Raw genomic sequence first — 53515 nt, forward strand, 5'->3', positions numbered from 1 at the left:
GATATTTATTAAAAATTACCTTTGAATTACGTAGAAATTTTCACAAATAGAAAAAATTTATTAAAGTTTGCTGGAAACTGCAGACAACAACAACAAAAATGCCTTTGAATTGAGTTGAAAATTAAAAGAAAAATGATCAAACTTCTAACTTAGAAGGTAATTTTTGTTTTTGTTTTTTTTTTTTTTTTAATAGAACAGTAAATATTAGTAAATATTATTTGTAGTAAATATTATTGTAAATTTTTATAAGATTTTAAAAAGCAAAGATGGTCAATACTCCGATCACTCAATCTAATTCTTATTTTAGTAATGAAAAGTCTTGCTACTGAGAATGCCTTTTCCGATTGAATTGATGTGATTGGAATCGTGTTTAATGCATTTAGGAGAAGGCAAATATTATGTGTTTTTCACCTGTATCCTGAAAGATTTCTAGTTCGTTTTCGAGATTGTAGTACTTCTTTTGTTCTCTAGTATTCTTGATTTGTCTACCTCGACTGCTTTAATAGAAACATCACAGCCGAATAATTCGGCAGTTCGTTTGTCTTTAATAATCAGGTTTATGAAGAAAAACTTCATACTTGCAGACTTCGTACTCGTTTGTATCCTTGCCCAATTTGCACAACTTGGCGTTACGCAGTTATTGAAGCTACTGGGCTAAAAATGAAGACAGCATAAGCACAATTATTCCAGATATTACTGGTAAAGAATCGTGAGAGTCCTGCCACAAATAAGCTACGTATTGATTATTGACCATTTGTGACGTGCCATAGGCCCATAACGAGCAAAAATTAAGAAAAAACTAATAAGTAGGTTTAAAATTAATAAATACAAATGTATTCTGACAGTTTATGAGTTAATTATACTTTCTATTTGCAAAATTTCCTCAACCTTAACATAAAATAAGAAAAAAGTGAATTTTTAAGAAATTTTCAGGATTTCCCGGGATAAGAAAAATTTCCCGGGTTAAAAAAACAACCGGGATCCCGTTTGAGAAACCCTAGTGTCAGCCCATCGCTCTGGGGTAGGTGATTAATACAGATGCAATTTTGTTTTTGTTCTTTTTGTTAATTCCTTATTAGTAAAAACATCGTGAGGCGTTCATGTTTAGAAATATTTTTAGTTAACTTTTTTCAATTTTTTTTTTAAATCTTGTATCAGCTAGTTGGACACGATCTTCTAGGCCAAGCCTGGCCAACCCGCGGCCCGCGGCCCGCATGAGGCCCGTCACGTTAAATTGTGTGGCCCGCTAAGCGATATTATATATCTATTAAAACTTTTGTTTCCCGTTATGTGTATACAGTGGTGATATTCGAAATAGTTAACGAAGGGTTCGCTAGCAGAAAATTTTTCCCTGACAATCACCGACAAACGAAATGGAAGTTTTGGCCAGAAATAAATACAATACCTTTTCGTGCAATATATCTAATAATCAATGGCGTATTTTGGAACGTAACGAGCCCTGGGCGAAGACCAGGTAACAATAGTATATTAGCAGTGGCATGCCGTCATTGGAAGCGATGGAAGCCCCGCTTCCACCTTCCAATGACCTTCCCTTGTATTTTATAAAATATAAATTTCATATTTTAACGTACTTTTAATTAATTAAAATTAATATTTTATTATAACTGCATTATGTATCTTTTACAAATTTTTATACTACATGTGAAAAAAACGATAAGATTGCTATTGTATATTCGAATAATTCGGTGGCGGAAGGAATGTCGAAACCGGGTCAGTTTCCAATCAGCTAGATTATATAGGCATTGGCGCATGCGCTGTACAGAGCACCAACCTCACCCGGTTTAGCTGGTAGAAGCGACACACTCGTAAAGAGTACAGCTTTATATCCCGGAGCGGTTGTAGGCTGTTATCCGCCTGCCTGTCAACTTCCAAGCAGCCAGATTATAGGCATTGGCGCATGCGCTTTACATAGCACAAACGTCACGGTTTAGCTGGTAGAAGCGACACACGCGTAAAGAGTACGCGACTTTATATCCCGGAGCGGTTGTGGGCTGTTAGCCGCCTGCTAGATATTCGGCCACCCTCGCTCGATTATGTGAATAACGAGCAGACTAGATCAACGGCGGGCAACCCGCGGGCCAGCTACGGCTGGCGAAAAGTTTCTATCCGGCCCGCTAGATCTTTAATAGATTATTAAATTGGAAAAATAACTAATTAATAGTTATTTTTCCAATTCTTTGTAATTTTCGAAAACGATAAGAGAAATAAATGTAGTAATTAACTTTTTATTTATTTCATATTTGCAGACTAAAAAAATTACGAGTCACAAGAAGGCGTCAATTAACTACTACGGCCCGCGGAAAAAACGTAAAATTTATTCTGGCCCATGTTATAAAAAAGGTTGCCCACCTTAGACTAGATTTATAACTTAACCCAACCGATAGGAATTTACTGGCATGTTTTTATGATAGTTCTGTATAGTTGACAGGAGTTTAAAAAAAAATCCATTAAAATATTTGATATATTTATTCCGCGTTTACTCTGCTCTCCCATCTTATATTACTTACGGATTTCAATGTTAAACCGGTGATATTACGATTTAGTATGTCCTATCTGTAAGCGGATGCAGATAAAACGTGTACAATTCTTGTACAGTGTTAAAAAATTAACTGTTACTTTGGCAGCATCATTTACAACCAAATTTAATGAATGAGACGTACAATGGTACAAAAAAAGCTCTAGAATTTATTTTCCTTAAATTTACGATTTATGTATCGGTTGTCATAAAAATTTCTTCCCACTTCTTTCCCAAGACTATAGATATTCAAATACAAAGTAACCGGTTTCGACTTATTTCTACTAAGAAGTAGTTAAATAATTAAGAGATTAGGGAATGGGGACATAAATAAAACCCTGCTAAAAGAGCCAGAATTTTACTTAAACAAAAGCTTAACCGAACCAATCACTAGCTCAGTACAGTTGGGAACTGATTTCCTTGTACACCTGGTACGAAAACGAATTACAGTAGTTAGAAAACAAATGACTATTAAGTTTAACATATTTGCATCTGTGGTGAGAAACGTTTAAAATTTACAACAGCCCTGTAGCATCCTTTGAGATATACTAGTGACGCGACAAAAGAGGCATTTGACATTGACCGGTATCAACACCCTCGGGATTTGGCAGCCTGCGTGTTTGCACGCGCCGCACACCTACCAGGACGTCTCTGATTCCATTCATTAGCAACTCGTAGGAGCTATTTCACTAAGTGGATTGTTTTAAGATTTAAAGTAAAGAATATTTTGTTATTTTTATGTACGTTTCTTCACAAAGTTATATTTAATTATAAGTTTCTTTAAAAGTATATTCATACAATTGAAGAATTTTTTGTACTAGGTATGTATATTCATCACTCATTCTGTTTTACCAAGTAAGTTTTTTTTTATAATTTCAATTTTAGCCCTTATATCGTGGCTAGTGATTCAAAAAGTTATTTTAAAAAAGTTTTGGCTCAAGACCATATAATGAAAAAGAAAACATTATTAAAAGAGAAAGATCAATGCCTAAATTAGCATAAATACAAATACGTCAACAAAAAAATTTCGACATTTTGACGATAAAATTTATGACGAATGACGATTCTTTCATAAAATTGAAGCAATTTGGAAATCAAAGCGGAATAGAATTTAACATTGGTAGACAATATAAAATAAATATTGAAAATTATAACAAGATAATTACGATTAATAGATATATCTAAATTAATAGATGTTATATATTTTTTCTCAAAGCAAGAATTGGCATTTAGAGGGCATAGGGAATTTATTGAATCTAATAACGGAGGTAATTATATTGAACTTTCTTATTTATTAAGTACGTCAGATAATCTATTAAAAATACATTTAAAGAAGTATACGGTTTTTACTGGCTTATCGAACATACGAATACAAACGGGCCCTGACGCGCAATTAACTGATTGCCCCTGTAAGTCGGCTTCTTACAGAAACACAGCTTCCCTATCATCAAATGTCACGGCACGCCACTGTATATTAGTGCTGTCGACCTTTTTTTTTTTCTTTAGGCAGAGAAATTTTTCAGCCCGAATGGCACTGCTGATAATAGACAGATGTCATCATATCTCAAAATACAATATCCTTTTTATTTTGCTGTCCATAGCCCGACACGTCTTCCACAGCCATCTTGTATTATCTCGCGCGCGTGGGATTGTGGGATCTCTCTTATGACTGGATCTAGTTTCAAGAAATCTCTTGAATCGATCGCGATTAAACCTCGTTTCGGTCGAGATTGAAACGGTCGAGAGAGATTGCACCAAGTCATAGTCCCCGACGTGGCTCACAATCTAGATTGAAATGCTCGGTGCGAACGGGGTATAAGGCTCTAGTTTAGTAGTATTACAGAGTATAATACGTATATTTTAATATATTTTAAAAAATATTAAAAAAAAAAAAAAACAAAACCACTGAGAAATGTTCCGTGTGTTTAACAAGGTTCGGAAAACTGAAAATTTTAACAACGGGTTCAGCCGAACCTGTGCGAACCCGTTGAATATCACCACTGTGTATACCAAAACAATTAAATAAATGAAAATTTGCATGTGTCATTGTTATAATGCGCAAGTGCGAGTACGAACTCTTGGTATAACAATAAAATCTTATTCATTTTGTATTTGTTTTACTTTTTTTAACAGCATGTTTGCCTGAATTGTGGCCCACCGTAATGTTACGCGTGATCAAAGTGGCCGCGAAACAATTTGGGTTGGCCAGGTCTGTCTAGGCTATATCTCCCCGTGGTAAAGTGTGACGTAATTGTCATGCAATAGTAGTAGTACACTCAAACCTGTTTTTGTGCGGTCTTTTTTTGTGCGATTTTTTATATGTGCAATGTGTTTTGTGCAATTATTTTTGTGCAGTACACCAATTTGATTGAAATTCATATACCGCACACAAAAAATCACACAAAACAAATCGCACAAATAAAAAATTGCACAAAAACAGGTTTGAGTGTATGCGTTTTATGATGGTCGTTACACGAAGAATAATGTTTTCCGGGAGGTCTTTTAAGGGTAACTGGCCGCTATTCGGGCGTTACAGACGTAAAGAAAACCCGAAAAACTCCACGCGGCCAATCCGTCCGGGCGAGGCGCGAATCCATGATCGAACTCCCAGTGTTCAGGGAACGGGAACCGATTGGCCACTGGTGGGTCAGGCTAAAGCTTTTACCGCCTAAACCCTAGTTTGTCGGTTGTCCTATGGAAAAATGCTTCTAGCAATGCCTTCTGTAGAGCGAGTCATTTTAAAGAAAAAATTTTGTGATTCATCTAAATATCTTACACCGCGATCCAAAATAATAAAGACATTTATTTTTATAACCGTTCTCAGTAATTAAACACAAGTACCGTATAGTAGCTTTATATTAATTATAAACAAAATTATTTCGAAATAGTGTTATTAAAATATAGACTATTATTAGAATAGTATAAAATAAACATTAAAATTTTTTTTAATACTGTACAGTACATAGTAAACAGTTTTAAACCGATAGAGGGCATTACATACGATAAATTCAAACGCGAATCTTCAACCAATCAGCAAAGCGCTTACAGGTTGGTAAAAATTTCGAATGTTGGAATAGTACTGGAAATGTCTAAAGTGGAATTTACGGAAGAAAGGTAAATTTAAATGTGTCTGTAAAGTTTTATAACCAAATTAGTATCGCGTCTTGTCATTTAATAAAATAGTCCAAGAAGGTTACAATTAAAAGTAAGTTTAATTAAAACGAGAAACGAATTATATTAAAATTCGATAGTCATTAACGGAATTAATTGTATTTTAGGTACCGTATTTTATTACCAAATTTTCTCTTTTGTTAATATTTTAAAACTAAGTCTTTATTTTTTTAAATTAAAATTTAATTAAAAATTAAGTTTTTTTTTTGAAATTTTTAAACTGTCAGAATATTTTAATTTGCATCTTTAACATTGTTAATTTTTAAAAATCCTACTATAACTGAATAAATATTTAGATAAACCAGCAAATGTATTTTTAATATACTTTTTAAAGCGCTTTCGAACCTAATTGGGATCTGCTTTGGGTCAAAACGTTCTATACAAAAATTTCGAATGCTTAAAGAGAAATTTTAACGATTAAATATTCGAACGAGTATAAAAATCACATCTGTGTGTTAATATTAACACTAAAAATAAAAATTAACAATAACATTAAAATGAAATACAAATTAACATAAAAATTTAGCGTAATGTTTGTAACAAATCTCAACGGAAGTAATTGATTTCTATTTGTTATTAATGTTGTCGGGATCGTCAAAAAAAGGTCTTCCAGGCATGCTTCTTCCTAAAAATTGATGCATTCCCCTTTAGCTCAGCTTTACAAATTTCTAGAGCCTTCAAAATTTTGATCTGTTCTGTGTGAAAGGTGTGTTTAATGAGGCTGGCCTGTTGTTTAGTTTCTACATCAGCTAGGTTGCTGGCTTAATTATAAAGATTTATTGGTGTTATTTACTATATAACCAGCTGTGAGAAGATTTAAAATATTTAAGTGTCAGATACTGGTAGACTAAGTGGAGAATGTAAGTAAAGTGTTGTCGTTGGAAAGTGAGTTACTTGTAAGAAGTGTACAAATAAATAAATTAATAAATATTTTAAAAACTATTAATTGATATTTTAATATTATTAATATGTATCCAAAAATACAATAAAATTTGGCACCATAATATATTAATTAATCCAATAGCACTGCTATCTTCAGGATACTAAAAAATGTATAGTAGAATTCCAATTATCTGAGGTGATGTGGACCAATGTTGTCTCATATAATCAAAAACTCAGATAAAACAGACTGCCATGACCATTACAAATATAAAAAAATTTTATATATCATTTTTAAGCACCTTTTTATATCTTAGACAATTTAATCATATACAATTCTTACATTTATGTCTATCATGAACCTGCATTCCAATCATATCACAATGTCCAGTAGACAAAATGCACACATCTTTCCATTATAAAGCCAACATGGCACCTTTTCTTTTGATCACTCACTCGCCTCATTTTTTAGTTTACATGCAAAAGCAACCTTTAGGAGACTTTGTTGGTTTCATCTCACTGTGCCAGTTGTAATTACCAATAAACTAGCAAAAATTTGATTAAACTATTCATTAAACAAACAGATAAATGTTCCATTACTTCAAAACCTCAAGATGACTGTTAGTGTACCAGTTGTTACTGTTTACTAGCATCAAAGCAACTATAATAATTGGGGACTGGAGAACTAGCTATCCACGAATATGCAGTGTCCATTGTCTTTGACTCTTGTTTAAACTTCTAGATTGAGTACATTTGCTACTTCACAAAGCTGGATCACTTTGATGTACAGTACATGTGGAAGTGAACTTTGCTATGAAATGGACAGATAATTTCCTTTACTGTCAGTTCCTTTCCAGGAAAATAGAAAGTCTGAAACTTGGTCTGCAGATTTTCCACTATTACATGAACCTCGGAGAGAGGATCAAAGTCTTTGTTTCCTATTGGTACTGCACTTTCATTGTCAAGATAGAAGATATAAGAATGTCACAAGACTGATTTTTTCTGTCTTGTGACATTCCTATATAGTTGATAAAAGAAGACTGACAGAACACACTTGTACTCCAATAATCTTGAAGTTTTAGTTTAGGTGAGATTTGGTTAGTTGACATTAGTTTTGGTTGCATAAAATACAATGCCAAAAACTGTCTTCAGATCATTATTGGTCACAATTTTCAAGTTGCATGATTGGAATTGGAATGTTTTTGGAGGTTACCTGCTTTTTGTTTTTCAGCCTTTGTTGCTGCTGTTATCTGTTCATTTCTGAACAATTCAAAACAGCATCAAGAAACATCTTGAGAATCTTTACAGAGGTAATCTCTGGAATGACATTGTCAGGAATTCCATGAACACCTATGAAAGATGGTAGTTATAGATTTATATCCAGGCCTCAGCTTTCATTTCCAGAAAGGCATTGCCATTTCCTTTATGGCTGTTGCTCATCTTCACTATCACCTCCATCTTTAGTGTAGGACTGTTTGGCTATCGTGTCATTGTTGAATTCATCAAAATCTGAAATAATTGGTAAAGGTTTGTCTACCAATGAGCTTCCAAATTCTTATGCTTGCTCTCCATTTAGTGCAATTGTGTTGCCGTCACCTGATGGTTCATAGAGTGGTGCAATCGCTGCCCTGTGCGCGTACACACTGTGTGAAATGGAAGGTGATTTACAATGATTTATGTTATGGGAACTTTTTAAATGGCAGCAAAACTTTCAACTTAAAAAGTTTTATATTTTTAAATTTAATTATGTATTTAATGTTTTTCATCTAATACTTGCTATTTTTTTGCATCTTTTCAAAATTTCCACACCATGCTCTATGTAGTGCTAAGGATAATGGGTAAAAATATGTCATGTACACTTGGAATTATAGATGCTGCATGCTGATTGGCTGAAACAGAATCACCATGTGAAAATATATTAATACATTGTTCCAAGTACTCAAAGGTGACTTTACTGTGCATGAGTAGTGATGAAGGCAATTGATTGCCTCAAAATCATGTTAAGTGGAGAGCCAGTATTAGGGGGAAAAATTGTATGTATGATGATGAGCTTTCATTCTCCTGCCTTGGAATTCTTGCATGCATTTTTTGATAGTGATCATTATACAATTCAGACTATGTATTATACTATAAATAATACTTTTATTCATATTATCAAATTACTATATATACTAATATACGAAACTCCCTTCAACATCAAAAACAGCTGACATGAATAGTTGCTGCTCTGCCATCTAATGACATAGCATAGCAGTTTTTCATCTTCTTAACATATTAATATTAAACTTAATACATTAATCTGTAATGTATCTGTAGGTGACAATTAATTGATGTAACTGAATGTCAAACATAGGAACTTTTTATCCACTAATTAATTTCTTAAAGTGGTGTGGAAAAGGTGCCAAATTAATGCTGTTTGTTACTCATTTTACTTTCCAAAGCTATTGACAGTTTTCAATGTTGTCTATTTGATTGTTTTGACTACAGTATTTTGTATATACAGTATATACAGACTCTGCAGATATTTTTGTAACAGACCACTCCTGTATAATGTTTTTATGCAATATTAAAAAATGTGAGATCCGGAAATTCCCCTGAACGTAAAATTTTAATAATTGTTCCCTATATTAAATTAAAAATTTTCCTATTATAAACATCCTGCCTAAAAAAGGTCCTGGACGAGAAAATATGCGTCCCTGGCCATATAACTGTCAACTATCCATTGTTCTTAAGCTGTGTACAGATCATCTTGCAACTTAAGTTTATAGTTAACGTCCAAATTCGTCATATATTTTTGGTCCCGGGAACACCTATGACCCAAATCGCCATCAACCATCGATCACATGACCAATTTACCCAGCCTAAAGCTATAAAAGCCACTTCTTTCCCCCCTCTCAGGGGAGTCTCTTATCATCTGCCGGACCAATGCCATCACAGGTCGTCACCGCTCTGGACTTAAGTTCCAGCGTCACCGTGCTCAGTTGTGACTTTATAAAACTGTGCCATTTTCAGATACCGATTTCCACTTTATGGATATCAAGGTCCTAACTCTATAAGGAAACTAATAATGAGGTATGAACTGAACCTGTAAGCTCTCTCTCGAACCCTACGCGAATTAGGGAATTTAGTCAATTTTTGTAATTGTGTCTTTTGGTTAATTCCAATAAATCTTGTTTTAATTGTTAAATGGTGTCCTCTTTGACTCGAATATCGCTTTTGCCTTATCGTCGACCTCATCTCACCTCCTATCCACTCGCCCGACAAGAAGAGTCCCAGCTCTCGGGACCGAAATCGAAACTTTAGCCATCTTGACAAGTGAAGGGTCAATGACCTGTTGCCAGAAAGGGGAGATACGACTTCCTCCTACCTCCCTCGATCTCCAAAAACTTTAAATATTATATTTTTATTTAATATAGTAATACAAAATAAACATGATTCTCATTCATTTGTCATTCATCTGTGTAATGCTTTTTTGGTCTTTTTGTTTTATTTTCTTGTTACTTTGTTTTGTAACAATTCATTTGCAGTTTTCATCTTGCCATTAATAAGTGCATTCATATTTTGTTGCAAACATCAGTACATATTTGTCGCAAACTTCTACATGCTTTGGAACACATACATGTTGTTGTAGCAGTGCCCTGAAATTTTGTTTATCCTGTATAATGATATCATTAGGTTTTGTTGCAAAAACATCACAGAGGTGGTACTCAAAATTTCTTGCTAACTCAGATAGGTTTAACATTGTGGCATTTTCATAGTGCTTCATTTTCAGGAGACTATCTCCAGGATCACCCATTTTCTTGGGACTGCAAATGCTCTCTGCATCATGCATGAGGTACTCTGTAGAGTTTCTGTAATGGGACACAGCTGTTTTTTAGCCTGAGAAATATCCCAGGAAATCCTGCAAATTTATTAACAGTTCACTTTTTTTCTTATTTTGTGTTAAGGTTGAAGAAATTTGCAAGTACGAGGGCTGTTTTTTAAATAAGGTCTGTTTGTGAATGAAAGTGAGAATAATGCACAATCACGGCAGTATGCATGCGCTTCTGCTCCGAGCAAGCTTGGTGCGCGTTTTGACGCCATTTGCAGCCATATCATCTGTCTGTATGCTGAGCTGTAGAAGTTTAAAATGTTTAAGAAAATTGAGTCTCCTGCCGACTGTGAGATATGATCTGTTATTCGATTCTTGAATGCAAGAAACTTGGCAGCAGTGGAAATTCACCGTCAGATTTGTGAAGTTTACGGTGATAATGCTATGAGTGACAGTAAAGTTTGAAAATGGGTAAGAATGTTCAAGGATGGGCGAGTTAATGTGCATGATGAGCCACGCCCTGGCCTACCTTCTCTGATTTCTGAAGATTTGATTTGTGATGTGGATAACAAAATTCGAGAGGACAGACGATTCACGATTTCAACGTTATCAATTGAATTTCCACAGATTTCAAGATCAGTTTTGTATACCATTGTTTTGGAGAAACTGAATTATCAAAATTGTTTTCTCTGTACGTTTCAAGACTGCTTTCTGACGATCACAAAACAAAAAGATTAAACAGTGCTTTATTGTTTTGACTTGATACGATCGTCCAGACCTTGCACCCAGTGATTTTCACTTGTTTTGATACTTAAAGGAGTTCCTTGGTGTTCAACATTTCAACGACGAAGAAGTGAAAACTGCAGTCGTGGATTGGGCTTCTTGACAGGCGGCAGATTTCTCTGAAGTCGGAATTCAAAAAATTGTTGAGCAGTATGGCAAATGTTTAAACAAAATGGAAATTATGTAGAAAAGTAGATAAAAGTATGGAGAATATGGAAAAAAATATATTTTAACGATATTTACAGTATTTTTCTTCTTATTAAAAAATGGACCTTATTTAAAAAATAGCCTTCGTAGAAAGTATAATTAACTCATAAACTGTCAGAATACATTTGTATTTATTAATTTTAGGCCTGCTTATTAGTTTTTTTAAATGTTTGCTTGTTATGACATGTCATAGATTGTCAATAATCAATATGTATTTGTGGCAGGACTGAAAATTCTTTACTTGTCTTAATCCTGCAATGAATGGCCTGGGTCTCAGATCCATACCAGTAAATGTGCATGTATTTTTCCACAATGCTTTTTAGGTTATAAAAAAGAATCAATTATACTTACAGAAAGTGTTTTAATACATGTAAAAACCTTTCTATCAATAAGCTCAACTTTTTCCTAAGATGTATAAAAAAAAATTATTATAAGATAAAACAGCAGTATGCTTATTGCAAGCAAAATATAAATGTTTTATACAGAGATAAAAATGATGTATGATGATAATGTAATTGTTCACTAGACACACAGCATTAAAACCTATAAATTACATAAAGAAATAACTCAAATAAAAAAAAATACATATGTATACAAAGCACAAAAAAGACTTACATGAATGAATGTTGGGTCATGAAGTACTAAAAATTCTGGGCTTTTATTAAACAGATTATACATGCTATGGAATCTCTGTCCTCTATTCTTTCATCAGCAAGTGTACACATGGAATCTTCTCAAAAATGCCTACCTTACCAATCAAAAAATATACAGTCAAGCGATAATCACTTATCAAAATTACATAGCTGTAGAAGATTCTGTTCAAAATTTTTGAATAACCCTTGGGGTTTCATTACTAAAATGTGCACCAATAAACCTTGTCAAACAAAAAATTTTAACTTGATGACAATGTCCCCACCAACTTCTTGCAGACCTTGAATAATAATTAAACTTCTTCTGCCCGATGACAAGATCTTGACACTGACTGGCAAAGGCAAGTCCATACAGATGCTAATGCCCCTGACAACATTAATAATATGCATCAATGAGGAAATCAATGAGGCTTTTAAAAATTTGAGGAGAAGAAAGGCCCCAGGCCCAGATGACATTACAAATGAAATTGCCATGCAGATCTGGATCATGTTCCAGATCTGCATGGCAGGGAGATCTTTAGTGACATGTACAATGCCTGCCTGCACCATAGACTCTTTCCTAAGGCCTGGAAGGCAGTGATGAAAACTGGGGCCTCTGCGGGCACCATGAGTGTCATTTATGATCAAATTTACTTATCTGTGGTTACCTGTGCTTGTGGCACCTGGGGTGGGCCACAAGTAAAGTCCATATAAAACAAAAGTTGATCTCATCTCAGAGAAGAGCTCTCATACTCATAACCAAAGCTTTCCGCACAGCTCCAAGCCAGAGCTTACAGGTCATCACTAGAAAACCTCCTGTGGATTTAATTAGCACACTCAATGAAAAGCTTCATCTAGCAATGTGGGGAAATGACATTAATCTGAATAATGGTACTTTTGAGCAGGACAAACTGGAGAAACCCTGCCCTTTTTACTCTATGCCCTGTCCTGGCAGTTCCAACAAAATGAGCCACACTAACTAATCCTGCTGAAATTGAGATATTTACTGATGGTTCAAAAATTGATGATTCCGTTAGATGCAGCTTTGTCGTTTACGTTGACATGCAGGAAATACATCACAGCTATTACTCTAGGAAATTCCTACTTCATTTTTCAAGCCAAATTAATGGCTATCAAGATGGCCCTCACTTGGACTCTTGCTAATTACACTTCCTCACAATACATATCTATACTGACTTTCTGCACATAATATAATTAAAAGTTCTAGCTTACATCCACTTGCCTGTGGAATTAGGCAGTTAATTAATAATTCTGATAATACCATTACTATTGCCTGAACTCGGGCTCATCAAAGAACTGTCGATAATGAGTGGGCTGACCATCTGGCAAAAACTGCCACCAATAATATACAATAAGATTAGCAAACAAACTTTGAGATGTCTCCTATGAAAGGAAGTAATACACACTTGGCAAGACACTTGGAACTGTAATAACAATAGTATAACTTTTAAATATATCCCCGATATCAATCATTTTTTAGCTTTAAATTGGTTTTCTTGTAGCTATCACGCCACTCAGATTTTTATTAACCATGGTAAATTCGCTAGTTATAGTTTCAGATTCACTAATAGAAACTCAAGGCTTTGTCTGTCTGCCAAGCAGAGGACAGCAGCACCCATTATATTTTCAAGTGTGTGACATTAGAAAAAGAATGTATAGAATTAAAACTTTTAATTGAATATTTGAACATCCTGACCATACAACTTTAGTGACATATTCATGACCAAAGAGATTTACCTAGCCTTCACAAGGTTGGCCAGAAGACTTAAACTTTCATTACTTTCTGCAAATAACTGATCCAGCATCTACCTCTTGAGATATGAGTTATGCCTCTGCCCAAGCTCACAGCAAGACACTGCGTCTTCACGCAGAATTTATTGTCGCATTCTGTTTTTTTTCTTGTTTATAGTAATTGTGTCATTCTAGTTAAATTTGTATGTTTACTCTCATATTTACTTTTATTTATAATCTACAATGTTATGTACGTGGGAACTACTGTAAACCTATTGTGTCTGCTTTAACTTGATAATGCCATAAGTTGAGCCAAGTATGTACAAATGTACTGTACCTTAATGAATGAATGAATCAGCAAGTGTTTCTGATATAAAATAAGCTTAGTTTTTCAATACTGAATTTTAGTCTTGGTTATGCCGTGTTGAAATTTACATAAACATTGATACCATGAACACCCATTTAACATTATTGTTTCTTTAACAATGACATTTAAAGAAATATACTGTCGATATAAAAACAAAATATTAGTTGCAATTTTATTATATAGTACTATATTTCATAATAAAACATTTATTAAAAATTCATGTAATGTATATTTTTCAATAAAAATTATAAATACAGTAATTGAAAATTTAAAAAATAAATATTGAACATATAATAGAACATTGAAACTTATAAAATTACACAGTAAGTTAAAAATTTTCTAAAAAGCAAAATAAAGTTACTACTGTATAAAAATTTTAGAACTTTCAGTTTGGGAATAAAGAAATTTTTTCTTATACATTACACAGTGAATTTGAAATTTCACACCTTTATGTGAATTGTGACAGTATTGGTCAATTCACATAAAGGTGTAAAATTTCAAATTCATAGAAACTAAATAATGTAAGGCCAAAGCAAAATTTTTGTTGTATTTGCAATAATATAGTCCATTTGGTTCTTCCTCACTTATCATTTTGGAAAGCTTCCAATTGCCTTTGCAGAAATTTATGATGTTTGTGCTGAACAAAATCACTTGCATTATATTTGCCTGTATTATTTGACCTTTGCAGCTTTCTCTTTCAATTAGGCTATTTGTTGTTTTTGGGCAGACCATTTCTTCTGTTTATCCAGAAGCTTATTTTTCAGGGTTATGCATGTTTCACACTGATCTAGCATCTTTCTTTTTCTGAGGCAGTTAACATCTGTATTTAAGCAAATAAATTACATGAAACAAATTATTTTCTTCTATACACTTCAGCAGTATATTATGTATCAATCATCTTCCACATCCATTACTTGGTCATGTTGAGCACCTGCCTCTGTGAGGTCCTAGACGAGGTCTGAAATTGCATAAATTGTGAAATTTTTGTGTTTAAATTATAACGATAGATTATATAAGAGAAAGAGGGGAAAAACCTTGATCTAAACAACGAGTCCCGGGACAACTCCAACACAGGACGAACAATACTTGTTAAATGATCTGTCAATGTCAAACCGAAAGGTAGAACTATGATTCAAGCTCTCGTAAATAGTCAATATAGGAAAACAATTTTGGAAAAGGAGAAAGATTTGATGGATAGGAAAACACTGTGTATGATCATTAAAGTTCCAAGACGTCAGAAATCGTCAACAACGGGTTAAATTATGAGCGCAAGCCTTATGATTTTATCAACAATCTCCGAGCATAGTTGACAACTAGGTGTCGGACCTTTCCTGTGACCCAAGTTGGTCTCAGTTTTCACCTGGAAACAAAGGAGAGACCAGTCAGGGAGTGAGGAATGGGACGGGGGGCCAATCAGGAATATGGATAATGGGAGAAAAACTATAAAAATCGGAAATTCAAGGTCGAAGGACAGTCTCCGCTGGATTAAGCCAAAAGTTGTGACTATTAAATTGTGTTGTGCTACTGCCTACCATGTAGGACACCTCAGCATCTTTGCGATCATCTGCATTGTCCAGCAATCCTGTCTCATTCGCCCCAGGGCTACGACCAAAGTCGAAGTTCTCGCCACCCCGAAGGATTATAGAGAATTGTAACTGTCAATTATCAATGTAAGCATAAATGTTACCAAATAAATGGCTTTCTTTTGTAAAACACTTGTCATCATTTATCTCCTCTGCCGCAGCCCACATGTGAATTCCCTTAAGTTCATCCTGACGCGGATTAACTGATTCCCCCTAAAAGACGGCAACCTCACACTGGTGCCGAGGAGTGGGTTTTCAAGCCCCCTATCTCCACCAGGTCGGCAACCTTACACCTCCACATCACTTGGCACTGATAGTGTAGGCAAGCTCTCAGATAAGGGATGTTTTTTAGGACTCCTTTGCTTTGGAAGCTCATCTTCCTCATACCTTTCAGTTTGAGAGATGGAAAGGAGCCTTTTATTAGCCTGTATATAAAGCAGGGGTGGCCAACAAGTCGATCACGATCGACCGGTCGATCGCGAAGCCAATTTTGGTCGACCGCTCGCAATGTCTTTACTTTATATGTTACACTTGTAACTGAACGCAACGCCTGAACGTAACAAGCAAACGCAACAATATGCATGCAGTTATGACTCGACTCATAGAAAAACACAGCCATTTAGCTTGAATATTTGGTACTGTCATACGGTAGCTTCTTTTCTTTAGTACATGTATTAACAATATTATTACTATTTCTCCCATTATTATTAAGGTAATACAGTAAAATAGATTCCAAATCTGTCTTTATCTGTAGCTAATTCGAATTAATATTGTTAATAATTACTCATGTTGTTTTATTTCCCCTAAATGTGAGTCTTTTGGCCCGTTAAATAATTATGTTGTTTTTTACGTAGGTAGATATACAGAGTGTTTCAGTACGACATGCATTCCCACGATCGATAGATTAACAAAAAATAAATCTAAAAATCTTATATCATTCTTCCATGATAATCTTCAATCAAATTATCAGCCATACTGTACTTTTTCATATTTACGAACAAATAGTACCACAACTTATACATTACAATTGATAAAAAAATTAAATTATATTGTAAGTTACTAAAAATCTATCTTGAAAGATTTTTTTAGGTACCGCCTGTACGGAATGAACTGGTAGCTGCAAATATCAAAAGTTGGGTCTGGAAATTTATTTTTTTATGAGCCTTATATCTCAAACTTAATAAGTGGTTTAAAAAATAGAAAAATAGTTTTGAATATATTTTGCTTATCTACCCATAGCTCGCGGGAGTGCACCTCGTACTGAAATACAGTGTATAAACATAGTATGTATTACACACCTCTCCCTCTCCACTTAGACTATGCTTATGACAACAAGTCGATCGCGACACATTTTTAAGATAAAAAGTAGATCTTATGTACACAAAAGTTGGCCACCCCTGATATAAAGCATTACAAACTCAAATAATTAAAAAACAAAACAACTAGGCTAAAAACTGTAAGCTGCTATTTTACTTCATATATCCTTGACTTGGTAGATTGGAGTTATTGAAATCTTCCTTTATAAAAGTGGTGGAACAAATCTTGCAGTTCCTATACAAATACTCTGGTCTATTCTGCATACGATACACTTCGTCCAAATCAGTTTGGCTGCATAAGTATTACCCACTTGCCACATCTATTTTCATGGAATGAGTAGTAAAAATCACAATTAAGCTTGTAACTTTGACAAACAAACAAAACAAAATGTTAGTTTTGTGTACACACATTTCACAATTCTTTGGAAATTGAATGGAGGACTTTCCTAAGCCATCTTGTACACCACAAAGGAAAAGCATGTGTCCATTCAGTAAACCTTTACTGAAGAGAGATCAGCAAGAACTCCAATCTGAAATGCATTTAAGTATCTGGAAATAAAATCATCTGAGTAATTCTTGAACTTGGATGAATGTTGGATTCAAAGGACATAACATTTTGGTTTATTTGCCCAAAAACCCCTTTTTAAATGGTTATAAAAGTGAATGATTATATCTGGTAAATATTTGTACTAAATGCTTGAATTCTTTGTTCTCTAGTTCTACAGCTTAAAAAAATGAATGTCTGCTCAAGAAAAGTTTTTAAGGTCAGTTCATACTTTGTGAGAATGGAAGATAGAAAACAACAGTAAATAGTTTTATTGAGCAACATTTCACACATTACTAGTGATATACTTTTGTTCTCTTTTGGTTAAAGAGAAAAGTTGACAGTTGTCTTTTTTGTTGGTAGCTTACACCTTTGTACCCTTCAATATGGAGACTGATAAAATCGAAATGATTAGAACTAGAGTAGAATTATCTTTTGATGACTTGTAATGTATCATTTATGAATTAAGTTAATCAAATCTAAATAGATATTATCTCAATTTCTGTGTATATTTAAAACATACCTAAAATATCAAATTTGCTTTGGGATTATCTTCCCTCATTGGGCTACAATTTGAAAAAATTGTAGACCTATAAGTTCCCACTGTTGTCCATCTGTCTTTCCTTAATCTCAAGAATGAAGTTAGATAGATGAAAGACAAGACCAGATATGGAAACTTTAGGGGCATGAGGCCCTGTTTTTTTAAGAGTTTTATGTTCAAGAATGCTTTAAACTACAGTACCAAAAATGTGTGTTTTTTTCTTTTGTTGTTGTGAAATATGAATACAGTACTTACAGGAATAGAATAATAGCATAATAGCAAAGAGAAGAGAGACATTCCCTTCTATTCTCATGAAATATGAACTGGCCTTTAGTCATGTTCTGCCTGAAAGAATTATGGTGGAATTTTTTTTCATCAGAAGCTGTTTATTCGACATTTTATAAATTGATGCATTCAATATCAATTGCTATTTCTGTTGCTGTAATTGGAGTAAATTTTTGTGTTTACTAGTTGAAGATGCTGCTAAATATAACACAATACTTTTTAACACACACTTGACAAAGTGGTGTTTAGCTGTCATATTCCCAAATATTGGCATCATTGAATTCTTCAATATGAGTTCAATATATTCTTGATTAATCTTATTGTTTAAGTTTGAACATTTTAAATAATAATTTACCACAATACAAGTTTGTAACCATCTTATGTATCATATGTCCCAGTCAATGTTTTTAGAATAATCGTAATGTCACATACAAAATCACATATTTGAACAGAAATAATCAGATTTTAAATGAATATTTGTTAAAAGCCAGAAATAATTTTTAATTTCATGTTTAATTGAAAAATTATTTTTAATTTCTTAAAATGTGAAATAGTTTTTATATAGTGGAATAATTTTTATAGTTTTTCAACTGCTCCCTATTAGTTTAAATGACTGATTTAGTATTTACATTTTGATTAGAAAAATCAAAAATTTGAAATTAGTAATCCAATATTCATAGTTATTATATTAATGATAAAATTTGTGATCTAATTAATTTTCTTATTAAATATATATATGAAACTTTCTCTGTCAATTATTTTGAAAATGAATAGTACAGCCACTTTGAACATTTTACTGGTGTATATTATAAGTAAGTTGAGCATGAGCTATGCCAGTGAAGACTAATTGGTGGTCCAAGGGTATATTCAACCTGACAAGTTTCAAATTGCCTATGTACTGTGTGTCTTGTAACCAAATGAATGATTAAAAACAGTTAATATCCCATAGTTGATGATTAATAAGGAGAATCTATGCAAATAGAGATCCATGAATCCAAAGCAATAAGTGGAAATACACATTGATAACAGTTTGTTTTCAATCTTAATTTTAAAAAATCACAAATGTAATATAAATAATCTTGGAAAATGGCATATTTAACATTTCACTTTTCTATTAATCTGATAAATTTCCTTGTCATTTCTGTTTTTGTATTTTTAAATATTTTAAGAATCAACAGAATCACTTATAATAAATTTTATTCAAATAATTTTTAGTATTGCCTTTATTATTATTTACAGGAACTCCTCTATTACAAACATTCAAATTATGAACTTTCAGACTTACAAACAATTTAATCATACATCTAAAATTTAAATTTTGCATGGATTCTGAAGTTCTCTTGTCACTTGTGGAGTGGTGTTGAAGTCAGTTTTGGCCAGTAATAAATTTATAATAAGTAATTAGTGTGGATTTATTTCTATTGTGTATTATCATTTTTCATTTTTATGTAAATTCTTATGTCCCAATGCTGCTGGTGAGAAGGCATTGAAGTTGGTAATGTTTGAGTAATTTCAGTTTTTGCATTTTTTGTAATCTTTTACAATTGGTTCTCCAAAAATGCATTAAAATGTAATAGTAAATCTAGCAGTGGAGGTAAATGCAAGTGCCACTATTCCCAGTGAAACTAAACTTGACACTATAAAACTAAGTACCTTAGGTGGGAAAAAACTGTTTGATACATCTGCTACTAAGCAGTAGTGAGCTGGTTAGCAAATGCAGTGTATGTATTAAGTACATCAAAGATCAAATGCTAACAATATGCAGTTATTCTGTGCACAAATGCACTTTATAGGTTAGTTTTTGACTTACAACAAAATTTCAGGAATATAACCTGTTTGTAAATAGAGGAACCATTAGTAAAATTTTATAGTACAATTTATTTTGAGATGAAGGATGAAAGTTTTTAAGTATATTATATGAAAATAAGATGCTTTCTCAAGATAAAAATACATAAATTTTAAGTAGCATAGTATGTTAGATACAGGTTCATCACTAATTTTTCAGCATTTCTTTTAATTGAACAGAATTATGTGAGTGACCTTAATTCTCACAATCATTAAACTTGTTCACTGAATGACCATATATCATTGGTGCACAAGAATAGTGACACAACTCAAAAAAATAGTTCCTCCAGAACAGCCACTTAAAAGTTTCTTGTTTCCTGTAAGGCTTTGTCATGATCTTGGATTTTTAAAATTTTCAAATCTATTTTGGAAATAAGTATTAGTGTTCGTTCTTCCACATAAAAATATGGGGATTTTGCTATACATTTCTACAATAAACTTGAAATTGGAAATTTTTGAGTTGTGTCACTATTCTTGTGCACCAACAATATGGCATTGCATATAGTGCATGTTTACATGACCTCAGTCTCACAAAGCCATTAATCCAGCAAGCCTTTGGAACAAAGCATGTTGGAAAACTCAGTGGTCAACCTGTATAATAAATGCTTCAGTATAAAATTTTATTATTCATTAATTGATTTACAGAGTAATAATTTAATAAAATTATTATTACTACTAATAATAACAAAAATAACTGATTTAATTTACTAAATGTATTTAAATAATTCAGTTTTTTTCTTACATAATATAAAATTAAAATATTTATTACTGCATTTCTAGATTACACATGGAAGAAAGATTCTTATTAAGATTCCGAAGAGCTTGGAATCATCTAATATCAATTTGGGATCAGATAGGTATACATGGAGAACAGAGAGAAGAGAGGACAAATGTTGTAATGTGTCATTTAGAGACACTTCTAGAAGAAATGGTAGAAGAAGAAGAAGGTCTTAGAAAGAGACTACTTCAGAGTGTAGAAAGTTGTGGTCAAGAGATGCTAAAACTTTCTACTGAATTAAATATACCACTATTTGAGGTTTTTATACAAATTACATAAATTTTATAAAATGGTTTTTGTATTAATGGAAACACTAAAAATTTTATTTTTGTTATTAGCCTGAAGAAAATCTTTCAATTTTGAAATTAGAAAGTGAATTGCGAAATCGTGTAGAAACATTATCTAAAGAACGGCATGAACGGATTAAATCTTTGAAACGTCTAAAAGAGCAAGAACAAAAGCTATGTCAAAAATTATGTATTGCTGAACATGTCTTGCCACAAGGAATTCCAAGTAAAGAGCATCTCTGTGAATTGGAACAGCATATTAAGATGCTTAAAGAAGAGAAGGTAATTTAAAAAAATAATTATTGAATTGTGTAATTGTTATTGTTCAATAATTATATATATAATCAATGTTATATACAAAAATTCAAAGCATTTTGTGATTTTGCAGTAAATGATTAATTTTTCATTAAAGTATTTTATTGACAAATTAAAATATTTGGATTTCAGGAATGTCGACAACATAAATTTTCTGTTCTCAAACAAAATATAATTAAGTTGATGGAAAGAATGGAACACAATCCAGAAACATCACTTGAGAGAGATTTAGTGTGTGAGGATGAAGAAGAATTTTTATTGTCAAAAGAGAACCTTTTAGCAATGGAAGCATTACAAGAAAATGTAAGACTGGAAATTTAAATATTTATTAATAGATTATTTTAACATTTTACAGAATTTTTAACAAATCTCATTTTGTATTATAGTGCTTAGTATAGTAGAATTTACTTCTTGTAACTGTGAATATTATTATTAATATTTTTAATTATTATATTATCAGTTGTCTAAGGTTATTAGAATTAGCAAATCCTGAAACATATAACTTAAAATACATTTATAAAATTTTACTTACTTAAATCAGAATTTCAATTGTAATTTATTATCTTCAGATAAATAGGCATCTTTACAAGCTGTCATCATTAAAATATGGTTCAGAGTTCATAACAATTGCTTATTATTAGTTATAATTATAGGTAGACTGTTAAGACAGGTTCTAAAACTTTATCCTGGTTTAAAATCTTTAAAACCATGGTTTATGTAAACCTCTTTGTAAGAACATTATTTCTTATAGATCTCAGTTTAGATCAGGAGTCACCAAACTTTTTTGACTGAATCCTTCAAGGATTCCCTGAACTTTTGTTGACTCCTTATTATTCTTTTATTTTTATAATACAGTTAAATAATTATAAATGTATCTGAGCTAGTATTAATCTACACACCATTTTCAAAGAAAAGATGTACTTACAGTATGAAAATTTATAAAATTTTGAACTATTATATACATTCCCATTTGACTAATAATTTTTTAGTGAACCATTTTCAGTCAGTCCTTGAAAGTGTCGTGCTGATCCCTGAGGATCAAAATTGACCACGCTGGAGATTCTGATTCAGTTAATGATTAGAAGTTTCCAGACCAATTTCTAGGCCCATCACACACTTTCTTTTCATTGTTGCTGAGAAATTTAAGAATGGATATCATTTGTATTTTAGATGTTATTGGGATAGAATGGAGTATAAGCTGTTGGATTCTTTCCTCTTATAGCTGTCTAGAAAAATATGTTCAAAGTTTTATAATTATACTAGTAGCCTGGGACGCCCCCTAGTGGGCATTCTAGCAGCATTACAAATTCCTATGAGGCACGTTTGATGCACCTAATATATGAAAGTTTTATGCTTCATTTTTAAAAGTTTGATGCACTTAATATATATAAATGTATACAATTCTTCATCTTAAAAACTAAACTTAAAAAATCAATACACAAACAGCAAACAGTATTTCTATATTAGAAAGTGGAGATATTCTTTATTCAAAATAGTTCAAATAAACAGAATTAATATACTTAAAAAATCGAGTATAAATACTGTATATACAAATCTTTATCTTAATTAAAACCTAATCTTAACAGATCAATACATTTGTTATTCACCCCCTAGTGCATATTACAGGCATTCCGTGACTAATAAATTCTTATTACAAATATACTGAATTATTTATATTATTATTGGCCAAATGAATAATAATAATTTATATTGTTAATTTAAATAATAATTTAAATGTTTGAAATATGACACACGATAGGGGCACCTCTAGTGCCCATTTTTGGCATAACGTTAAACGGACGATGGACACGCGTTCAATGGGTTATATATATATATATGATTGTAATCAGCTGTTTTGTAATCAATACAAATTTTATAAATATTAAATCATGCATATTTTGAATTCAATTCAAAATATGCAAAATCAAAATTAAATACACTAATAGAATAGGTCAATCAAGAACTGTGAAATATCAATTATTGATTTCTTGGCAATTTAAAATGGAATTAAAATAATTCAAAGCCAAAGTAAAAAGTTTGTGAGAAAACCTTTAAAATAATTAATTTTTAAAAGTAATGCTACTTTTACTGTTTCTAACATTGGTATTTATCAGCCCTGTATGATATATGCTGTTTTGTGTCAGTTGAAATACCATGTTCAAAAATTGAGTGTCATGGCAATGACTTTGCATCAACTGACAAAGTTACTGAATGACATTTTATATATATATATATATATATATTAGAATTGCTGATTTTATAAAGTTGCCCTAAAACACCTATAGTAATTCTGAATATCTCATTTGACAGATAATTGTTTACTAAGTGTGCAAATTTTATTTCAAATTGCTTCTTGTCTATTTTTTTTATTAACTATAGTAAATTCTAGGTTTTCCAAACCAGATCTCATTTATTAAAACTGAGACAGAGAATAATCATTAGCAAAATTCTATTTTATTTTTATTCTCCAATTTTCTCTTTAGAGAATAAAGAAAAGTGGTGTCATCTGAGAATATCTCTCTGATGACATCAAAATTCCTGTTTAAGTCAAAAGGATTTTTTTTAATGTTTGGGGATTCCTTAACAAGTACCATATCATGTGCTTTTGCTTAAAATAATTTCCATAATTTTTAAAGAATCTTTACAAGGTGCATAAAAACCATTCCTCATTATCTTTCTTCAGACAATATTGAAAACTTTGTGAAAAAGCACAATTTTACTTATTTTGTCACATTTATTGAATGTGTGTTACTAAACTAATGAATGTGTAATAAGCTTAATTTTAGCTGTAAATAAAATAAAGCTTTAAATTACATATAATTTAAAACATATAATTTGATTATTCCTCTATACAATACACTGCATTGAAAAAATAAATGCACTTCAAAAGTGTTACTCAGCTAAAGCTCCCTTTTTTGAAATTATATAGCAAAGTGATTTATTGCTTGCTATTGAATTTCAAAACCAAAAGTGAATCTGTAGCACAATATCCCAGCTGAAAGTTTATACATATTGAAAAACAAATTGGCCAATTCTTTTCAAATTTTTGGATATTATATGTACTACTATGTGCAGTAAGAGTAGACATGAGTCAGCATGAGCTGGAAAGATCTGTCAGATGAAAGGGATAAAAGGAGACATGTTATTAATGTATGAGTAACATTAGAATTAAGAGTAATAAAATTTGTAAAAAAAATAAAACAAAATTATGATAGAGATGGTATTAAAACATTTTTAGAAATGTAAAAAGCAAAATAGTTGAAAGAGATCAGATCTGTGTGTCAACTTCCTAGTGGAGCCACATGTCTCCTTCCATTTGTTTCATCTGACCTATGCCCTTCCAGATCAGGCTGACTCAAGTCTTTTGCAGCTTTGACTGTAATGAAACTGAAGTGTAAGATCCAAAAAAAATAAAGGGCATTCCTCTGTGTTACATTTGAATGCACTGGCCTAAGAATTAATAAATCTTTGTTATATTAGAGTTGATCATAAAATAAATAGATTTATTTTTTGTTGGCAACACTGCATGTAAAGAAGCTGCAGTGCATGTTGAACCATAATCATAGTGCGACACTTCATTACAGGTTTTGGTTTGAGCCAGACAACCAAACGAATAATATGGACTCCTGCAGAGGCTCCCAACAAGCCATAATACAGTTTTTGGCACCAGAAGGTAAAAACCAGCTATCATTTTTTGGAGAAAGGAGGTTTGTGGAGCAAACAGCCTTCGATGTGCCACCATTTTCAACTGGTGTAGGAAGTTTGCAACTGGCCATCAATCAATGAAGGATAACCCTTGCTCCGGTCAGCCATCAGCAGTGACCGAGAATTTTAGAATTGTTCAAATAGTTAACAACCTCATTCAATAGAATAGACACATATAGCCCTGAACTCAGCCTCTGTGACTGCAGCATGTTTGGTCCATTAAAGAGAGGTTTCAAGGGGCACTGGTTTCAGTCTGATGATGACGTGAAGAATGCAGTGGAGAACTGGCTGTCACAGCAGCTCACCAGCTTCTTCGAGCATGGCATTCACTGCCTGGTGGAAAGATGGGACAAATGTCTTAACGACTGTGGCACTTACTTTGATTAAAGTTGTTTTTGTCAACCTGCAGTTTTTGTTGTCTACTTATTTTATGATCAACCCTAATATATTAATTGTTTTCAGGTGTTTTTAATGTATGCAATAATGTAATAAAAGCAAAATTCCATTAATTGTAGTTTTTACTTACCCCACTTGATTTTATTAGTTAATTATCAATACAGTAGAGCGTCGTTTATCCGAAAGCTGATCAACTGAAACATCAGTTAACCGAAAGCTTTCCAGTTGGACTGTTGTGCTGAATCAAATGTTTTTGATACTAGATTAACTTCTAAAGTATCATTTTTTTTGTTTTTATATTTTCAAATATATTTATTTTGTTTGTACAAAAATGAAGAAATAATTTTTAACTGTACAATAGCCATGATTATTATTATAAAAATTTTCGTTAGGCTTAAAATCAACGAAAATTCAACACGTAGCAATACACAACAGAGGAAAAATTCAACATGGGATAGGTTAATATATTTTTTCATACATAATCGGTTATCCAAAAAATAAGTTATTTGAACAACCCCAGTCCCAAATTGATTCGGATAAACGATGCTCTACTGTATAAGGATTCCAAAGCTGATTACAATGAGTAGATTCTACTGTTTTCTGTAACAAGAATGAAATATTTTAAGCATTTCTTATGTAGCTAAACTTAAATACATCAAATTTAAAAATATATACTAGAGCAGTGGTTGACAACCTATATACACTAGAATGCCCCATAATTTTTTTTTCAAGTATTACACTCTTCATTCTACTGAATTCAAATTAGTGAAACTATGTTAAGAAAAAATTATTTTACTATAATAATACACTGTAATAAACTTCTATAATGAAAACATCATTAAAAAAATTACAAAATTTAAACATTAGTGTCTTCCTTGAGGTTAAACTTTTGAAGCTAATACTTCAGTATTTCATTCATAGTTTTAAGTTTGTAACTTTATGCACATTTCTGAATTTTCTTCAGTTAAATGATTTCTATATGGATTTATAATGCAGTATTTCATGATTGAGAATGTTTGTTCACAGTTAGTTTGTTGTGCGGAAAACAGTTAAGAGTAAATGTGACTTCATATGTGAAAATCTCTCTGGAAGTTTGTTTCACATTTTAGTTATTATATTAAGATAAATTGTATTCATTTTTTATAATTTCATTGGTGGCATTCTTAAGTTTGTTTCCAAATTGCAGAATTATTAAATTTGATTAACTCTAAATCCAAATACTCAATGTTCAAAAATTTGAAATAATTTTTATCTATTTGCAACTTTGTCTAATATCAGGCTACAAAATATATTTAAAAATAGGTGAGTGTTTTTGTAAATCATTAAATCTGTGTGTGAAATATTTTTGCAAAAATGATATATAATCCATAATTTTGGTAATAACAAAGTTATTACATATAGTATCCACAAACGTTTTTATATTTGGAAACAAAAAACTTTTAAATTCAATGTCTTCCTTAAAAATCTCCTTTTGTTGAAAAGAAAAGGCCAGTGTTCATGTAATTGTAATATAGTTTGGTATGTGCCTTGAAGCTTTTTGTTTAAACAATTTAAATGCTCCGTAATGTCTTCTATAAATATCAAATTTAAAACTTGCATATCATTATCTAAATCAGAATATTTCCCTGAAAAATATATTGACAATTTTTTCGCGTTTTTCATAACTTCAAATATTTCACTAGAAATATGAGCACACAAGCTTTCTTGATGACACAATGGAAATATAAAATTGGTCATTCAGGATATTTTTCAAACAATTAGATGAAAACCCTTATTTTTGCTGATCACTTCAGCTGCTCTATCTGTAGTAACAGAAAATATTTATTCTTTTTCATCATATTTATGCATTTTACAATACAGTCCAAAATATTTTTTGTTGTTAATGTAATACATATTGATGGAATAGTCAACACTACAGCAGAGCATTGATTATCCGAATCAATTGGGGACTGGGGTTGTTCGGAAAATCGATTTTTCGGATAACCAATTATGTATGAAAAAATACATTTAATCTATATATATAATCAAGAAGAGTTGATAATAATAATAATAATAATAATTAATAATAATAATAATAATTAATAATAATAACTCTCCCGTGGTCACCACCTGGTCGTGGTGGGAGAGCCCAGTAATTTTACTGATCCATAGGGCAATGCAGGCTGGAGCATCAGCTCCTGGTAGGGACACCCATGCCAGTAAGGTCTATGGGGAGAAATGAAGCTAAGAGTGACCACGCCCACATTCTGTGGAGATATTCATCATGGTAATAACTAGATCAAAGTGTGATACTGGCTCGGACGTCGCCCGGGTTAACAAGGTCCGCGTTCGTGGGTTAGGCAGAGGCTCACGTTCGAAAAATAGGTCACAGTCTCCCTTGGTTACCGGTGGCGAAAGCAGCACCGGCCCAAGCATGGCTACTGCAATGCCCTCAACAGATGTGAGGAACCAACCCAGCCTTGGTGTTTCTGTGGCAATGCATCCACAGACCACAAAGGCTGGAAAACCACGCCAACGGATGAAATGGACAGTAGAAATGAACGAGTTTATCATCCGTACTTATTACACCATCACAAAACTCGAAACAAACATGACAGCATACAGACAACAACTACACCATAGATTCACACAACAGTATCCTCATCTCACTGTCACCGAACAAAGGGTTGTTGATCAAAAAAGAACAATTATACACAACAACCTTATTCCACAAACAACACTTGAACTTATCAAACAACAGGTTGCTGATCAAATACATCAACAGACAGAAACATCTAACATTAATGAAGATCATGTAACCTGTCAGGATAATCCAGCAACAAGCATTGATAATAACACACATACAACAATTACCACTAATGATACTACAGACACTTCCTCATCCATCACTGATAACATAGACATGGATTTAGTTAATACGCTCTCACTTATATTTCAGGAAACACTCACTAAATATACAGGTACAGATCCCACACAAAGACCACGAATACCAAAAATCAACACGTCAAAGAAAGTAGGAAAAACACTAAATTATGTAAACACTCACTTACTACCACACTACATTCATTCAATTTCTACACTCGCAGACATTCATACATTAGTTTATGCTGGGGCAGTCACAGTAGTGACACAACATGGACTGAAAGTACAATCACAGACAAATACACAGAAAACACAATTCTATCACAAACCTGCCTGGCAGAGAAGAATAGAAACACAAATAAATGACATTAGACAGCAATTAGGCAGGCTGACACAATACACTAAAAACAACATAACACCCAAATTAAGGAAACAGCTCAAAAACATTTTCAAGAAAATAAAAACACACACAAAACACGAACATCACAACACATGCATTACAGAATACATTGATACACTAAAACAAAAACTTGCTGCCAAAGCACGTAGACTCAAACGATACAAAACATGTACACTACGAAAACAACAAAATAAATTATTTACAAACAATGAAAAACTCTTTTACAGACAAATTAATAACAAAGCAAACACTGATACACAGCACAGTGGCACACCAACAGAAGAAGAACTCACAACATATTGGTCTTCTCTTTGGTCCAGTGCTGTCACGCACAATGCCGATGCAGGCTGGATCGAGGAGGAGAACAGAAACTTGCACAACATACCAACTATGCCCTGTGCTGAAATAAACATACATGATTTCCAATACACTGTTAACAGAACACACAACTGGAAGACACCTGGTGTAGACAACATTCACAATTTCTGGTACAAAAAGTTCACATCACTGCACCAGGAACTAGCTAAACACCTAACACACATCATCATCAATCCACAAGACATGCCAAATTTTCTTACTCAGGGCATCACCTACATGAAACCTAAAAACAACAATACCACAGACCCCACACAATACAGACCAATTACATGTCTTCCAACACTCTACAAATTATTGACATCCTGTATTGCAAACAAAATATACAAACATGTTGAAGAACACGACATTCTAACAGAACAACAAAAAGGTTGTCGTAGAAACCACAGGGGATGCAAAGAACAGTTACTCATAGATTCAGTCATTCTACGGCAAGCACACAGACAACACAGAAACATACACATGGCATATATAGACTACAGAAAAGCATTCGACAGTGTTCCACACAGTTGGCTGCTACATATCCTACACATGTACAAAATACATCCATCACTCATTGCATTCTTTCAAAACACTATGCAGCACTGGAGAACAACACTACATCTCAGGGTTAGTAACACTTCCATACAAACAAACCAAATTTTTATTAGGCGAGGAATTTTTCAAGGAGATTCCTTGAGTCCTCTCTGGTTCTGCCTAGCCTTGAATCCATTATCCAACTTGTTAAACAACAGGCAATATGGTTACAATATCAGACACAAAAAAACAACACAGTTTACACTGTCACATCTCATGTACATGGATGACATAAAACTTTATGCATCCACACAAAAACAACTTCATCAACTCCTACAAATCACACATTCATACACCAAGGACATACAAATGGAATTTGGCCTAGATAAATGCAAAACACTTCACATAGAAAAAGGAATCCTGAAGAAAGAAGATTTTGCACTTGGAAATGGAGACATTATTGAATCCATGGAAGAGGGTGAGCTCTACAAGTATTTAGGATTCCAACAGGCCAAACTAACAGAACATGCACAAATAAAGCAAAGATTGATTAAAGAATACCAAAGTAGGTTAAATGCTATTCTCAGAACACAGTTAAATGCAAAACACACAGTTAAAGCAATAAACACATATGTCATCCCAGTACTCACATATTCTTTTGGAGTTATACATTGGACTCACACAGATCTTGAGCAACTCCAAAGGAAAACAAGAACTACACTTACTAAGCATAAACAACATCATCCTAAATCTGCCACAGAAAGATTAACGCTTCCACGTAAAGATGGCGGACGTGGCCTGATTGACATAGTTAACCTTCACTACAAACAAATACAGTCACTGCGAGAGTTTTTCTACAAAAAACAAGAAACATCACAATTACATAAAGCAGTAACTCTAGCAGACTCAAATAACACACCATTAAACTTACACTCACATCATATGGACACAACACAACATATAAAAAGCATAGACACCATTAAGCAATCGTGGGCTCGAAAGGCACTCCATGGCAGGCATCCTTACGATCTGGCCCAGGATTTTGTTGACAAAACTGCGTCAAACAGCTGGTTAGCTCGGGGATGCCTCTTTGGGGAGACGGAAGGATTCATGATTGCCATACAGGATCAGGTCATAAATACTAAAAACTACAGAAAACACATACTCAAAGATACAACACTCACAAATGACACATGCAGAAAATGTCACATCATGCCAGAAACTATACAACACATCACCTCTGGTTGCAAGCTCTTGGCACAGATAGATTATTTACACAGACATAACCAAGTAGCAAATATAATACACCAAGAGCTTGCAAAGAAACACAAATTAGCAGACATCCACGAACCATACTACAAATACATTCCACAGACAGTATTGGAAAACGACACGCACAAAATGTACTACGACAGAGCCATAATCACAGATAAAACAATTTACCACAACAGACCAGACATCACACTCATTGACAAACACAATAAAATCACATACATTATAGACATATCCATTCCAAACACTCACAATATACAAAACGCATGCACTGAAAAAATTAGCAAGTACACAGAACTCGCCCAGGAAATAAGGCATTTGTGGAGGATGGATAGGGTGCTTATTGTACCTGTAGTTCTCTCCTCTACAGGTGTCATACCACACACACTACACAAAAGCCTGGGCACATTAGAATTGAATAGAAACACATACATCACTCTACAGAAGGCCACTATATTGAATACATGTCATATTGTGAGAAAATTCCTGAATACAGACACACACACTGATACACTTCTTTAATTTCTGTTTTGGTTACTATGCCTTGACTTTGGTCCGGCATAGTACTTAGCCACCGGTGTTAACCGAGTATATCTAACTTAACCCAACTTAATAATAATAAATAATAATAATAATAATCAGTGCAGAGCCCAAACAGTAAGGAGTTGAAAGTTGAAATTTGGTACACAGTTAGGGTACATCACAAGGACGCACACTAAAAAGGAATTTTTTGAAATTCTTCCCGACGTGGGAGAGGGACAGGATTATTACTCAGAACACTTCCATCAACTATGTCAGAACACTTCCATCAACAATGGAAGTGTTAAGTAACAATGAAATTGTTAAGAGAAAGCAACGTGCAAGACGCAGATTCAATTTTTTTTTAGTTTTTGCGGGAAATTAAACATATTTTTAGACCCATCTAAAAATTCTCTAATTAGTTTAGAAACAGGGGGACCCAATTCTTGCATTCTGTGAAAACAGGTAAGGTTAACTATAACATAATAATCTTGATCTTCGCTATCGTTACTTTTGCCCGAGCAACGCCAGGCCTACCTGCTAGTATAGTATATTCCATGTAATTATTATATAAGTATATCCCAATAATAGTATATTAATATATCCCATGTTGAAATTTTTCTCCATTGCGTGTTGCTTCATGTTGAATTTTTGTTGATGTTAAGTTTAATGAAAATTTTTATAATAATAATCATGGCTATTGTATCGTTAAAAATTATTTCAAAGTAGAAGTTTTAATTTATATTAAAATTAATTTGATTGTGTTATAACTAGAAAAAAACCAAGCTTTCATTGAAACAAATGAATCTCGCTATATGTACAACACAAGACCAACTTCATGTTTTGTCGCACAAGACAAAATATAATTAGTTTTGTATAAGAACTATTTGTTCAATTCCAGCTGAAATAAATAAGAATACAATGATATATTTTTATGGTAATGTAATGAAGTCACTAAAAGAACTAGAATTATATATCAACAAACTTCAGGAACAGAACTTATTGCTCATTCACAGGAACATGTCTGCACTGAACCACACATGTCTGTTACCATTGGATGAGTGCAATCATCCAATGGTAACAGAAACGCGAGCGAGAGGTACATTGGCTGTCAGTGTGCAAGCAAAACTATAAACACGTTAAAAAAATCGGTGTATTAAAATTTTAATTTATATCTTATAAACCATGTTGTTAAAAACTTAGTGGTTAGTGGTCTAAGACAGATTGAAAATGTTTCTTTTGGAATAAAGAATTTAATTACCTGAAGAAACAATTTTTTCCCTGTATTTTATTTATCAATCACAACAAAAGATATGGAGATTCTTAATAGAACAGTGTGCACATTTTCTAAACTATTTTGATATTTTGGATATTAAGTACAGTGTATAAAAAAACTAAAAAAGTAAAACTTTAACAACAAATATACTGTGTGTATAACAAATATAAATATTAAGAATAATTTATACTTCTTTACAAACAACCAAAACTGCAAAACATAAGCTGCAAATTAAATTAATTTATTAAAAAAAAAAGTCCTTATACTTTGTAATTTTGATATTTGATTCCAATTTATGTTACTAAATTTGTGTTAAATGAAATTTCAATTTGATTTATATTTAATATTTTACAATATATTAAAATTTATTTTCCAAAATAGTTACAAAAAAAATGTGAAGAAACTGAACAAATATGTAATGAACTTTATGCTAGACTTCGGACATTATGGGACAGAGTAAATGCTTCAGAAATAGAACGCAAATTATTTGTCAGTAATTATCATAATCCATGTCCATCAGCTGCTAAATTGGTAAGAAGTATTCGTTTTATAAAAATAATTAACAATTAATAATAATAATTTTATTTATTGGATTCTGAAATTTTAGTTGAAAGAAGAAATTGGAAAATTTGAAGAACTCAAGCGTAAAAATATTCAGAAGTTTGTTGAAAAAATGAGAGATGAATTAATCGAATGGTGGGATAAGTGTTATATCAGTGAAGAAGAAAGAAAAGCTTTTACACCATTTTATGACAGTAGGTTTCTTTTGTGTATGTATGTTGTAAGTAGTGATGTTGATCTATCAAAAACTGAGCACTAGAATAAAATGAGAGTAAAAGTCCTTGCTGTAATTAGTTTTAATCAGATAACTCATTTGGATTATGGTGGAGGTCCAGTTCCATTTGCAAAGTTTTTATGACAATAAGTTACTGTAATTACAAGTATAGTAAAAATAATGTCTTTACTTATGTATATTCAGTTTTATTATTATATTATTAAAATACTATATTGCACTGTAATGAAATACTAGACTAAGTATGGTGTGCTCAGCTTTTTTATTATATACTCACTAAATTGAAGACTTACTATGACTGTCCATATTGCTTGTTTTAGACATCCATTCTTATAATCAGGATGCCTCTTATTGTAGATGTAAGGATATTTCCTGACATTTAAAAAAAAAATTTTCTAGGTCTGTTCTAGGCTTTTTTGCAATAACCATTTTAATGGTTAAAATAAAATTTAAGAAATTCATAAGCATTGAAATGGTGGAAGCAAGAGCAAATGTGCAAAAAAACTTGTTTCCTGCAATTTTCACATTATCATGATGGTACCATTTTATGGATGCATTTGTGTTGAAAGTTGAGCACTGCTAAACTCGTTTATGCCCTGCCTTGGCATAAAATATCATGGTCACGTGATTAAAAATAATTATGGCAAAAATTTTTATGCCTGTGGAGTCTTAGCCAAATTCTTAATACCTCATATGTGAAATTTTACTCAGTATTTGTAATTTGCATACAAAGATATTTTTTTAAATGTTTGCATTATGATTTTAAATTTTGAGGAAAATAAATTCTGTAAACATTCATATTTTTATTTAAACTAAATTTAGGTAGTTTGAAGATTTTTAGAATAAACTTTCTTGCCTTACTTGTTTTTGAAATAAAATTTGTAAAGTGACAATTTTACTGAAAAGATTAGAAACTTTGAAAGATGTTGGGCAATCTTGATTTAATTTACAGAAAAAAATGTTTTAATTAACATAATCTTTTTATTAAAATTATTATTTCTTGACTAATTTTTTACAAATTTATTATTATTATATCAATAAAATGAAAGAGAAAACAGCAAGAGAACCCAGATATTTTCCATGAAAATCCACAAAATTTGAATCAGTTTTATATCAACAAATTAAAAACATTTTCTTAGTTTTAAAATAAATATTTAAAAAATAACATTTCAATACATTTAATTTGAAAATATGAAAGAACATGTTAAATTTAGATACCTGCCTACGTGAATATTATATAAATTTTCTATGAATTTTGAAAAGTTATTCCATCATGTAAAAATAAACCATGTTTCTCTACTGTACACAATTTAAAGAATTTTTAAAATGTGTTAGATTGAGCACTTGGTGTGATAAACTTATGTAAGATAACCTTTGTAAATATAAATCAAATATTTGATTTATATTTACAAAGGTTATCTTACATAAATTATCTTATATATACTACATTATATTTACTATAATATAATGTAGTATATGGGTTAGAAGTAAAAAATAATCTAATCTTAATCTTTGCTGCTGTTATTTTTTGCCCGAGCAATGCTGGGTTCATCTGCTAGTGTGTGTTTGTAGGTATAGCATATGTTGGTTTGCTATGTTAAAAATTAAATTTTAACATGGGTTTTAACAATACATATAATGACTATTTAAAATAAATAATGAATCAATCTTTATCTTTAGGTGATTATACAGAAAATCTTTTAGATCAGCATGATGCTGAAATAGAAAAAATGAAACAAATTTATGAAAAGTATCAAGAACTTTTCACAAAAGTTAGTAAAAGGCAACAGTTATGGAATAGAATGTTGGAATTTGAAGTAAGTAGTTTTTACTTTGATTAAAATTGAGGCTTATTCACTAAATTTTTTTATTAATCTTTAGTTATTTTTGATATATAAGTAATGAATTATCAATGTGAGTAAATTATAAATTTCTTGGTGTAGTCTTGCAATGAACACAATTTATTTGCAATGTTTAATGTAATTTAACTGAATATTTTTTCATAATAACTATCTGAAAAGTGGTAATTTTTGATAAATTCATAAACTGCTCTCTAATTGATATAAAAAAAAAATGAATAATGTAAATAGTGTTTACAATAAATTTTAATTTATAGATTTTAAAAAATGTTCTTTACTTACTAATTTATACAGAAAAAAGCAAGTGATCCAAACAGATTCAATAATCGTGGTGGTGCATTATTACAAGAAGAAAAAGAAAGGAAAAAATTATTAAAACAACTACCTATGGTAATTATAACTTCTTAATAATTTTAAACTTATAAAATACTTTTCAATAAAAAGTTGATTTTAAAAATTATTATGAAAGCTTGAGAAAGAATTGATGACTCATATTGCTGAGTGGGAGAAAAAAGAAGGTCAAGAATTTCGTGTTTTTGGACGAAATTTTAGTAATTTCATCACAGAGCAATGGGAGCAACATCAACTGGAAAAAGAAAAAGAAAAATTGGAGAGAGTAAGTATTGTTAATCAATCATTGTATTAAATTTATTAGTGTTTCTTGAATTTTGTAAATCTTTTAGCATCGTCAAAAAGCTAAATTGCTGGAAGAAGAACTTGCCTGTGGTAGCCGACCGACTCCAGTTAAGAGGCGGATGGGAGCTACTCCAAACAGAACGCCAAATAAGTGTCGTCGTTTAGGAGGTCAGAACTGTACTCCAAGTTACCTGAATAGTATTCAGGCTATTCCTATATCAACTATGGTTGCTTATTCACCAGTATCTGCAACTCCAAAGAGACGTTCACCGGTATTTACAAATATGATTTGTTTGGTTTTCTTTTTATTGTTATTTTTTTAATGGTTAAAAATTTTACATTTTATCTAGCGACTTCTCTGTAGTCATAAGAAGACACCAATGAAATCAACTCCAGGAAAAATTGGGACAATAAAACGAGAAGTACTTGTTGAAAGAAATGAAAATATAAATTTAGGAAATAGAAAAGGTACACCATGTATAAGTCCAGCTCCATCATTAGTTAGTGTAGCATCATATTCAGACTTCACTGTAAGTATTTATTCAAAATAATTTCAAATAATAATAAAGATTTTTATAGTTTAATTTTTTTCTTTCATAATTTGATAAAAATACTTTAGTAAATAAATATTTTTTAAAAAATTTTACGACCCATTTGCATGAGGTGTGTTATCTTTTGAATTATTGATTTTTAATTCAAAAAGTTTTGTTATATTGCACATTAATAATATCAATAATTTTAAACTATACATTACTAATTTGTAACTGCTTAATTACATTAATTAATTAGGATAACCAAATGGTAAATAGATGAAGTTCTGAATGCAAAGAAGAACAACTTGTTTATCAAAATTCTTCAGATTTTCAAAATTTATCAAATATTTATCTTGAAGAATACAGATGCATTTTGTTACTGTAAAAGGAAAATTTCTTGAGTTATAAATTACTTTGAAGAGGTTGTTTGTTTTATTTTAATGTTAAATGTCATACTGTATTGCAGATAGTTAAAAGTTGTTTTATATTAAATATATTTTCATAAAAAAAAATTCACAAAATGATTTTATTTGCTATCCTAGGGAAGTCCTTTGATACATACAGTTACTACATTCTGGAAAAATGTGTGACAGATTACAAATAACACATTAGAAAAATACTTTGTGGCAGAGTAATAAATTCATATATTTTGATTCTTGTAAGGTAGATTTGCTTATATAATTTTGGTGTAATTGTATGTTATGAACCAGGTGATTAATACTGGCATTATTCATAATGCCAGGTCATTATGAATAATGACCAACAAAATTGGGCATTGTAATAAATTTTGTGTGTTTTAATATAATTTATCAAATTGACCGGTTATTATGAATACTGCTATCATCTAGTTAGGCAAAGTGAAAACAATATGTTGAGGAGTGATCATCCAACATACACTAGCCAATCAGCACTCGCATCTGAGTTGCGCCATGTGTATTGTGTTTGGTACCAAATTTTAAATTTATGCAACCAGTAGTTAATCTTGTGTGACATTTTAATTTTACTAGAGGCCAAGGCTATAGTTGATGCTGCTGCAAAATTGGTTGCAAATCTAATAGATGCAAATGCTACAAAGACAAAAAATAATTATGTAATTTCAAATGCCATCAAAATCTTAATTGCTTGAATAAATAAACTAAAAATCATTTAATTTTTTATATAATTTATACCAAAAATGAAATTCCAGAAGTTTCCTGTAAGTTGATTTTTCATTAATATTAGTTTAATTGGTAGAATTTTACCTATGTGCACTGTTATGGCAGCAGTTGCGACTGTTCGTGCTCCCAATGGACTTTTCCCGGAGAAGAGCTGCCGGCAGGCTGCCGATTGTTTAACATCACTAGTTATTGATTCATGGTAGTTCTTGAACATGTATCAATAACTAGTGATGTTAAATAACCAGCGGTTCCCCTCCGGAAAGAGTAAAATTTTGCCATTTAATTAATATAGTTAATAGTACAGTAGAGCATCATTTATCCAAATCAATTGGGGACTTGGGTTGTTTGGATAACTTATTTTTCAGATAACCAATTATGTACAAAAAAATATATTAACCTATCCCGTGTTGAAATTTTTCTCCATTGCGTGTCACTTTGCGTTGAATTTTCGTTGATTTTAAGTCTAATGAAAATTTTTATAATAATAATCATGACTATTGTGTCATTAAAAATTATTTCTTTATTTTGTACAAACAAAATAAATATATTGAAAAATATATTTTGAAAAAAAATTATACTTTAGAAGTTAATCTAGTATCAAAAACGTTTGATTCAGCACGACACAGTCCGACTGGAGAGCTTTTGGTTAACCAATGTTTCAGTTGATCGGCTTTCGGATAAACGATGCTCTACTGTACTTAGTTTTAAAAGATTACATGTTCTTTTTAAAATACTTTGAAATAATTCACAAAAAAATTAATATTTCTAAATGAAATTAGTGGAGTTTTTTTAATCAAATTAAAATGTTGCACAAGATTAACTATTGGTCGCATAAATTTAAAATTCGGTACTAAATGCAATATGCACACACAACTCAGATGCAAGTGCTGATTGGCCAGTGTATGTTGGATGATCACTCAACATATCACTTTGCCCAACTAGTTGATAGCAGTATTCATAATGACTGATCAATTTGATAAATTAATCAATATTTATCTGACTGTGTGCCCATTTCAGTCATTATTCATAATGACTGGGCATTATAAATAATGCCCTATTAATCACTTGGTCCATAACATATACATTAAGACTTTTTTCATCAAAATTGCTAGATCCTAGAAAAATCAGTTAAATGGAAAATTTTGTTGAAATGAAAATTATTCAGATAAATATGATAAAATCTTCAATGTTAGATTTTTCTATTTTTATTTGAACTCAGTTGAAATGTCATCTTCATCCCAAACATTACTATCTGACAAAGAACCAGATTTCCTAGAGTAATTTTTAATAGTGGATAGAGAAAAATGTTTTCAAACCCTGCAGTATCAGATACACAATTTTGGAAAAAAATTAGACATTTCAGGGGATGATTCTCTTCTAAAGCCAATGATAAATTGTTCATTAAAATGCATTTCCAACAATTAACTTTAATGTTCTTTATTATTCATTAGTCCATTAGTTGCAGTTTTGATATCTTGTGAGTGAATAAAACACTTGCATGTTTTACAGTTTAGTTTATTGACTTTGGGCAAGAAGGATAATTTTAACAAAAAGGATAATTTATTTGGGGGGACAATTTATCTAATTTTAGTTTTTTCAAACATTTGGCTTGTCATCCAAGATCTTCCTGTTCCAGTTTTGATTTTAAAAAAGTCCAGATGTTTCTGCCTATGCAGTATTAATTCTTCAGAGGTTGATTACATTCATATTTGTCCTTACTCAAGTCAAACATTAGCAGATAAAACTAGCATTTTTAAAGGATAAAACATTTAAAGAACAAAACTTGTTTTATTGGCTAAAGTTATGTTTTGAGATTCATGTTTCTGCCTGGTTTTCTTTAAAAAACTTAGTGAAGATCAAAACCATTTCAGTCTTTCTTGAAATTCTGTCTGCCTTTAAACTTATCCAGCCAACCAGAACCTGCTTGAAAATTGTCATATCTGAACACTAGCGAATTTTTATGGTTTTTCATGCATTAATGTACTCAAAAAATGCAAATTCTTCTCTCCCTAATTTTACCCATTTCTTTGTCAAAATTTCTGTACTTGCACACACTTTTGCATTTTTACCAAAAGTTTTAATTCATTGCAGGATGCCAAAATGTGTTTTCAATTTTTAAAATTCATGGACAATCTTGCTTATTGGGATACCATACTTCAAAGTTACATTCTTACTTTTATGGTCATTATTGATTTTATTTAAAATGTGAACCTTTTCCAAAAAACTCAAGCAGTTATGCTTTTGTTGTTTTCTGATATTCTTTTTTGTAAAATGTTGAAAACAGAACTAGATCTTAAAACTGCAACTTAGCCTGAAATGTATGAATACCTAAGAGTTTTCTTGTTACTAGAGCCAATTAATTTCTAAGAATTGGATACATACTTTCGTTTTACTTCATGGTCATACCATGAAAAGTTTACTATTTGGCTTTACATAGATCAAATATTATACAAATTTGAACTTTTTAAAATTGTCACTTAATGCATATTTTCAATTTATTAAAAGATAAATCTAACAAGGAGAGGAACATGGCTGGTTATCCACCAATTTTGATCAGCTTAGACTTAGTGAAAGTACATCAAAAATTACATGTACAAGGTTTTAATCCAATGCAGCTTGCAAATTGAATTTTTAATCATCAAAAATTATTATGGCTTATAATCATTTGCTACAATCTTTATTAGACAATACATTCCACACACACTGCATAAAATAGTCTGTTAAATTATCATTATATAATGCCAGCTGCTGAACTGATGAAAGTTTGCAAAATAAATTTCAATTATCTACTAGGGAAGATGCTATAAAAATTCATTCACTTATTCAACATCAGTTATCCCCTCCAATTTTTGAAGACATGATAAAATATCCTTGGTTTGCATCAAAACTAATTATACAAGAAAAAATATTTAACAATGTAAACCAGTTATATTTTCTGTCCATTCAAGAAATGAGACAATTCAAATGCAAATGCTCAGCACTTCCATTTATAAAATGGGCAGTTTGTAAGAAATATTTGTTTTACATATGTATATATCATCCAACAAATTGTAAGTCGTCATAATAAAGTTTAAAAATTAACAATAATATGCATGATAAATACACTGTTGTTTATTTTTAATTACTTATACAAGTACAGTTGATTTCGTTTAATTGGGACATGTTAGGTCTAATCCATTTTGGCCCAATTAAATGAACAAATAATAAATTCTTAAATAAAATTTGTAATAAGTAGGTAAAAATAATAATTAGGTACCTATTTTAATGCTTTATTAAACCAAAATATAGAAAATATTCGTACTATAAATTTGCCAGACTCACAATAATAAATAACTGATTTGCATCACACTAATGTTGCCAAATACAGTATTAGTAGTGATGTACACAAGGGTCAACTGTTCGATTTGTTCCTGATTGAACACTTTGCTTTCTCCTTTTTTAGTTAGAATATGTTCTAACTAAAAAAGGGAGAAAGGAAAGGGTTCGTCCAAAAGTCACCTTACGGTCTTCCTTTGAGAAGTTTCCTTTACTTGGAGTTGGGGCACTTTGGCATGAGCGTTCATAAATCCTCCAGCTCTGGATTCTGGTCTCAATGATCAGATGGCTGCTGTTCAATCTAGATGTAATTATGCACACAATACCTTTCAAGGAAACTCTAGCTATCTTCCAACTCAGTTGAGAGACCTTGAAAAGCTGTCCAGGGATCTTCAAAAGACAAAATCACTTTGTCTCTGCCAATTGTTAGGCCTATACGACATTAGTGTAGTACATAGTGTCTACATATTTTCAGAAGATCCCTAAACTACAGTCGAGAGTCATTAATCTGAATCAATTGGGGACTGGGGTTGTTTGGATTAGTGATTTGTTCGGATAACCGATTATGTACAAAAAAATATATTAACCTGTCCGAAGTTCAAATTTTTCTCCGTTGCGCGTCGTTTTGTGTTGAATTTTCGTCGATTTTAAGCCTAATGAAAATTTTTATAATAATAATCAAGGCTATTGTATCTTTAAAAATTATTTCTTTATTTTGTACAAACAAAATAAATATATTGAAGAATATAAAAACATGAAAATTATACTTAAGGAAGTAAATCTAGTATCAAAAATGTTCAATTCAGCACGACACAATCCGTGAAAATTGTTTGGATAACCGGCGATTCGGATTACCGGGGTTTGGATTAACAACTCTCTACTGTATATCAAAACTTGCTAAATTCCTTCTCTGCTACTGTCCCAATTAAGTGAATAAATTATGTATTAATTTATTTGTTTGGTTTCTGTTCTTTGAGATTTGGCCCAATAATGCAGCTGCCCCAATTAAACGGAATAGACTGTATTTTATTAAATACTAGCGGGTGGGTCCGGTGTTGCTCAGGCAAAATTAACGATAGTGAAGATTAAGATTATTACGTTATAGTCAACCTTACCCGTTTTCACAGAATGCAAGAATTGGGATCCCCTGTTTCCAGACTAATTAGAGAATTTTTAGATGGGTCTAAAAATATGTTTAATTTCCCACAAAAACGAAAAAAACTGCATCTGCGTCTTGCATGTCGCTTTCTCTTAACAATTCCATTGTTACGTAACACTTCCATTGTTGATGGAAGTGTTAAGCTTTATTCCTGTCCCTCTCCCCCATGGGGAGGAATTTTGAAAAATCCCTTCTTAGTGTACATTCTCGTGACGTACCCTAACTGTGTACCAAATTTCAACTTTCAACTCCTAACCGTTTGGGCTCTGCACTGATTATTATTAACTCGTCTCGATTATATATATAGATGCAAATGCAAAAATTCTATAATTTTTACCTAATTAAAAAATATTAAAAAATTATAATTCAAAAATTTTATGGAATCAATCCAGAACAATACCTGTTTGGTAGCTGCCTTAATTAATTATCATTTAACACACTATACTAAGCAGGGCTTGTGGAATTTATCATTTATTATGGCTTATAACCTATTATGGCTATAGTATTTTGAATTTTCAAAAATCAAAAATTAATATTTGCAAGGTCTATTGGATGAAAACCTTGTACTGTACATGTTTGCTCATTTTTGATGTACTTTCACTATGTCCAAGCTGATCAAAATTGATGGGTAGCCAGCCATGTCCTCTCCTTGTAAATTTAAAAATGTTCTGTTAATCAAAGAAGGAAGATTAACATATCTACTCTGTCTTATTTACCATGATGATATTTATTTTTGAGAAATAAATTCTGTATATTTCAATTTTGTTTTCATTGATCAAAAAATTATCATTTGTTGTAGTGTTTTTTTCTTATTGCATTATTATTTAAATTTTGTTAATGTGTACAAGATAATACTTGTAGATGATCACACAGAAATATGATTTGTTGAAAGAAATTTGCTAACAGGTTAAATCAATATTTCTTCTTTAGCAAAATTGGAAACTCATGCAAATGGCCGTAATCATTTATAATTTTTGTACCACATAGTTGATTCAAAAGATATTGTAAAAAGTGTGATGGTAAATCAATAAATAAGAACAAACTGCAAATGATGATATTTTATCTAAACAAAGTATGATAAAATATAGATAAATATATAAATTTCAAATATTGAATTTTTTATAGAATGGTTATAATTGCATGAGTTTATTAATAAAGATCTTTATTTTTGTCTAACTTGTTTAATCTTATTTATTGCATTAGTAATCATTTTGAAATAGATCAAAGTAAATCTTTTTTTCACATTCCTTAGGAGTTAGGGTATTCACCTATAGATCTATCTCTTATGACAACTCCTACTGTTCATTGACTCTCAAATGTTTAAAGATATTTCAAGTTTCAGTTAGAAATCAAAAGTACTATCTTCTCAAAAGCTATCAGTTTTTGGACATAATATACATACATGAAAATAACTTGTTTTTCAATAACTACCGATTCCTCAGATCTGAAAGCAATCTGTCATTATAAATTGCAATTTTATAGAATAAAAGAGAGAAGTGGAACCTATAGCTTTATAAGGAATATGTTTACTGATCTAGAATAACGATGCATAGGCTGATCCAAGTCTGCAAAGTACATTTCTCAGCTTCCCCTTCCCTTGTAAGATGTATTAGATCATGAGTATCTCTTTAGGACTCAGTAGTTGGAAACTGCTACTTTAGTTCCTTGGAGATTACCTCTTTCAGTTGCTATACCCCATAAATCATTTCAAATGTGTCTGAAGTGATAAGTTATTCGATCTTAATTATTAGACATTATAGAAAAATATCAGCGTACTAATAGAGTAGTAGTATCCAACTACATAGTTCTACATACCCCATCAAAACTCAAAAAATGAATGTTTGTGTATCTGTACATATGTATAAAGCTATATATAATAATGTACAGCATAAAGCTATATATAATAAATTTTCTATGCTATTCATAGAAAATTTTATTGACCATGTAATTTTATTTGACTGTGCAGTTCCTACAAGAAACATTATTTTAATGTTTTTGGTGTGAAGTCATAATTTTCAGTTTTGTCTTCTATTCCCACCTAAAAATGTGATTTAATAAACATCAGTAAGATTTGGTCACAGACAGAAGTAAAGTACATAAGCCTTTCAGCCTACAAATTTTAGTGTATATTATTGGTGCTTTTAACACACATTTATCATATTTTACATGCATATGTATGTGCATACATATTGCAATTTTTAACTCAAATCTGGCCCTTAGTTATTACATTGCCAACTAAAATTTTCCAAAATAAAAAGTTCAATTAACAGTGAAATTTCAGTATAATTTAATAAAAATTAAAAAATTATTTTACTTATACTTTCATTAACTACATTCTCCACATTTTTTATCAAATACAAAATTAATGTTTTCTTTTTTAAATAGTTTGAAAATTACTAATAAACATTTGCATCCAGTTATCAAGTGATGTAATATAAAGTACTGAATAATTAAGAATATATCTTAATTATTCAGTACTTTATATCATATCTGAACACAATTGAAAGAGAAAATGAAAATGATGCAATTACTGATTTTATTATGTTTTTTCAGTTGTGATAGAAAGTTGGAATTATTTTAACTCTTTTATTTGACTTTTCAATTATATCAAAAATATCAAAGGCATTGTGTAAGGCTGGTTTTTTTTTCTTTCTTTATTTTAAGACATTTTAAAAGAAAGAAAACACTGTTGGATCAAGAGATTAATGTTCCTGTCAGTTAAAAGTATTAAAGCATCCTCCAGTTTGATATTGGCAATTGCTGAAAACAATTATAAGTGTTGTAAATTATATGATTTTATTGTTAAGTGTTGGGGGAGTTTTATTTAGTTTTTCTACAGTTATTTAAATATTCAGTTTCTGTTTAGATAATGTAGAGCACAGGTTGAACACAACTCATATTTTCAGTCATTTTTGTTAAATTATGTATTATTGATAAAATGCATCAACTTATTTGCACAAAGTTTTGTCAAAAGCATCAAAATCAAATTCAAATCAATAACCTAATAACCAATATACAGGGTGTCTCGAAAGAAAGTTTGACATCTGTCGATAAAATCTTTAATAATTATTAAAGTACACAGCTTAGGAATTTATTTTTTAAAAATAACGTCATCTAAATGTAAACCATCACACTCATGGCACTCATTTAAACAAACAGCAAAATTTCCCATGATGGGAGAGGTGACATAATTTGGCCCCCACACAGTCCTGATTTGAGCCCTATGGACTTTTGATTTGAGATATCCCCATAAAAAAAAAAAAAAGTTTACGTCAGTAATCCGACTACTCTGGCGCAGTTGAGGAAAATATCCGTTATAAAATGGCAGCATCACAGTGTCTACATGCCGAGCTGGGAAATTTCGCTGTTCATTTAAATGAGTGCCGTGAGTGTGATGGTTTACATTTAGATGACGTTATTTTTAATAAATAAATTCCTAAGCTGTGTACTTTAATAATTATTAAAGATTTTATTGACAGATGTCAAACTTTTCTTTAAATTGATAAATCAAATATAAACTTTCTTTTGAGACACCCTGTACAAACATCATAAGTGGTTATTGACTTTAATTGATTATCACTCATTAAACAGTATATTAATAGAAGAAAGTAAGTTTATTCAAACTCTCAGTAACAAGTTAACAATAAAAAGAAATTATATATACATATATTTGATTTTAAAACTGACTATAGGTATTAAAGTTATAACACAAGGATGGCCAAACTATGACTCTTCTAGACCCTCACTGTGGTTCCCACATATACAGTTTCTTTTTATGAACTTGGTATGACCAAACCTTGACAAAAACCTTTAATATGCAGCCTTTTTTTTTAATTAACTTTTCAAACGTTTTCAGTCATTTGAATGACCTCCTTCAGGATTTTTTGTTCCTGAAGGAGGTCATTCAAATGGCTGAAAATGTTTGAAAAGTTAATAAAAGGGGCTGTGTATTAAAAGTTTTTGTCAAGGTTTGGTTATTATTTAAGTGCAGTTAGAGAAGAGTGTGAACTTGGTATACATATATATTTTTGTAAATAATACATAAGTTTTCCTGATTATTACATAGTGTAATATACACAGAGAGTATAATTGAAACTTGCAACTAAAAACTTATTTAATGCCTTCAACTTTGTGAATATAACCTAAGTTTTAACTATGTGTTATGTAATTATCACTGTTACTTTACTTTTACATTATAATGATTAGGTAAACAATTATTTAATGCCTTCAACTTTATTAATAACCTAATTGTTTACCTAATCGTTATAATGTACAAGTAAAGTAAGTGATAATTACATAATGTATAGTTAAAATACTATAAACATGGAAATACATCAGTGCCACATCCTAATAGACAGTGCATGGTTCCTATTGAGAGGAGGTTTGACCACTCATTATAATAGTGGAGTTAGTAATTAAGATTTGTTCAAGCAAGTAGTTTTTTTGGAACTGACTTATACATATCAGTTATTGTAAACATCTTGTTAAAAAAAAAGTGGCATTATTCAATTAAGAAAGCAACAAAATCCAAACTTGCTACACATTACAATGCTACTTTAGATAACGAGGGAAACACCAACATATTTTGTTAAAAACCTATCTTATAATCCATTCTTGGGAGATTAGATATTATATTGAACTGTTCTATTTTTACTTATGTATTTAAGAATTATTATAATACTATACTATTTAAAAATATCTTAAGGTCTTCCAAATCTTTTCAAGTAATTTTAATATTATAAAATGCATAAAATGGATTAATACAAGTTAGATATTTTTCCACAATCTAGTAACTTTTTGATTTTGTTTAATAATTTAAATGTTTGTTCTAATAAACATCATGTTGGATAAAGGTATTGTTAGTTGCAGTTCTAATGAATTTAGAGTTAATTAATATGACACAGCATTAAAAAAATTTCATAAGCTGCTGTTTTTTAGAATTAATCTTTTGGAGCATGCATTTTCTGGTTCTTTTTTTTTTTTTTTTTTTTGATTTACCATCTATAAACTTTACATTGTCTTAATTAGTTATAAGAAGTATTTTATGAGAAATTATAATATTTATACACAAAGGTTGCTTTATTAGTTAGAAGAATAGTGATATTAATTCAATGTTTTTTTAAATACAAAATGAAAAAATCTGTCAACAAGAAAAATTTCATAAAGAGGAAACATTGTGGTAAGATTGAATGAATTTACTAAATATTTGGATTTAACATATTTGTTCAGAAACTCCTCCAGACTAATCAAAAATTATATATAGCAAAATTTATTGCTGAATTATGTTAGAAATTCCTTCAATTTTACTAGCAATTTTGAAACATAATCATCATCATGTCCCATGGGTTGTCAGGGTTGGCTCATTCTCTGTTTACAGACTGGATTACAAAAGCATGAGGGCATCTTCAGCAGCACAACCTTGCAGATACCAATGGGGAATTTTCAGCTCCAGTCTCCCGAAACAACCGCTTTTGATGACAGACTGCCCAATTTCATGCACTGAACTTTCTTCTCCATCCTATCCGCAGAATGATCTGAACCAAACTTCCCGAAATAAATGTCGCAGTTCAATGGTTTCGCCGTCCTCTCAACTTAAGAGAGTCGGAGGTAGGAAGCTATCACCACAGAACCAGTCGATCAGAAGTCCTTATCGAAAGTCTCCCAAAAAACTTGCACCAGCAAGAGGTAAACTGGGATTGCCTTTCCTCATTTGAAGATTGTCAAAATATCAAACAGCAAGCAAGCAATTACAATTCAAATAGAAATTTTCTGTAATAATTATTTAGATACCTTGGTGCTTTCATAGCTTAATTTAGTGACTTTGCGTGTTTATAAATTTGTGTATATAGAACATTTTAAAATGTATGGGAAAACAAATTTGTGTGTATGAATTAAATTTTCTTTTATGTGAAATAATTGTTGTAGAATTTTTTAGTGCTTAAAATTTATAAACATTATCTTATTTGTTTTTTAAAACAGACAATGCAGGTTTGCTATTAAAAACAAAGATGAATATAATTATATAATAAGGTTTTTACTCAACAATAAATTTCAACTTTTTGCACATATGAAAAATCCTGTCTTTAAAACTTTCATATTTTTCATAGATTTGTATAAGTGCTATTTATAACAATAACTTTTATGTATTTGTCATTGACAATCTATATATAAAATTAAAGTTAAGGTAATTTTGAAATAGTTTGTGTAATTGACACTGTATATCTTGTCTGTTGTAAATTGTACAGAAAATATAAATTTTAAAAAATTATTGATGCTGCTGTTTATTTTATATTCAGATCTTCATATACAAATGAAAATGTGTCACAGATTTCTTACTGATAATCATTATTTATCTATAATTTACTATAAAAAAATTCAGACCAAAAAAATCTTAAATTTTTCATTTAAAAAATTTTCCTGTACTTAGTTAACAAATCAATAAGTAAAATAGTTAAGCAAAAAGTAAACATTGCAAATAATCTGATGGTTTAAAGTGTAAAATAGCTAGATCAGAAAACTGTTTTAGTATGATTGTGTAATATATTTATTTTAATATTACCAGAGTTCAACAATACAAGAATAAGCAGTTTATATAATTCCTCGTGCTTTTTTCAAAATTAAAATTGTGAATAGGATTTTATTGAATTGTTTTTATATTAACTTAGACAACATTTTTTATTTTACAAGTATAAACATCAAAAACCCAATTCTTGATTGTCATCATATTATTACATGTCTCCATGGTAAGTGGGGGTTTGAGTTCTGCTCCAGGCCGATTTTTCTTCTGGAACTTTCTAAATTAAATAATTTATTATCAGATGATGACTTAATCACTTACCTCTAGGCAAAATTATTAAATGTAGTTGTAATATAGCCCATTGAAATCTGGCAATCATTTGGTATTTTCATTTTTATTTATTTAAATTCATTTTTAAACACATTTTTCTGTAAAAATTCAAAAGCTAATATTAAAACAATTTTTTTCTTGGTTACAAAGTAGGATTTAATTTTAATGAGCCTAAATGACAATACATATTTCTTTTAATTGCAAAAGAAACACTTTTTATACAAATTTAAATTGTTTCTGAAAATACTTAAAACTAATAATACAAAATTCAAATGAAGTATGACTCCATAATTCTCACTTTAACTTGTACATAATTTAGAATCAAAAATAAAATTGTAAAATTAGTTATTTTTGTATTTAATTTCTGTCATTAGCATATGCATTAAATAAAATTTTGATTTTACAATGATGTTTTCTCACTATCAAATCAGTTTTGATGCTGTACTTTTTATAAAAATTGTTTAATACTAAAACATGTAAGAATAAAACACTGCAATCTTTATCTATTTTTGGACTTAAGCTTTTTTATGAATATCAATACAGGCATCCCTTGTACAACACAGTAAACACTAAGACTGGGAATAATAAACTTTTCTCAAAGTTTGTTTAAACCAAACCTTGTACAACTAAGTATTAAAGTGTGTCCTAAAAAAAACAAACCTGTGAATCTTATAAATGAAATTCCAGTATAGTGTAATGCAGATAAAATACAAATGTTTTCGATCTACATAGATCTTCACGTTAATGTGTTCCAAAATGGAATGCAAAGAAAGGAACATTTTAAAATTATTTGAAAACACTCAAATACATAAATAATGCACAAGTGTACATAACTTCTGCCACAACCTCGCTATTTTCATCTCTAAAACATGAATATCAAGTGCTGCTATATATGTTCTACATTCACGTTTTAGAGATGAAAACGTCAGGCTCAACCTCTCTAATGTTTTCCTCACATGTTAACCTGAAGATCTATGTAGATCAAAAATGTTTGTATTTTACCTGCATTAAACTATACTGGAATTTCATTTATAAGGTTTATAGATTTGTATTAAACTTTTTTTTTTTTTTTTGCTGAGGTAAGTAATCATTTGTAAAAATGACACTGCAGTATTTAGTTTATCTAGATACTTAAATTGTTTCTAACTCTTAACAATTCAGTATTCAAACACATTGTAAAAAAAATCACTTGGTCCTTGATAATTTTTGATTAACATATTTTTACTTTTTATTTTGTCATATGTAAAAGATTTTTATGGTAAAAATAAAGTGAAGACCTTTATCAGAAATAACAACAAAAAAGCTGTTTTTTACAAATTATTAATTAAAATTAATATTAATGTATAATGCAGTACTTTTAATTGTGATTATTAGTTAATTATTGATTGCTTTAATAAACATATTTCTCTTAGTAAGAACAAAAGTATACTATTCTTTTTTAACTTCTGGAACCTAACCCTATGTTTTGCACTAGTCCTTTGTTTCGTATAGCACAATTTGCATAACACGGCACTTTTTTGGAATGTAACTACCATGTTATACAAGAAATTCCTGTACACAGTATTTTGACTATATTGAAATCAACCATATTTAAACCTCAATACAACATGCTCCTAAATAGTACCAACAAATACTAATTCACAGCTATCAGTTTCAAACGAAAATAGAACAAATATGTTCCATGTATAAAACACGAACAAATCAAAAAATATAAAACAGAAAATTAAAACGAATATACATTGTTTTAATTTTACAATGTATATTCGTTTAAATTTTCTGTTCTATATTTTTTGATTTGTTCGTGTTTTATACATGGAACATATTTGTTCTATTTTCGTTTTTGACCTGAGGATGGCCTGTTAATCAGTCTGAAAACGTCAGTTTCAAATATTGAGAAATAAGTGCTAAATAGATACAATCAAACTTCTATTAGGTTGTTACAAATGAAATAGCTGATTTTTACTTCTGACTTTAAACTTATTTAATTTAAAACTTACATATTCAATCAAAATTGTCTCCACCAACATTAATATACTTTAATACATTGACATTTCCCAATGCAATAGAAATTTGATAGAAATATTGAGAATGAGAAGCCAAAAAGTCATTAAAGATACTTTTTATTGCATCCTCTTTCTTGAAAACTTTCCTTTGCCAAGATGATAACTGTTTTTTTACACATTTGGACATCATCTGTTGGCAAAAAGTGTGGAGAATAAGATGCATGGGGAAGAATTTTGTGACAAATAATTAAGGAGCATCATTTTGAGGTCTGCAGTTCTTTATCTCTCTCACTGAGTTCATATGGTATCCATTTGACAAGATTCATGACTTTCCCTAACATGCATATTTGACCATTTCTTGACATCTAATGTCCAGTATGTTCAACCTTTCCATAATTTTCTGGACGGTCAGGTGGTGATCTGATTCGATGATCATCTTCAGTTCTGATGTTTGAGATTTGTATTCCTGGAATGAACTTTTTTGAACCAATGCCTGGTGGCTTTCTCTCTCTCTCTCTGAACCTTCACCAAAAGTTTTCTTGATAATGCAGTGAAGCAACCCAAGGTATGTCTCTGCTTATACTTGTAAAAGAAAATTGTTCATTTTCCTTTTTTCCATGCCATCAGAAAAAATACTCTTACTCTGAAACATGTGAAACTCACAATATAAATGAAATTACACTTTTAAATTCACATATAATAGATTGCTGTATATTTGCAATTGGAAGAGCATCTGTTCACATGGAAAAGAATTGAAATACAAGGCTGAAAGTTTAAATTAAAAAAACCAGCCATTTCATTTGCATCAACCTAAAACATAATAATGTAGAGAGATATTTCTGTGCATCAAGATAATATGGTATTAAATGCAACATGCTGTCATATTTCCATTATTAAAATAGTTTGATCTATAAAGAATAACATTTATAATTTAAAGCCAAAGACCACAAGTATTGAGGAAGCAAAGCCATTTGAAATGAATATCTCGAAATCAATGTCTACATGAAAGAATTGCTATTAATTTTGTAAGCATATACTAATCAATAAAAATTAAGTTTTTACTTAATTATAAATTAAATATTTTGAAAAACAATTCATTTCCATACAAATTCAGTCAACAATTAACCAATGAAAAAAAATTGTTCTTTATGTTGCAAAGATTCTAGCAATAATTTTAATACTTATTCCATTGCTCAAGAAAATCATCATCAATATATAGCTGGATTAGTGTGAAATGAATTTATAAATATCTTTTTGATTTGTAGCTATATTAATATTAGAATATTTTAATATGTATTTAATAGTTATAATTTTTGTAAAAAAAAAGTCAAAAAATTGCTGTGACAACTATAGAACAACACTACTAACTACTGTATATGAAAACTAGATTCTCAGAAAATACTTTTTCAATGGGTTTTCTGAAAATCCTGGTTTTTGTACATTTCTGATATTACACATTACATAATTATAACAGTTACATTAAAATATGAATAAAATGAGTAACAAGAGATACTTAGGTTTCTTAATGAAACGTCCACATTTGGAATTTAGGATTTTATCATCAATGGACAATTTTCGACTGGAATTAATCTGCGTGGTGAATATTTTCATGATACTCAAAGGAAAAGTTACAAATTGAGTCCCCGAATTTAAATTGTGCCAAACTGACAGTGGCTGCATGAATTTTCCTTGTTAGCTGTATTGAGAATTCCTGATCTAAACTATATTATAAATATACAGACAAACAATTTAATGAAATATTCTTGGAAGAGCAATGGAAATTTTGCATAGTAGCATGCATCCTTTTCAATATTTTTACTACAAGTCTTAGAAACATAAAACAAATATTGGTAAGTTGAATTTTCTCAGTTTATTGACTATATGAAGTCCTACTGTATAGAATTTCAATCTATTCAATAGGACTATAATATCCTACATTGCTATATTGAAAAGATAAACTCAAACAAGAAAGAAATTTTGGATCAATTTGCAATCACCAAGATTCTTTTAAAATTTATATTTACCCATTTTTATTTTTAATAATTGTCATCTAGTTTGAAATTCAATAAAATATATAAACAAATATTTCAATAATAATTAAATACTAAATTTAATGGAAAAATCTGATGATAATACAACCAATAAACTAAATTAGCATATTAAATTTTTTTATCTTTAAAACAATCCTCTCTCTCAAGATCATGTCACAGATGAAATTTTAAAAAGATCAAACTCAAAATATATGTAGGAGACTGACTGAATG

General features: G+C 30.8%; 1 protein-coding gene across 6 annotated transcripts; it reads left to right on the forward strand.

Moving 5' to 3' along the window:
• The first annotated feature begins 5523 nt into the window (after positions 1-5523).
• On the forward strand, positions 5524-48670 carry LOC136977787 (protein regulator of cytokinesis 1-like). 6 transcript variants are annotated; one of them, XM_067273350.1, is made up of 12 exons: positions 5524-5584; positions 21030-21285; positions 21366-21596; positions 21762-21932; positions 33332-33481; positions 33558-33705; positions 35424-35560; positions 35897-35992; positions 36072-36218; positions 36286-36510; positions 36589-36768; positions 47931-48670. In XM_067273350.1, exons 2-12 carry the CDS (start codon positions 21037-21039, stop codon positions 48114-48116), a joined length of 1920 nt encoding a protein of 639 aa, XP_067129451.1. In that variant the 5' UTR covers positions 5524-5584; positions 21030-21036; the 3' UTR covers positions 48117-48670. The 6 variants fall into 6 exon arrangements, with proteins under 6 accessions (XP_067129451.1, XP_067129448.1, XP_067129449.1 ...); XM_067273347.1 differs by having other exon boundaries at positions 5539-5650; XM_067273348.1 differs by having other exon boundaries at positions 5539-5650; positions 47756-48048.
• Positions 48671-53515: the final 4845 nt, after the last annotated feature.

The sequence above is a fragment of the Centruroides vittatus genome, unplaced genomic scaffold, assembly GCF_030686945.1.
Source record: "Centruroides vittatus isolate TY-2023 unplaced genomic scaffold, ASM3068694v2 contig_474, whole genome shotgun sequence".
Taxonomy (NCBI): Eukaryota; Metazoa; Arthropoda; class Arachnida; order Scorpiones; family Buthidae; genus Centruroides; species Centruroides vittatus.

Bases quoted from the DNA above. Each gene is read 5' to 3' on its own strand.
- LOC136977787 (XM_067273347.1), top strand. From the start codon at position 5,622: ATGTCTAAAGTGGAATTTACGGAAGAAAG. The intron at 5,651-21,029 runs GTAAATTTAAAT...CTGCATTTCTAG, and splicing joins GTGGAATTTACGGAAGAAAG to ATTACACATGGAAGAAAGAT. The intron at 35,993-36,071 runs GTAATTATAACT...TTATTATGAAAG, and splicing joins TATTAAAACAACTACCTATG to CTTGAGAAAGAATTGATGAC.